Here is a 70,962-nt window from a genome sequence, read left to right on the forward strand (position 1 = left end):
AACATAAAAAATTAGCCAAGTGTGGTGCTGTGTGCCTGCAATCCCAGCTACTCGGGAGGCTGAGGCAGGAGAATCGCTTGAACCCAGGAAGCAATGATTGCAGTGAGCCAAGACTGTATCACTGCACTCCAGCCTAGGCAGCAGAGCAAGACTTTGTATCAAAATAAATGTGCAGTGCAAAATAAAATTTAAAAATTAAAATTAAAAATATTTAGAAAGCCGGGCACGGTGGCTCAAGCCTGTAATCCCAGCACTTTGGGAGGCCGAGGCGAGTGGATCACGAGGTCGAGAGATCGAGACCATCCTGGTCAACATGGTGAAACCCCGTCTCTACTAAAAATACAAAAAATTAGCTGGGCATGGTGACGCGTGCCTGTAATCCCAGCTACTCAGGAGGCTGAGGCAGGAGAATTGCCTGAACCCAGGAGGCGGAGGTTGCGGTGAGCCGAGATCGCGCCATTGCACTCCAGCCTGGGTAACAAGAGCGAAACTCCGTCTCAAAAAAAAAAAAAAAAAAAAAAAATTTAGAGGGCCAGTTCTTCACCATGTGAAGAAGAAGAACTAGCCCTCTAAAATATTTCAAGTTTAAGAGTTTTGTTCAGAGTATAAGGATGACAGTTTGGTTGCCTATTGTCTTGGCCTGTTTTGTGTTCAATTTTGACTCAGTCCCAACCTCATGAATCTCTCCTTTCAATCAAAGGGGAGCTACAGCCCCCTGTGGCCCAGGTGAGGTCAGGGAGGCTGTGGCCTGCGTGGAGGGAGCCCTCTTCATTGCCTGAGGAATAGTTAGTGCTTGCACCCAGTAGTTAGAGACAGTCTGGTTCTAAATCCTGTCACTTTCTAACTAGGCAAGGTATTTAAACCTAAGCTTCATTTTAATCATCTGTAAAACTGGGATAATAAATCTTGCCTCATAGTATCACTGGAAGAATCAAAGGGGATAATGTGTATAAAATCTTAACCCAGGACTGACATGTAGCAAGTGCTGAATAAATGCTTATTACTTATGATCAGATGTGGCTTCCTGCCCCATGTGCATGCGATGGCTTCCTCATTGCCCAGGCATCTGGGCTAGGAGTTTCGTTAGGATTTGGTTTGCATACAAGGAAAGAATCCCAAAACTGTAATAATGCAGAAAAGATAGAAGTTTATTTCTTCTCACATAAAATCTGAATGAGGGGGTCAAAGGTGGCATGTGGTTCCCAGTGTCTGGGATCCAAATACTATCTTGTTGCAATGTCACAAATGTCTTGACTTTATGGTCTAAGATGGCAGCATCCCAAGTCCCAGGCTGCAGAATGAAGTGCTGAAGGAGCCAAAGAAGATGCGCGTAAGCTCCCCTTAAGGAAGCTTCCAGGAAGCTGTTGTACTACCATTTCTGCTTACATCCCATTGGCCAGAACATAGTCATATGACTACCCCCTAGCTGCAAGGGAGTCTGGGGAAATGTAGTCTTTATTATGGCAGCCATGTGCTCAGCCGAACATTGGTGGATCTATCCCTATAGAAGGGGAAAATGAATACAGGAACATGCAGCAATCTCTGCCCCCAAGTCCCAGCTTGTCTAGGCTAGCTAGGCACCTGGAAGCCAAGCACCTGAGCACTAGAAAGCAGGGATGGGCACATGCGGCTTCTCCTCAGCCATCCTCAGTGGCTCAGTCTGCAGCTGAGAACCTGGAACTGGAACTGAAACTTGGGCCTCTTGCCATGGGTCTGAGAAAGCCCCGCCATGTTTAACCACCTCCCTGGTGCTTCCGAGCCTCAACTAAAGGCAGGAGGGATACTAGAGAGGCAGCTGACTCCTGGCCAAGGAGATGACAGTGAGCAAAGTTGCAGCTCTGAGGGGCAGAGGGCCCAGCAAGCTGGCAGGCTTGGCACAGTTTGGTGGAGTTGCCCACTGCAGGACACATAACTGCAAATTGCGGGGAGGCTGGGCCACCAGCCAGAGCTGCAATCCAAGTGCCTAACTGGAAGGACACAGAGGCACCGGGGGCTCTGCCCTTCTTCCTGTTAATGAGAACACTCCAGCAAGCCACCTGGCCTTTGCCAGGCTCCAGCACACCTGTCTCCCGTCCCGCCTGGGCTTTCTTTTATCCCAAAAAGGTCTCTGAAAAGGGGAGGAAAAGTTGCCTGCATCTCCCCATACTGGCGCTTCTGAAACAAGCCCTCGGCCCTTTCTGCTCCCGGAATTTCACTATTAGTAGCCGCCAGGGGACAGGCGTTCCAGCTCTCCCTCCCCAGGTCTAGCCGCAGATCTGTCACTTGGGATGCAGCATCCCCTCTCCTCTGGCCATCCTTTTCCTGGCTGTGCCTTGGAGTCACTTCTTTTTTTTTTTTTTTTTTTTTTGAGACGGAGTTTCGCTCTTGTTACCCAGGCTGGAGTGCAATGGCGCGATCTCGGCTCACCGCAACCTCCGCCTCCTGGGCTCAGGCAATTCTCCTGCCTCAGCCTCCTGAGTAGCTGGGATTACAGGCACATGCCACCATGCCCAGCTAATTTTTTGTATCTTTAGTAGAGACGGGGTTTCACCATGTTGACCAGGATGGTCTCGATCTCTCGACCTCGTGATCCACCCGCCTCAGCCTCCCAAAGTGCTGGGATTACAGGCTTGAGCCACCACGCCCGCTGCCTTGGAGTCACTTCTTAGAAATAAGGTTCCTGGGCTCCACTCAAGACTTACTGGTTTTGTTTTTTTAACCAGTTTCCCAGGAGACTCATGCGCAGTGCATTTAGGATCCAAGGGGCTGGATGGCTTTTGAGTCCAACTTAGAGTGAAGTGGTTCTGACGGGGTCAGAGCTGTCTCAACAGTGCCCCGGGCAATGGGGACACCTTCTATCCGCCCTTTCTTCTCAGGGGCTGGAGTTCTTCAAGCCTCTCAACATTATTGTACTTGCTTTTCAAAGAGTCCATCCTCCCGAGATGCTAAGCCGTTCTCGTCCCGCCCTGTTGGCTGTGAAATGTCCTGTCGAGTGCCCCACTTCCTGTTTTTATCTGTCAAAACCGTCTTCACTTGTCAAGGCTCAGCTGAAAGACAACCTCCTTTAGGGAGCATCCGTAATCTGCCCACTGAGATTTTCCTGCTGCCACGAACTTCGCTGGTACATCCACAGTAGCCCAGCCTGTAGTTCTCCAGGTGGGTGCGTCCTGTCTGCTCCACTCCCTCACGCCCTCAGCCCCACAGGACTGGGAACTCCTCGAGGCCAGGAATCAAATCTTACCATAGATATCCTGCAGCCTGATTACAGATAGCTCTTGACCCTGAACGCTTACGGAGAAAATATAGGAAGCCAGGGCCTGGGTACGACAAACTGAGTGGTAACAGAGTCCAAACACAGATAGCCAGGGGCAGGAAGGACTGGTCCATTCCCCTCCCCTAAGCTGAATGAATGAATGGGCTGATCCCCCTGGATAATATTCAGGGTTTCTATTCCAGAAAAACAACAACAACAACAACAAAAACACGCTTCTTTGTCTGGGATGGACTTATCTAGGCTTTTAGGCTCAAGGCCTTTTGGCTGATAATTTCTTTTTTTTTTTTTTTTTTTGAGACGGAGTTTCACTCTTGTTACCCAGGCTGGAGTGCAATGGCGCGATCTTGGCTCACCGCAACCTCCGCCTCCTGGGTTCAGGCAATTCTCCTGCCTCAGCCTCCTGAGTAGCTGGGATTACAGGCACGTGCCACCATGCCCAGCTAACTTCTTTTTTTTTTTTTTTTTTGTATTTTTAGTAGAGACGGGGTTTCCCCATGTTGACCAGGATGGTCTCGATCTCTTGACCTCGTGATCCACCCGCCTTGGCCTCCCAAAGTGCTGGGATTACAGGCTTGAGCCACCGCGCCCCGCTTGGCTGATAATTTCTTAATCCGCTCAGCAATCAGGAAATCTTCAGGGATTTCCAGGAAGGTGGTGATGAGGGTTGTGGAGGCTGATCTGCATTTAGCAGTAAGGAAAGGGGGCCTGGAGAAGACAATGGCCTTCTCTGCCCTAGGCCTCTAGGATTCAACCTTCAGTGTGTCCCCATTGGTTCAACCTTGAGTATGTCCCGTTTTCTGTCTGTGCCTCTAGAACGCTCTTGGGCCACAGTGTCTGCATTTCTCAGAAAGGATCGGGTAGGGATGGGAAAGGATTTTTTAGGCCATGACTGCACCAGCCGGGCACCTACTGAGTCCCCTCTGCTGTGCCAGGCGCTGTGCCGGAGAGCTTACACACTCTGCAAAGTACAGATGGTCATCCCCATCATAGACATAAAGAAACCGAGGCTTGCAACACTCACTGGCACCAGCCCTAGTGTTAGTGTTAGTGTTAGTGACCCTCCCCATTTCGCCCCAAAAAAGAAACTAAGGCTCAGAGAAAGCAGATAACTTGGCAGTCTTATGCAACCAGGAAGCAGCAGAACAGGCTCAAGGTCAGGTGCATCTGACTCCAAAACTTCTGTTCTTTCTAACTGACCTCACCCAGAACACAACTGCCAGCAAGGCCTGTTTCTTTCCTCTGCCTCTGGCTGCAGGGTCTCTGAGGTCCCTTTCATCTCTAACAGGGCATCATCTGTGAGCTCTCTTTCCCAGGGACCACCTCGGTACAATCCACACAGGTGAGGAGGGGACCAGCAGGGACTAAAGCCAGACACACAGCTCTGCCGCTCACTCTCAGTGACCGAGGCCCCACTGTCACTAAACACACAGCAGCGGGGAGGGGTTGCCAGCTGCAAGGCCCGAGGGGGTCCAGAAGGGGAGGGAATTGGAGGACGTCTGGGGGCGAGGGGAGAAGCGTGGACCCTCCAGATGTGCCCCTTCTTTCTCTGCTGCCGAAAACCAAGAGCCTATCCCTTTTTAATGTTCTGCGGTTTTCTTTTGTTGTACGCTTAACCGCACAGAAAATAAACCCCTAAGGTCGAAAACTCCAATCTGCCATGTGCTCACGTGGTGGACACCCTTCCACATCTGGGTGCAACCTGAACCTGTGGTCTGGTTCTGCCCTCGGACTCCACATCACGTGCGTGGTCCCGCCTGTCCAGAGCTCCCTGCCTGGTTATTCTCCAAGCGGTCCCAGCCCCGTTTGCTTGGCAACCTCACGTTACTGGCATCTGGGTTTCCAGGGGCCCTCATGTTTTATTATTCCTTTGACAAAGTCACGGGGCTCCCTAAGTAAGGAGAGCCCCTGCCCGCTCGCACCTCTCACATCAGCTGTCCGTGAGGGGTTCCAAGGCTGTGCGGGGAAGAAGACGGGCTGAGCGTAGACTGAAAATGACTATTTTTATTTACATGTGATAGAATCAAGCCTCTCACTTCCCGGCCCACGTCCTGGCCACTGTTACCCTGGGTTACCCTGGGCTAGATTGTGAGCTCTGGGAGGGCAGTGAGCTGCCCACTGTGAGACAGGGCCTGGTACAAAGAAGAGATTCAAGTAATAAAGGGCTGAGGGAGAGGCAGCAGCTGTGCCAGCATAGGCTACACCTCAACATATGGCACTGGGACCATCAGCAGCTCCTCCCCACTTCCCAGCACCACCCCTGAAGTCCCATTGCGCTGCCTCCACTGGAAAGAGAGCCTGTCAGTCCTGCCAGCCTGCATGGAAGAGTCTGATGCCCCTTGTGATGTCACCTAGCTGTCGCCACTCCCTCATGGCCTGCTGCTCTTGAGGCGGCTTCCTGAAGATGCCCCGAGTCTCCATAAAGCATGGATCTCTCACCCTGCACCATGTGCCATCTCTGCTTCTTACAGCAAGTCCCATGCCACTTTTTCCACCACTGGTCAGACATCATGAGCCAAAATCTTTGTGCAGAACACAATGTCGGTGGAGAGAGAGAGGCTGCAGCAGAGTCAACGATCCAGTCACAGAACACCTGGCTGAATGGCCCCACAGAACACTCACTGGCTGAGAGTGGCCAGCAAGTTGGTGACAGGTACAGCTGCACGCCCACTACGGAGACCTTTGTTGTCTGGGAGAGAGGTGAGCGGCACTCCGAGGCCCCAGGAACCACGGGCAGTTCCTCCTGAAACTGGAGTGGCTACAGCTGAAGCTGAGAAGAGCAGCCAGCCTGCTGCTGTTTCTGAAGGAGCCAGTGTGGTTAGTGCGCTGCAATGAAACTCATCTATAATTTGATAAGTGGGAGTAGCCTTACATTTTATAGAGTAATTAAGTCTCACCGAGGGAGCAGCACATGGTGTTTCTGGGACCCAGTGTCTCCTGAGGTCAGTCCCCGTTCACTCCCCGTCTCTACACATCTTCACAGAGTCCAGGATGGCCCCTGCTACAGTCCTGGGAATGCTTCGTGCCCCTGCTCTCTCCACCCTCCAGCCCTCCCTCACCACCCAGGCCCCTGGGAGATGGCAGACACTGCAGACACACGTGCAATGAGACAGGGAAGCCTGGGCCTCCCTTTCCAGGCTGCTCTGCAAAACTGTGGACTCAGGGGAAGCTGGCTGTACTGCTCCCCCACCTGCCCGCCGCCCCTTCACCAGGTTCTCACTGCAGAGTCCAGCCCAGCTCTGGGCCCTGAGGGTAAAGGAAGGGGATTTGGGTACAGAAGCCAGATAGGGCTGGGCACGGGGGCTCACGCCTGTAATCCCAACACTCTGGGAGATTGAGGCAGGTGGATCACCTGAGGTTAAGAGTTCAAGACCAGCCTGGCCAACAAGGTGAAACCCATCCCTATTAAAAATACAAAAAAAAAAAAAAAAAATTAGCCAGGCATGATGGCGCACACCTGTGATCCCAGCTATTCAGGAAGCTGAGGCAAGAGAATCATTTGAACCCGGGAAGCAGAGGTTGTGGTGAGCTGAGATTGCACCACTGCACTCCAGCCTGGGTGATAGAGCGAGACTCCACCTCGAAAAAATAAAAAAAGGAGCCAGATGGCCTGGGTCTCTATCTTGGCTCTCTCATTTGCTGGCTCTGTGACATTGGGCAAATCACTTCGCCTCCCTGAGGCTCAGTTTCCTCATTTGTAAAATGCAGACAATGATACTGCCCGATATACAAGCTGTTTATGAGGATCAGCCGAGAGATTTGCCATGAACTCACTTGGTTAGTAGGGAGTGAGGAATATCAGCATCTCACCAAAGATAGTAAACCTGTCTCAAAGTGCTTGGCTGCTTGAGGGAAATTCAAATGGCCATTCAGCCTGGTGTGTGTCATCAAGAGTGAGGGACTGGATAGCCACAGCTGACACCTTCTGTTCAGACAGTGAGGAGATGGAAATATTGTCAAATGGGGGGGCCTGGGCTCTTAAACCTGACTCCGCCATTTCTAACCATCTGGAAGTCTCTTTCGGAAGGGTTATTCTGTGCAGGTCTGTGTCATAACCAGGTACCAAAAAAGTTCAGTGGGGTGGTAGATTTCAGCTCAGTCTTTGGATAAATGTTTCTGAACCAAGGAAATGTCCTCTTAGGAAGTAACACGCTCCCTGTCACTGGAGGGGTTCAAGCCCTAGCTAGCAGGCTCCTCATTCAGGCACGATGATGGCTGAGTGCCCTTTCCTCCCCTGGGGTTGCGGGGGTCCTGTTTCTTCCCCTGGGCTTGCGGGCAGCCTGTTTCAGCCCTGGCCCCTCACCCAACAGCTGCCAGCCTATGCCTCTGAACGTGCCACTCACAAGTCACCCTTCTTTAGTGCCCGCACACACTAGAGAGGCCTCATATGCTATGGGGTTGTTTCATCTCCCCCAGAGCACCAGAGCCCCTCAGCCCGCTTGTTCGGTCTCTTTGAGTAGAAATCATCACTGACGTCTCAAGTGCTGTGCTCATATAAACCTCAAACCCTTTGAGGGCAGCTCCAGAATTCGGCACTGCCTGCTTGGTCTTCGCATTCCTAGAGCCTGGCCTCGGGAATGGCCACAGCAGAGCAGACTTCCTGCTGGAAAGATGCTGGGGGCTCCTCCAGCACCTTCTCTTGCAGCGGGCAGTGCTCAGAGCCCAAAACGGGAAGGGAAGGAGGGGCTGGCTCGAGTGGCAGGACCCGATGGTTGCTGCTGTAGAGGCTGAGAGCCTCCTTGCCATTACATAACTGAGGTCTTTTTCCCTCCTATTTTAGATCCTGGTGCCATCTGCCCTGATTTTCCTGCATCACCAGCTCTGGGCTGGAGGTTAGATCTGGCTTGACACCCAGCTCTACCTCTCACTTGGGGACAGACTTGGAAAAGCCCGTTTCCTTATCGGTAAGTAAGATAACCCCACCCTGCCTACCTGCCAGGCTTGCTGTGAGAATCAGGTGAGAGGCGGCAGCAGTGGCTGGGTAGCGGGTCCTGCACTGGACACTCATGCCTGGTTGCTCTCCGGCCAACCCAGCCAGGGGAGCCTCTGCCTGCTCATGTCAGCTCCTGTATCACAAGCAGTTTGCACAGGTTTGCAGAGCCGGGTCCTGTTTGAAATACAGGCAGTGAACAGACCTCACAAGTGGGGAGTCTTTGTCAGACCCCCTGCCATGGGTGGCAAGGGCGCAGCCCTCGCAGCTTGTGACAGGTGGGGCTAGGCTGGCTGTCGCCTGCTCACAGCCTCTCGGCCCCGGGTGGAATGCTAAGCGCAGCAGGTGCTCTGCAACAAGGCACAGTCAGGCACATCTTGCAAAGAACCCTTGCCCAAGCTCCAACCATCAAGGGAGGGGTTTGTGCTAGCTGAGTCACCAGACCATGGGTCCACACAAAGGTCTCCTCCCTACCCCTTACTCTGATAAGGAGTGGCTCTCTGCCAGCAGACAAGCAGTGAGGGTCTAGGTGCCTGGTGACCCCAGCTGGCTTCACTTCCATAGCTGTTGTGAGCCACAGTGTAATGTGACAGTGAAGAGTGCCCCTCAGGAGACTTGTTCTGGCCCTGGTTCTGCCCTGGATTTACTGTGACACTGATACTGAATGAGTCACTTCCCCTCTTTGGGCCTCAGTTATGTCATCTATAAAATGGGAACAAACACCTCTGTTTTGTCCACCTTAACTTCTCTCTCTCTTTTTTTTTTTTTTTTTTTTTTTTTTTTTTTTTTTTGAGACAGAGTCTCACTCTGTTGTCCAGGCTGGAGTGAGTGCAGTGGCATGATCTCAGATCACCGCAACCTCCCCGTCCAGGTTTAATCGATTCTCCCTGCCTTAACCTCCCAAGTAGCTGAGATTACAAGTGCCCACCACCATGCCTGGCTAATTTTTGTATTTTTAGTACAGACGGGGTTTCACCATATTGGCCAGGCTGGTCTTGAACTCCTGACCTCTGGTGATCCACCCGCCTTGGCCTCCCAAAGTGTTGGGATTATAGGTGTGAGCTAATGCCCCACGCCACCCACTCTGGAAAAGATGAAAAGTAGGTCCTACACCCACCTCTAAGCTTCCAGAAAGCCAATGGTAAACATAAGGTTTAAGTTAGCACTGCAGTTATTTGGAGGGAGCAGTACCCTGGGCTTCGCAGTCACTGGAAATGATTAAAACCAGGACAGCCTATAGGCCGGCCCAGCAGCTCGGACTTACTCAGAAGGTTCCATTAGATGAATATGCAGCTGCTCTGACATTCGGTTCTGTTGATTGAGACCCAGAGTATGTGGCCCCACTCTAGTTCCCAGGCAGGGACGCACACGTACAACTCCAAGGCTCCATCTATTTTTCTTTAATAAACTTCAGCACGAAAACAAATTCGCTCAACATGTAAAAATGCAATTCCAAAGGATCCTGCTAAAACAAAGTCCAGGACACGAAAGCATCCTACTGTTATGTGAATGCAATGGCCATCAAGCGTCCCTCTCTGCGCTCTGGAGAGTTTCAGCCCTGCCTGCCTCCCCTCCCTCCTGGAGCTGGGACAGGGCATCCCTGTCTGAAGACAGCGGGGACAGAGGCCCAAGAGGCAAGCTGAATTTGCTCATTGTGAGACTCTTTCCTTGGCACTGCCTGAACCCCATAGCCTACTCCAGCTGCCCGGGTTCTTCTGCCTTCTCCTGGCACCAGACTCCAGGTTTGGGCCACGCAGCTGCTAGAAGAGCGGGAACACTGTTTCTAAAGGGGCGTTTCTTGCGTCTTTGTTCCCAGTTTCCGAGGTGAGAATCTCGAACGCCGTGAGAACCCTTGGGCTCCGGTGGCAGCTCGGAGTCTGGGGCAATGGATGCCGGCACCGGCTGCGGAGGAGGCGAGCGCCCTCTAGCGGCAGGCCCAGCCCGCCCGGGGAGAGGCGGAAATGTTATTCGTAGTCTGATTTGTAAGGCTGGCACTTGGGACCCTGCCCTAGGCCTAAAGCCACCTGGAAGACTGGTGTTTGGTTTTGGTCCAGACATACAGGCCCTGGGCAGTTGCAGGGATGGCAGCTTTCAAACTCAAATCCAAGAAGTGATCATGCAGACTCTGACTAAAGTGGCACCACTTCTTAATTGAAAATAAGGCCAAGGCGGGAATGAAGGCTACGCTGAAGCCTTGCAGAACAGGGGTGTGTGTGTGTGTGTGTGTGTGTGTGTGTGTGTGTGTGCCTGTGTGTGTAAGCACCATGTGAGGCAAGCAGGGACCCCAAATCCACTGCTAGGGGAGAAGATGCCACAGTGTCCCACCATGGCACTGCCCCACTGACACTGGCCCCACCCAAGGCAAAACCAAGCAGACTCAAACCAGTAACAATCTGTCTTCTTAGCCAGAGAGCACCTGCACACAAGTCTACCCTGAGTCCTAAAAGAGGATGGAAAAATCTCAAGTAAAAATCTCCAGGGCCGGACACAGCGGCTCACTCCAGCACTTTGGAAGGCTGAGGCAGGTAGATTACTTGAGGTCAGGAGTTCGAGACCAGCCTGGCCAACATGGTGAAACTCCGTCTCTACTAAAAATACAAAAATTAGCCGGGCGTGGTGGTGCATGCCCATAATCCCAGCTACTTGGGAGGCTGAGGCAGGAGAATCACCTGAACCCGGGGGGCGGAGTTTGCAGTGAGCTGAGATGGCGCCGCTACACTCCCGCCTGGGGGACCAAGCGAGGTTCTGTCTCGAAAAAAAAAAAAAAAAAAAAATCTCCAGAAGGATTCCCACCCCCTCCATACAGCCAGCTCTGAGTCACTGACTGCTGGCTGGCCACAGTCACACAGCACCGTGGACATGCAGAGGCACCAGTGGGCACTCGGTATGTGTGGCTCAGATGAAGACACAGAGTTAGTCAGAAGATTCTTTGGTAGATGGATTCAAAGCAGCCCTGCAGTGCAAAATGTGAAGTGTTTCCACAGCAATGGCATGAACACATGACTGGCACTATTTATAAGCAATAAAAGGGTTATTTCATTCATCCTCTCTAAGCTGCAAATTCTTCACGTACAAAAGAAAGAAACCTGTCCTTTTTATTCAGGAGACTGGCTTGAGGATCAAATGAGAAAATTTTTTTAAACTGACAATGTGGCTTAAAGATGTAAAGGAATTTTGATTCTATCCCATAATCTGTTTTTAATATAAATAGGTTTTCCCAGAATCTCTGTATGAAAATCATCTCCAGAGAGACAGATGCACCATGTTTGCCCTGAGCTTTGGAGGCCCCTGCCTGCCACCCCACACCCCACTTCTGAAGGTGCAAGTCACTCACTATGCAAACAAGTCAGGCTGGGTTATTCCCTCTGGGTAATGCTAAAACCAGTTATGGGTCTTCCTGGGACAGTGGATAATCTACACGTGGATAATCAAGAGTTGACTCTATGGGTTCCTCCCTCCCCTCCCCTTTCACCAGGGATCCCCGATGGAGGCCACAGTGAGACTCTTCAGCGGATGTAGATCATGTCGGAGATGGCTCCAGGCAAGTGGGTCATGATCTGCATTCGCAGCCACCAGTAGTAGTCCATGGGGTGGTAGCGGGTGTAGGGGGTGGTGGCGGTCAGGGCATGTGTGACGGCCTCGATGACAGGGGACGTGTCTGTGGAGCCGCTGCTGCAGTAGGTCTCCATCCTGGCGATCTTTTCATCAAAGTACTTCTTGCCGTAGTCCTTGCGCACGACCTCAGGCAGCTCGTCCCACATCTTCTTGGCAATGGCCTGAATGCTCTCGGGGCTGTAAAGGCTGGTGGCAGCGATGAAGTTGCCAGGCTCCACCACACTGACCTTCACGCCCAGGGGGTACATCTCATATCGCAGGCAGTCCGAGAAAGCCTCCACCCCGAACTTGGTGATGCAGTATGGGGAACGGGCTGGGTTGGCCATGCGGCCCAGCATACTGCTGATATTGACGACACGGCCTACAGAGGGAGACAGAGATACCTGCTCAGGTGGCACTGCCCTATGACACAGAGGGCAGAAGTCTGGCATGTCTCCAGAGGCTTGGCTGGAACCCCTTCTGAGCCACCCAGGAGCCTTTTCATTCAGTAGGCAAGGCCAGCTCACGCCCACGCCTCAGCATCAGCACCCCTGATCTTCCTTGGGAACCTGGCTGTGCCAGGCGGGACAGGGGAAGACAACTGGGTGACAAGCAGGAGGGTACAGTGTGATGGGCAACACACGACTGACTCAAAAACCAGATCGAGCCCGATCCGGTGATAATAATTTGGGATGAAAACATAAGGGGAGAATGGGGAGGCAAGACAGCTGTGTCTGTGTGGATCTGAGCAAGGTCTGGTGCGGGTTAGGGAGAGACACAGCTTAAAACCTTCCCCTTCCCCTTATGGAGCTTAAAATTCAGCTCCAATAGTAAGATGTGCAGATCAGTCACACACTAAGGCCAAGTGTCGATCCACTGATATCAACACTGGCAATGGGGCTTGGAGGGCAGAGGAGGAAGTACCTGGGGCTGCAGCTAGGAGGGAGCCCCGAGACAGCCCTGAAAGAGGACAGGGCCTGTGCTGTTAGGCTCACGTCCCCAGCTCCATTCCACCTGGATGGAGCCCAGCACAGTCTGGCAAACAGAGCAGCAGGAAGGGGCAAGGGCAGGGTTTCTGAACCTGACTTCAGGGCTAGGACATGAAGCGAGAATCCTGCGCATTGGGAGAGTATCCTGACCCCTCTCCCTCCAAGGCCCTCAGCCACAGGCCCAGCCTGGGGGCATCAGGGGCCTCCCACTGCTCCTCCTGGGCCTGGGAACAGGGGGGTTGGAAGTGGATTGCATTTGGCCCAGCCTGGGAAGCCCAGGCAGATCTGGAACCAGTTTTCCCTAGGTGTGTACCCAGGAAGGAACTCACAGCCCATCCTGGGCACTGTGGGGAGGCACCTTTCAGAAACCTCTAAGTTACTGAAGGGTTAGGGTTTTCTTCTAAAATCCTACAGCTGCACTTCGTGTTAATGCCTATTGTTGCTAGAACTTCACAATAGATGTATGGATCTTACCCTTTTTGCCACAACTGCCTGCCATACTAGGGAAACGATCCAAGTCAATGGCTTCTAGAGTGGTTGCTCACATTTGGCCACTCACGTGGTTTGAGCGTTTTGTTGGCTTTCCTTTTTTTTTTTGAGACAGAGTCTTGCTGTGTCGCCAGGCTGGAGTACAGTGGCTCGGTCTCAACTCACTGCAGCCTCTGCCTCCCAGTTCAAGCGATTCTCCTGCCTCAGCCTCCCGAGCAGCTGGGACTACAGGGGCATACCACCACGCCCAGCTAATTTTTGGTATTTTAGCAGAGACAGGGTTTCACCATGTTGGCCAGGATGGTCTTGATCTCCTGACCTCATAATCCACCCGCCTCGGCCTCCCAAAGCACTGGATTACAGGTGTGAGCTACTGCGCCCGGCCGGTTTTCCAAATTTCTAATCTTGATTATTACTATTGTTGCTTCATACTACAATTACCTCACTTTTTAAACGACAGTATAAATAACCCATAGAATGAATATGCCAAATTTTGCTTAACCACACCCAATTGATGCAATGATGTGTACACACAGCTTTGTGCAAAGGGTGATTCCCTCTCTAGATGAGGTTCCCAGAGTGGATGGCATCTAAAATCTTTAAGCTGTTGCTACACAGACCACTGACCTCTTACCTGCTCTACTTCCTGAAAGCCACACACCTCTTTCCCTCGCCTGGCCACAGCCCCACTGCCCAGCATCACCCCGGGCTGAGCAGAGCCCCTGGGATTCATGAGCCCAGCCTTGCTAAGCTGTGGATGTTGGAGCTGCTGGGACAGGTATTTCCATTCTGAGCAAAGATGAACACACAGGGCAGGCCCCGGGGCAGGAGGGCGCTCCCTTTCCCACTCACCTTTGGCCCTTCGGATGAGAGGGAGAAAGGACTTGGTCATGCGCACTGTGCCCCACAGGTTCACTTCTGCCACCTCCTTGTAGGTCTCCATGCTGGTGAACTCCACCTCCCCGAATGTTGAGATGCCGGCGTTGTTAACGAGGCCCCACATTCCTGGACAGGAAGGGAGAGGTGTGCGGTTACCACACGGGCTTGGTCCCAGACCCTGCGGGTCTGAAGTGCTGCAGCCCTCCCTGATGTCTAGAATGTCCAGTCCTCACGTCACATCTGCTTGGCTCGATCTCTGGGCCCGGGATGGATGTCCCAGCTTGTGGCATCCCCCGGCCTCAGCGTCACTCACCTCCAACTCCCACTTCCACTCTACTCCATCCCATCCCGCCCCCACACCCCGAGTTGCACGCCCCATTCCTGTTTCCTCATCTCTACTTTGAAGCTTTCACTTACATCTTCTCTCGCTAGAAACCAGGGAAATCACAGGGGTCTTCCAGGCCAAGCCCCTTCTGCAGGACCAGAGAGGGGACCAAGCTTGCAGGTCACGCATCGAGTCAGAGGCTCAGCCAAGCCATGATCATGGGTCTGGCCCCATCCTGCTCCCCACAGAGACCTTCGTGACAACTACTCCAGTACTCCCCTCCCTCCTGGAAGCCATGGCATTCCCTGTTTGCTGGTTGTCACATGTGAGGTTCCACAGAACTGAGTACAGATCGGAGGAAATGGACACCGTCACAGTATACTTGGGTTCGCTGTTTCCTGCAACACTCGCTGAGTAAGGGACGCTTGGCTTTTGTAGACTTGGAGCATCTCGGTGCTGGAAGGTTTCCTGGAGTTTACGCAGTCTATTAACTAATCGTACAGCTAGGAAACCTGAGGCCCTGAGGGGGAAGGACAGGCTTAAGTTTATCCAGTAAGTCAGAGACAGGCCTGAAAGCGGCAATAAGGAGGTAGCCGTGTTTTGCAGAGACCTCTCGGAGTTCAGGTTTTTGGGGTGCAAAGGCTGGATGGGTCAGAGCCTCAGGACAGAGCTGGGCCCTGCCTCTTTGTTGTGGAAACCCTCAGGGTTCAGTCTCCTGTGACAAAAGCCCCGTGCTCCTTCCCGAGGTGCCACCTCAGAGCCCAGCTCCCCTCCCCGGGCCGTCCCTGCCTGTGGGAACTCAGCCCGGCTTCATTTTCCAAGTGAATCATGGAAATGAGTTTGTGTAAATGACAGAGTAATTGGTCTCTAGCTGCTTTCCTTCCGTATTACCCAAATGAAGGCTTTGTTCACTGCCCTCTGGTGCCTTCTCCTTCAATTACGGAGAATTCAGGGTGTTTATTAGCGAAAGGAAATTGCTGGCTAACAAAGTGTCCATGAACAGCTCCCTCCCACTTGCCACCAAAGCCTTGCTCACTCCCGGCTCTAGGTCTCACCTGTGACCTCCCTCTGATGCTAATGACAGGGTCAGCATCATCTGCAACAACGCCACAGCTCCCGGGGCCTCCTGCAGATGTACCCTGAGTCTTCACCCTCCTCTCTTCCCAGGAGGAGCAGCAGGCCGCTCCCCACATGTCATGGCTGACACTTCCCACGTCATCTTCGAGACCACAGCCAATGATCCTTCTCTCTCTTTCAGGCAACTTTAGCTTTCCCATTGCCCATGCCTCCAGCCCTTCAGTGCTGTACACATTAGGTGCTCAGCAAATGTGTTAGATGAATGAATGTCTACAAATACCGCATTTCCATATCCGGAAGATCCTTCTGTAACTGCGCTACTCGCTCTCCTTCCTTCCCTCCCAGGCTTCCAAAAAACACACTCTATCCACGAAGACAAAAATTTGCCAGGTGTGGTGGCAGGCACCTGTAATCCCAGCTACCCAGGAGGCTGAGGCAAGAGAATCACCTGAACCCGGGAGACGAGGTTGCAGTGAGCCAGGATCAGGCCACTGCACTCTAGCCTGGGCAACAAGAGCAAGACTCCATCTCAAACACACACACACACACACACACACACACACACACACTCTCTCTCTCTCTCTCTCTCTCTCTCTCTCTGTCTCTCTCATCTCATCTCTCCATCTCCCTTCCATACCACACTGGGTCCCAGCCCTCCAGCTGTCTTGAACCTGTACTCTCCAGGGTATCCAGGTTGGTATGCCAAGGACATCATCCCCAGTGATTCCTAGGCATCTCCTGCATCCAGCCCTGACACCTTTTTTTCACCTGCCCCCAGATACAAGGGTCCCCCAACGTCCCAGCCGAATCCTGCTCCTCTCAAATTACACTCAACTCTTAGATCCCCTCACCTTCTTCATGTGTATGAATTTTCCAGCTGTTTTGTGTTTGATTCGTAAGGGGCAATATCCCATGGCCTAAAATGCATAAAGCCCTTTTGCTACCTCAAAATAAAACAATTACATTTGACACTACTATCCAAAAGAGTTTAATGAAACATGACCTGTGAAAGATATAGCCCCTGGATTATAGCTTTGCTGACCTGGTGAGTGCTGAGAGTTTGTGGACCTAGCTGCCATCTGGCGTCCTCAGCCAATGTTCTGAATAAACCTGACAGAGGCACTCCTGCTGGCTTGGGCAACAGCAACTGGGTTCCTACAACAACCCCAAGACTGCCTCCACATCAATGGCTCCCCAGTTCTCCTCGGAAGTCATGGTTCTCTCCTCATCCCCCTCTCCTCCTGCTTCACTGCCACCTGAATGTCCGATAGGTCTCCAACTCACCCTAAACACAACCAACACATCAAGTTGCCAAGCTGCCCCAGCCTGCTCCTCGTCTTTGTTAAAGATTTCACTTTCATCTGTGACTCCTCCAGCTCCTCGACCCCTCCCCATCTAATGAGTCACCAAGTACTGTTAATATTCCAGATCGAGATCAACATGACAGCTGGCAGGTCCCTAATTAAGCCCTTTGCATGCATTAACTTCTCTGATCCTCACAACCACCCTGTAAAATAGAGCCTTAATTGTTTCATATCTGGTTGAGGCAACCGAAGCTCAGAGAGCTGAAGCACCTTGGTCAATGTCACCCAGCTAACAGGTGGGGAGGGTGGGATTTGGACCCAGATCCGTCTGAGGACAAAGCCCTCACACTCAGCCCCACACCCCAGGCTGCTGCTGGTTGCTTCTGCTGGGTGGGTTCTTCCTTCCCGTTTTCTCTGCCATTTGTTTGGGTCCTTGCTGCCTCTCTCCTGGGCTGCTGGAGAAGCCTCTTCCTGGGTCTCTTTGTCTCACTCACTCCTCTACCTCCATCTTCACCCCACCCGTCAGGTAGACCTTCTGCCCATCAGTCACTTCCTGCTCTATGGTCTCCATCCCACAGCATGGGAGGCAAGGCCTTTCCTGGGCTTCTCCCCCACTTCTCCTCATGTGTTCTGCCCGCCCGTCAGCCTGAAAGCAACTTGTGTTGAAATTCTCCCCATGCTCTTGTAGGGGTCCCATCCAGGTGTGAGCATTGGACCGCTCTCAGAGCACTACCACCACTTCACAGATGGGCAAGCTGAGGCCCACACAGGGTGCAAGCCCACCAGGTGCTAGCCAAGGTCACATTTCTAATAAGAAGTGAAGCCCAGGTCAGGCGTGGTGGCTCACGCCTGTAATCTCATAATCCCAGCACTTTGGGAGGTTGAAGCAGATGAATCACCTGAGGTCAGGAGTTTGTGACCAGCCTGGCCAACATGGTGAAATCTCTTCTCTACTAAAAAAAAAAAAAAAAAAAAAAAAAAAAAATTAAATTTAAAAAAATTAGCTGGGCATGGTGGCAGATGCCCATAATCCCAGGTACTCCGAAGGCAGAGGCAGGAGAATCGCTTGAACCCGGGAAGCGTAGGTTGCAGCGAGCCGAGATCGCACCATACTGCACTCCAGCCTGGGCGACAAAGCAAGTCTCCATCTCAAAAATATATATATAAATAAATAAAATAAATATTGACTGACTGACTGGTAAGTGATGTGCCAAGATCAGGCCATGCCCACAGCCTGCTCTTGGGCTCCCAGGCTCGGTGTCCCCTGGGGTGGGGGCAGGGAGGGCTGGTCACAGCCTGCGGATGTCCTCCCTGGGGCAGGGGACCCGTGCAGAGGGCTCCGGCTCACATCAGATAGTCTCCTTCATCTCGCCCCCCGCGGCTGGCTCCCCATGCTTTGGCAGCAACTGTTCCACAGAGCCAGGGGGCAGGGCATCAAACTCGCCCTCCAAATGTGCCCCCATGGTGGGGGAAGAGGAAGAGAACCCCGATGAAATGCCCTGCGTGGGGTAAGCGGGGAGACGGAGCAGAGGGGAGAGGAAGACCGGCAAGAGAGAGCGCGCTAGATGGGGGTCACAAAACTGCATATCTGACAGATGTACTGTTTTTTCTTTTTCTTTTCTTTTCTTTTTTTTTTTTTTTTTTTTTTTGAGACGGAGTTTCGCTCTTGTTATCCAGGCTGGAGTGCAATGGCGCGATCTCGGCTCACCACAACCTCCGCCTCCTGGGTTCAGGCAATTCTCCTGCCTCAGCCTCCTGAGTAGCTGGGATTACAGGCACGCGCCACCATGCCCAGCTGATTTTTTGTATTTTTAGTAGAGATGGGGTTTCACCATGTTGACCAGGACGGTCTCGATCTCTTGACCTCGTGATCCACCCGCCTCAGCCTCCCAAAGTGCTGGGATTACAGGCTTGAGCCATGTACTGTTTTTTCATATCTAAAAGTCTTCAAATCTTTTCCCAAAAACAAATGCAGTATTGGCTAAGTAAGTTCATGGTGAGTGGTTTCTCCAGCCCTCCAGAATGCGGAAAAAGCAGCAGGGGAAGGTTTGTGCATCAAGCTGGTGCTGGGATTTGAGCTCAGATCCCCTGCACAGAGAGGGTGAGTGCCTCCCCTCTGCGTGGGCTGGGCCCATCCTGCCTTGCAGGTTAGGCTTCCTGGCCAGTCCACTACGGAGAATGGAGGTGGTTCTGCCCCAGAGAAGTAGGGGACAGAGGGCTAGCACCCCCGGCCTGGTGCGTTCTCTGCTCAGGTCTCTGGTGATGATGCCTTTCCATGGGCATCTTAGATCACCACAAAACCCACACTATAATCAAGTGGCTTTATGGCGCTGATGGAGCTGTTTTCCTGCCCAGTAGTTTATGAAGGCAATATTCCAGCTGCCCAGGGAAGGTGGGAGGGAGGAGAATTTACTGCCAGGGAGGGGCGAAGCAGGCTGCAGGTTCTGAACTGGTAATCATCACAGCGGGACCCATTCTGCCTTTTCTTAATGGAACAGGAGCACTAGCTCTGCCTGTTAATTATTAAACAGATGTTCAGTGAGAACAGAGAATGGAGGGGCCTGTGACTGGCCTGTTGGGAGGATGGGAACGGCAGTGGGCTGATGAGGCAGCACATCAGCGACAGGCAGAGCAGCAGCGTCACTGATAGCCACACACGAAGCCTCTGAGGCGTTGCTCTGAGCGACCCCATGTCCACCTGCTTGATACATGCTCAGCAGAGCTCCCAGCAAGGAATCTCGTCACTCCTCCCATTTCCTCCTCCTTCCCAGACACTGGAGCTGCCCCACCCCATTCTGAGGGAAAGCAGAGGCCTGCATGCGACATACCCTTTCTGCCTGAGCTGTCAGGGAGCTCAAAGGTAAACTTCAAGATTCGCTTCTCCAGACGCTGCTGGGGGCCCCGCTCCAGGGAGCTCCATCCCCCACTGCTGTCGTCTACGTGAATGGCACCACTTGGTGGAGACACAGCTCCTCCCACCAAGGTCCTCCACTGGGTGAACTGGAAGGGTATTTTAGTCCTTATGCTACTGGAACTTTCTGTAGCTTTTGACCCTGTTGGCTAGTGGTACTGCCCCCCCTCTCTGACAGCTGTCTCTCCCCTCCTCTGACCCAAACACTTATATTCCCAGGGGTCCCTCTGTGCGTCTCCCTGATTCCCCATGTTACCTCCTGCCGTGGGCACCTGCTCTTCCAGCCGGGACAGTCCCTCGGTGGGAGGCGCTTCGGTATCTCCCCATCTCCCAACCTGCTCCTGCAGTGCAGGCCACCAGGTGTCCAGGACAGAGATTTCACGCCTCACCTCATCCCCCCATCCAAGTCACCAAGTCCGGCCAGCTTCGCCTTCTCAGAACTCCTGGCACCTGACCATTCCTGTTTCCCAACACCTACCACGTTAGTTCCGGACTATCAAACTCACGCTTAACTCCCGCTTTGAATCCACGTTGCCACTGCTGTCCTCGGAGGGAGCCAGGCCATTCCCTCAGGACGACTCCCTCAGCGGCTCCCCAGTGCCGTCGGGAGAGGGGCCATGCTCCCTCACCTAGGATCCAAGACCTCCCTCCCCAGCCTCCTTGGCTGCCATCCCCTCCGTGTGACCTGACCTGTGCGACTCATACTGAGGTGCCGGGCTAATACCACCACTTGACAGACAGCCCCCACCACCCTACCCTGTCCTGCCCCCAGCTGTGGTTCCTGCTCTCCCCACGATCTGCCCTAACTGGCCTGTTTCCGCTGCGCCCCCGGCTGGACCAATGCCTCTCTCAATGCACGGCTCCCTGATTTTGAACTCAGTCCCTGGCTGAACTATGAGGTCCTGGGGACAACAGACCGGGCCTTGACCATCTTTGTGTCCCCAGCACTCAACCCAGCTCCCGGCCCACAGGGGGCCTCAGTGGGCGTTGGCTGTGCTGACCTGAATCGGTACGTAGCCACAAAGCACTCCATGAACTCTGAAATCACCTCCTGGCTGCATTTTTTTCATTGCCCTTCTGCACGAGTGTTTAATTGAATCCCCCTCCTCTTACTGTGCAGGAGGAAGAGTTTAAACAATAAGAAAAGGAGCATGGTGGCAGGCTGCTGGCCAGCAGAGGGTGGTGTGTGGCAAGGGCCCCTTGCAATGGCCCCATACACAGCCCCTCCTGCCCGAAGGGGCTCCCTACCTTTCTCAGGGTCCTTCAGGCTCGAGCGGACGATCTCCACCACTTTCTCCACCTCTTCGCTGCTGCAGACGTTGAGCTGGACGGTTCTCAATCGGTCACTGTTTAGGCTGTCCAGCTCCTTCACCCCATCATGGCCTTTGTCCTGGGGAGGAGAGAGGAGCTGCTTCTACCTCCTTCCTTCCCACTGAGGCGGACCCTGAGGACCCCTGCCAAGGCAGGAGCTGGCCTCACGTCCTGGCCAAAGCCTCAGGCGTATTGGTAACTGCAGATGTGATTCTCTGGAGGTCTGACCAGGCCCTGTCCCACCAGCATGCGAGTTCTTTTTTTTTTTTTTTTGAGATGGAGTCTCACTCTGTCACCCAGGCTGGAGTGCAGTGGTGCAATCTCAGCTCACTGCAACCTCTTCTGCCTTCCAGAGGACGTTGAACCTTCCAGGTTCAAGCGATTCTCTTGCCTCAGCCTCCTAAGTAGCTGGGATTATAGGCATGCACCACCACGCCTGGCTAATTTTTGTATTTTTAGTAGAGACAGGGTTCACCATCTTGGTCAGGCTGGTCTCGAACTCCTGACCTCAAGTGATCCGCCCAGCTCAGCCTCCCAAAGTGCTGGGATTACAGGTGTGAGCCACCGTGCCCAGCCACATGTGGTTCTTTTTAATCCTGAGCACCGATGGCCTATCAAGCACCAAGCTAAGCGCCACAGACACAATCATGAATAGGACCGAGAGCTGGCCCCCAAGGCCTCATGACAGGATTCTTTCTCCAAGCAGAGGCTGCAAACTTAAGTGGGGCAGGTGGGGGGCTTGGGAGTACAGCATATGTCAGGAATTACCCATGTGGGGATGGAAGCCCACAGTGCCAGATGCTTACACTTTTAAGCTAGTAATTGGGAAATCTCTTAATTCTTTTAAGTGTTGGCAACTTACACACATTTTTTTTTTTTTTTTTTAACTGTGTGGGCCAAAGCACGTCCACAGGCCACCCAGGAGCAGCAAGCTGCCAGTTCACTGCCTCTGTTCTAAGCCAAGGGCCCATCAACTCCAAATGAGTAAGAGGCCAGAGCCAGCTTCGAATCCCAGCCCAGTCACTGAGCAGGATCTGTGCACTCAGAGGTGTCCCTTAACAGGTGTGTTTTAGTAGAGACATCCTCTTATCTATTTTTGTCCATTTTTTCTGGCTGTAAAACAAGAACATCACCACCTGTCCTGACCTGCTCAGATTAATGGAGTAAGGAAATGGATTTGCAAAAAGCCTGTTAAGAGTATAAAGCACCGTGCCGGGCGCGGTGGCTCAAGCCTGTAATCCCAGCACTTTGGGAGGCCGAGGCGGGTGGATCACGAGGTCGAGAGATCGAGACCATCCTGGTCAACATAGTGAAACCCCGTCTCTACTAAAAATACAAAAAACTAGCTGGGCGTGGTGGCACGTGCCTGTAATCCCAGCTACTTAGGAGGCTGAGGCAGGAGAATTGCCTGAGCCCAGGAGGCGGAGGTTGCGGTGAGCCGAGATCGCGCCATTGCACTCCAGCCTAGGTAACAAGAGCGAAACTCCGTCTCAAAAAAAAAAAAAAAAAAAAAAGTATAAAGCACCACACCAATTCAGTTACCACTCAACACGAGTGTTGCAACATGTTAAGTTTATGAATACAGATGTTAAAAAATGCTAAGTTTATGGATATTGGTGAATGCTGAGGGTTTGACAGAATAGATTGTTTGCTAGATGGCAGGAAAACCTAGCTGGCGCCCCCCAAGTAGAAAACTACTTGGGACATTCCAAAGCGGCAGGACAATGTATCAATATCATACACTGGTCAAAACAATTCTTTAAGATATCCGACCCTGCCCCTGTGGCGAATGCTTCTTAGTTTGTCTGTGACCTGTGAGCAGGCAACAGCTGCCTACTTGGTATATTTTTGTGTCATGAGAAAATACAGAACACCTGTTTGTTAATAATAATCACCTGTTCAGAGAGAATAAATACATGGATCAGAATCTGCGGGGGGTCTTCAGCCTGAAATGCTGGCAGCCCCAGAGGCCATCAGCTTGGAAGCCTGTTGGCCTCTGGGATAGACCCACTTTGCTGTTCTATCTGGGTGTCTCCTCTCAATTTCTTCAGCATCACCTGGGTGGGGGGTCTCTATGGCCGAGCTGGCTCTCGGTAAACCAGAAAGGTGTCGCTCATTTGGCAAACATTTCTTGGACCTCTATTGTGTTGCAGCCCTGAAGATAAATAATTCCGCCCCTATTCCCAGAGCCACGTTCTAGGGGAGAAGACAGGTAAGTTCACAAGCAACATAGTGACTTGTGCTGTATTGAACCTTGTAGGAGATGGGAGGGACACAGGAGGGGCAGGCAGGGGAGACCTTCCAAGGGCAGTGACAGCTGAGGATATTAACAAGAGGGGGCCGATGGGGACAGGGCACTGCGGAAGAGATAAGAGGATGCCACCATAAGCCATCAGTTGCAGACAGTACAGACACGTAAGGAAGTGGTGGACGCAGGGCAGGAGAGGTGGGCTGGGGTCTGCTCGTGGGCACTGCCGAGCTGCTGGGGCACTTCCATCAGAGCAGATGGCATTTTCTGAGTGTCCACCGTGCTGAGCACTGTGCTAAGTGCTGACATGCTTTGTCATATGAACCCTCATGTCATGAGGCGGTTTATGTTGCCACATTTCATACTAGTCTATGAAATATGGTTTTTTTTTCACAATAGGGATGAGCTACACTCGATATGAAAATTAAACATAGTTGGTCTTAAATGACTTAATTGGCAGTGACTTTCCTGAATGGTGCATGGCACAGTGATGCCCTTATAAGAGGACTGGAATAGCTGCCAAGAATAAAGAGTAGAGAAATGCCCACTCTCCAGCCAACGGCTTGCCCATGGCACACACAGCTGCTACTGAAACAAACATCCCAGGCATGGGCAAGGGTAGAGAGCCCAGGATGGTCAGCACATGTCAAAGGTAGAAAATTCTCCTCTGAGGCCAGGCATGGTGGCTCATGCCTGTAGTCCTAGCACTTTGGGAAGCCAAGGTAGGTGGATCATGAGGTCAGGAGTTCAAGACCAGCCTGGTCAAGATGGTGAAACCCTGTCTCTACTAAAAATACAAAAAATTAGCCAGGTGTGGTGGCATGTGCCTGTAATCCCAGCTACTCAGGGGGCTGAGGCAGAGAATTGCTTAAACCCAGGAAGTGGAGGTTGCAGTGAGCCGAGATTGTGCCACTGCACTCCAGCCTAGGTGACAGAGCGAGACTTCCATCTCAAAAAAAAGAAAGTTCCCTACTGGTTAGACTGAGCCTTCTAAATGCTTTGAACCAGAAGAACCCTAACCCAGGACTAGAGAGATCCCATGATGCAATTTCAGACCTAGGAGAAAATGGTGACAGGACTGCCCAGTGGGGCCAAAGCTCCTGGACAGAGTGACTCTGGAGAGAAGGCTTGAGTGGAACATGATTGAGGGAGCCAATGTGTTGGCTCTGTGCAGCCACAGAGAACAGAGCCAGGGCCAACAAGTCAAATTGAGCTCAAAATGAGGTGTGATCTTCACAGGCTGGAGACAGCATGGGCTACCTGGAGGTGTTTAGGCAGTGAGTGGGGGTGGGGATGGGGGCTATCTGTAGGTACAAGGGATTGTTTGGGGGTTGGAGGGATGTTTGAGGATGGGGTGTGGGAAATGGGGTATGGAGACAATCCAGGCCTTGGACAGGAGGTCAGGCTGATTTCCTCCTAATACCCCGTCCATTCCTAGACTGTCATCATTCCAGCGTGGTTTTCCATAGAAAGGAAGCCTCCCCAGTGGCCTTTGAAAAAGCAGTGTGACATGACCCATTGAGTCTCTGCAAAGGCTTCGCACCAGGAATGCCTTTGCACAGGGCAGCCAGGCTGGAAGCTCGGTTAGTCTAAAGTTTGGTTCTGAAATCCCCTAGACGTGCCGACTTTCCAAAACAAGATGCAGGCATAGGAGTCACAGGACAGATAGGCCTGGAGCTCACGGTGTCATTCCCATGGAGGACTCCACCAAGAAAGAATTAATACCGTCTTCAAGTCTGGGTGGGATGATGCAGTGCCCACAGATCCCTCTCTGCCACAGACAGCACATAGGTACCAGGAAAACACGTGTCTTCCACCTGGTGGCTCTTAAATGCCCATGTGGTCTGAACCTCAGAAAGGTGGCTTCTAGCTGAATGCACAAGAGGTATCTGAATGTCCTTCCTCTTGAGACCTGGCTAACCCTGTTGCTATCACTCAGCTCTTCTCAGACCCCTATACATGACCTCTCCTCTGCTCTAGACAGCATCACAACAATGGCCCTGTAGTTCTCAGGGGAAGCTCTCCACTGCAAATCAGGGTGCCCATGTAAACTCTTTTTTTTTTTTTTTTTTTTTTTTTTTGAGATGGAGTCTCACTCTGTTACTAGGCTAGAGTGTAGTGGTGCAATCTCGATCTTGGCTCACTGCAAGCTTTGCCCACGGGTTCAAGCAATTCTCCTGCCTCAGCCTCCCGAGTAGCTGGGACTACAGGCGCATGCCACCATGCCTAGCTAATTTTTGTATTTTTAGTAGAGAAGGGATTTCACTGTGTTGGCCAGGATGGTCTCGATCTCTTGACCTTGTGCTCTGCTCGCCTCAGTCTCCCAAAGTGCTGGGATTGCAGGCGTGTGCCACTGTGCCCGGCTATAAACTCTTAATCTGGCAGTTGGACAGTGAAGAGTTTTCTTTTAGAGGAAACTAGGGGGTTAATCTCACTGTCCACGGCTTCAGGCTTAGCGTCCACGCTCCCCAGGAGAGCAACGCCACCCTCCTATCTTCACCTGACAGACCACCCCAGGAACCCTCATCTGCCTTTGAGCAGCCACCACACCCTGCTCCTGACAACCATGCCAACAGGGACAGAAACTACCAGTTTGTCCCCAGTTATTCAGGGAGCCTTCCCAACCACCCTCAGCCTGCTGGCTGCAGACTCTGGACCCCTTCGGGGTCTACCTGTCCTCAGGCCAAGACTGCCCTGGGGACCACACCTCCTCCCTGGCCCCTCTGCAGGTCTCTGGCGTCTCTGTCCACCTGTCTCGCTGCTCAGGGACAGGCTTTCGGACCCGCTGAGTTGGTGCTTGTGTAACCGGCTTATTGATCAACCTACTTCTTTCTCTTACGATCCCTTTCTACCTCACCTGTAAGCTATTTTTTCCACCCCTGGATGAAATTTCAGGCAAGTCTTACAGCTTTTCCACTCGTTCTCCGATAGTGGACAGAGAGCCTCTTTGTTTTGGCTTGAAGAGTCCTGTTCAGTCTCTTCGGGAAATGATTCCAGCCCACTCCGGTCTGAAAACCCAAACTGCCCAGCTTGTCTCGGGGTAAAGCTTTCCCCCGCCCAGGCCTGAGGGCTGTGGGAAGTAGGTGCTGGCGGAGGTGGTCTTTCTCACTCTTCTAGCTCCTCCTCCCTCCTCCTCTTAACTACTGACCCATCCAAGTTTGGATCCAGGGGCAGCAAATGAGGAGCGAAACTATAGCCTTCTGAGGCTGGCGGCTGGCTGCTGTTGCTGCCCCCGAGACGGCAGAGGCACAAAAGCCAGCTCTTCCTTCTTGGGGTGCTTCTGCGGAGCCCACAAAGATTCTGCCCTGGAGACCTCTGACCACCACCCCAGTCAGTGGCAGAGCAGCCGGCCTCCTCCAGCCCCTGGCCTCAGTGATGGACCCTTCCGGCTGGGGACACGTGGATCCTCTAGCTGGCTTACTAGACGGTTACCCTTAAGGTGACTCCAAGCAGCTCTTCCCCTTGTCCACACAGGGCCAGGCCACTGTTTCCTGCCCAGGTAGCAGGACAGCCATCTCCCCAGCAGCTCTCTGCTCTGCTCCCAGATGAGCTATTCCTACCTCGTTCTCGGGCCTTTAGACTTCTGGTAGACCTTAGCAGCCCATTCTGTGGCCTCCAGACTCCAGGGCACAAATGGTAAACCAAGAAGCTCTCCAGGGAGTTCAAGAACTTGGAGAAGTCCGGAAGCTCTCCAAGGCATCCACATGAAGCCCATCTCTTTGTACTTGCCATCAAAGGGCAAATATCACAGCACACTAACAACTTTTCCAGCCTCTCAACCTCTTCTACTTCCATTTCTTATAATAATGAGGAAGCCAATGAGCTGATTCTGGCAGAAAGATTTTACAGTCTCTAGCATGTATGTGCAGGTGGTTTAGCACGTCAGGGAAGAACAGAAGGACACGTGACACATGTCATGCGTGAGCATCTTATCACACGTGTTAGAAGCACTTCAAAGGGAGAAGCGAGCGTGGGCACTGGAATGTTCACAGGATGGGCGGGAGGGGGAGCTAGCAAGCAAGTTGGGGAAGAACCCAGAGAGCATGGAGTCAAGAAACAAAGTGTTACGAGCAAGCGTGGTTTATCTGGTCGAAAGCTGCTGCCGGGTCAGGCATGATGTGGTCTGAGAAGTGGCCAATGGGTCTGGCGAAATAGGGGCTGCTGGTATCCTTGATAAAAGCCGGGTCAGAGGCACTCGGAGACCTTTCTGGTCTGGTCCTGCCTTCTTTTCCCAGCTCACAGGGGCACTGGGCTTTAGCCACCTCAAACTACCGGCAATGCCTCATATGCCACCTGCCCCGTCTCACACGGAGCTCCCGTTCATCCTTCCAGATGGTGGTGACACGCCACCCCTCATTAAGCCTTCCCTGTGCTGATACGAGATCTGCTCCCGGGCCGGGCGCGGTGGCTCAAGCCTGTAATCCCAGCACTTTGGGAGGCCGAGGCGGGTGGATCACGAAGTCGAGAGTTCGAGACCATCCTGGTCGACATGGTGAAACCCCGTCTCCACTAAAAATACAAAAAATTAGCTGGGCATGGTGGCGCGTGCCTGTAATCCCAGCTACTCAGGAGGCTGAGGCAGGAGAATTGCCTGAACCCAGGAGGTGGAGGTTGCGGTGAGCCGAGATCGCGCCATTGCACTCCAGCCTGGGTAACAAGAGCGGAACTCCGTCTCAAAAATAAATAAATAAATAAAAGATCTGCTCCCGTGCCCCTCACTTCACGCTGCTCCTCTCACATTCTGCTTCAGCCACGGGGGCTTCCTGCTGTTTCTCAGGCACACCCTGCACGCTTCCTCCCGGGGCTTAGTATGTGGCTGTCCCCTCTTCCCCTGGGTTTCTGTGACACTCACTCCTGCACCTCCTTTGAATGAGGGAGCTCCTTTTACCCTCTTGGTGTGGTCTTTCCTCCTTCCTGAAAATTTAACACCCCCTCTACCACATTCATGCCTTCTCTTCTTTTCCTGCTTTACTTTTCTCTACTGCTTTTATCGGCCCTCAGAGAAGCAATTTACTTATCTTATTCCTTATCTATCAACCCCCCTTGGAATACAAGCTCCGCCAGGGCAAGAAGTTTTCACTGAGTTGTCATATGCTGTATCTCCAACAGAGAACACGGTCAGCTCATCTTAGGTGCTCAGTAAATATTTGCTGAATAAACAAACAAGTACATAAACAGGGTAATGGGGCAAAGCCTGATCCAGGTGGGTTAAACCCCCTTTCAGGGTGCTTTTCTGCAATGAGGAGCAGAGACATGGGGAGGTAATGCACACAGGATGTTGTGGTGTAGAGGTTTGTGTGTATGAGTGAGTGTGTGTGTGTGCGTGTGTGTGTGTGTGCGCGTGTGTGTGTGTGCTGAAATGATCCAGCAGAGAATGCGGAGCCAATGGCGTAGGAGGCAGCAGACATCTGCTGCAGCTAAGTCCTTGAGTTGGCCCAAGGCAATGAGATATGAGACATAGAGGAAAACTAATTCTGAACAAGAGCGGGCAGAGTGTTTAGGTGCAGATGTAGCCAGAATCCATCATGGGGCTAACATTGAAGAATCAGGCTAGAAACAAATCCCTCCTTTCAGCTTCCATGGTCCTTTATCCAAAGTCTCTGGTGGCCCTGACTACTTTCTGATTTGCCTAACTGATCTGAGGTAGCAGATGGAATGAGTCAAGAAGCGGATGCCCACAGACATAACCTGGCAATGAGTCTGTCTGGTACTTTCTTCAAAATACCAGTCAACCAATTATAGAATTACTGCTGTAGGAGTGGAAGGGCCTTGGATCACCAGTCCAATCCTATTAGTGTAGTAAGAGGAGACTGAGGCCCAGGGAGGGAAAGTGTTCGCCCCCTCCCAAGGTTAGTGGTCAATCCGGGACCAGAACCCAAGGCCCCACGGCTCTTCAAAGAGAGAAGACTCTTTTGGAGAGTCTTCTGCAGCATCGAGCAGCCTCTGCACTATGCTGTGGAATCTGAGTGTGGATCCTTGTGTCACTGGACAAGCCAGCACAATGGCAGAGAAGCCTAACAAAGGACAAGGGACTTTACAACTTTTTTTTTTTTTTGAGACGGAGTCTCACTCTGTCACCCAGGCTGGAGTGCAGTGGCGCGATCTCAATTCACTGCAACCTCCACCTCTTGGGTTCAAGCGATTCTCCTGCCTCAGCTTCCTGAGTAGCTGAGATTACAGGCACATGCCACCATGTCCAGCTAATTTTTTTTTGTATTTTCAGTAGAGATGGGGTTTCATCATGTTGGTCAGGCTGGTCTTGAACTCCTGACCTCATGATCCACCTGCTCTGGCCTCCCAAAGTGCTGGAATTACAGGCATGAGCCACCGTGCCTGGCCCTTTAAAACATTTTTATGGCATCTCGGTTCTTACCAGGACCTGCTGAGGCAGGTCCACATTCTGCAGAAAAACCCAGCACCAAGGATGCCACACCCATTCCCCACAACCCTCCCCGGACAGCCTCTCTCACACACTGCCAGGAGTGGTAGCCTTTCAGGGGAGCAGTTTGGGGATTTGAACAAAATCTAAACCCTGCACTCTCACATCTACAAAATGTTCCTGAGAATCGCCAGTGGTAGCAGGTAAAGACGTATGTGCAAGATGGCTCACCAGGCTTTGTTAATACAGGTTGAGCACCCCTAATCCAATAATCCCAAATCTGAAATGTCCCAAAATATGAACTTTTTGAGCACTGGCATGATGCTCAAGGGAAACACTCATTTGAGCACTTTGGATTTTGGATTATCAGATTAGAGATGCTGAGCAAGTATAATGCAACTTTCAGATAAGAGATACTCAACCTGTAATAGCAAAAGTCCCAAATAATGTATACACCTGCATTTACGCTGCCTTGGAGCAAGAGAAGACTTGACCATTTTTTTTTTTTTTTTTTTTTTTTTTGAGATGGAGTCTCGCTCTGTTGCCCAGGCTATTGTGCAGTGGCACAATCTCGGCTCACTGTAACCTCTGCCTCCTGGGTTCAAGTGATTCTTGTGCCTCAGCCTCCCAAGCAGCTGGGATTACAGGCACGTGCCACCAAGTCCAGCTAATTTTTGTGTTTTTAGTTAGAGACAGGTTTTCACCATCCTGGCCAGGCTGGTCTCAAACTCCTGACCTCAAGTGATTTGCCCACCTCGGCCCCCAAAAGTGCTGGGATTACAGCCATGAGCCACCGCCCCTGACAAGACTTTACTTTTTTATATAATATACTTCGATATTATTTGAATTTATTATGAATATGTAGTATTACTTTTACAATTCAAAAGAAGTAAAGATTAAAAGGACAAACAAAACCTTCTCTGATCCAGATGGAATGATGTTTAGAGTGCGGCAATGCAAATGATTTCTTGTACTTGTTTATATCATTGAAATTTTTAAAATGAACAGGTATGGAACATTACAAAGATATCAAACATAGTATGAAAAAGTCCTCCCCTGGGTTTCTACTGCCTTGAAAATGAAGAAAAATGTCTCACCCACTGAGCAGAGAAAGCAAGTTGTCCTGAATGCCCATTCTTCCCTTTGTCCTTCTTCTATAGCAGTAAAACGCCTGATGTTTTAGGCAGGGTACACATTGTCTCAGAATACTCACTACATTTCCCAGCCTCCCTTGCAGCCAGGTAGGGCCACGTGACTACATTCTGGCCAAGAGAATGAGAGTACAAGTGATATTTGGGAAGCTTTTGGATCATGTCCTTAAAGAACAGGGAAGAAGAAGAGAAATACAATAAAAACAACACTGAGATATATTTCCCACCTATCAGACTTGCAAAAGCCAAAAGCTTGAAGCATACTCTGCTGGTGAAATTGTGTGGAAATAGGCACTCATGCACTCCTGGTGGGAATGTAAAATTACATAACCCTGTGATGGAAAATTTTGGAATCTTTTAAAATGACAATATATTTTATTTACCCTCTGATCTAAGAGCAATCTCACTCCTAGGAATCTAGTCTAAAGATAATCCCCCAATAATGCAAAAATACAAGGTTATTCATTGCGGCATTCTTTGTAATTGCAAAATATTGAAAGCACCTAAATGCTCATCTATAGGAGATTAGTGAAGTAAATTATGATCTACCTACTCAGTGGGGTGCTTCAAAGCTGTTTAAAAAGTAAATAAGATCTCTGTGAGGTCATACAAATTGATTTTCAAGATATATTGTTAACTTTTAAAAAACCAAAGAGTATATGCAATGTGCAAACACTTGTATAACATGGGGAGAAATGAAACAATGGAGTGGAACGGCTAGAAGGTGAGGGAATAACACTACTTTGATTTTACCTATTTATATAATTTTTGACTTTTCAAACTTGCTAATGGTTTACATATTCAGAAATTAAATTATACCAACAAGAATGAGGGAAAACAGATCACAAATGCATTGTATTTCAAATAAATGATATAATGATAAAAAACAATCACTAATCCATGTAGCTTTTTAAAATAGTGCTTTGGGCCAGGCATGGTGGCTCACACCTGTAATCCCAGCACTTTGGGAGGCTGAGGCAGGTGGATCACATGAGGTCAGGAGTTCAAGATCAGCCTGGCCAACATGGTGAAACCTAAAATCCCATTTCTACTAAAAATACAAAAATTAGCCGGGTGTGGTGGTGGGTGCCTGTAATCCCAGCTACTCAGAAGGCTGAGGGAAGAGAATTGCTCGAGTCCGGGAGGCAGAGGTTAGAGTGAGCCAAGATCGCGGCACTGCACTCTAGTTCCTGCTGGGGCAACAGGGCAAGACTCCGTGTTAAAAAAAAAAAAAAAAAAATAGTGCTTTGTATACCTTTTAGCCATACCTTTAAAGTCAAAAAACACTTTAAAGAAATCCTAAATAAGCTCTACTGTGGCAACCACGGAGGTGCTTAGACCTCCCTTCAGGAAAGTCTGCTGTGGGAGCGATTGACAGCTACACCTTCGCAACCACTACAACTTCACAGCCATGGCATGAATGCCATGACCACACATGCTCCCGGCCAATGGCTGCACATGGTAGGAATGGTGGGCCATTCCCGCCCAACACTGGTCTCTTCTATCAGACAACCTTTTCTCGGGGATTCCCCAGGGTCCCAACCAAGACTTTCAGTCTACACTGCAGTCTGAAGCACGGCCTCCCTAATCCTCCTTGCTTGCAGTTTCTTATCACAGACTGTATTGCAATCAAAAGCTTTCCCTGCCTTTTTCTGCCCCTTCCCCCTTGAACATTATAGGCATCTCCCTAATCAATTTCTTGCATATCTACTCCGATTTTGGCATTGACTTCTTGGAGGATCCAAGCTGACAGCCTACTTAGTAAAGTTTGCTATTTGTAATGATATGAATATAGCAATGCTGAAACTATGTTGTGTGTATTGTAGGACTAGTCAATTGAGTAAATATATTGATATAGGAATCGGAGTTCTAACTGCAGGAGAAGGAACAAATATGAATGAGATAAGCAAGGAAGAATGCCGTTGTGTTGAACTGGAGTAGGAGATCAATGTAACCTCATGATTTTATGAATAAATAAAATCACGAGGTTACACTGACTTCAGATGTATGCTATAGATAGATAAAGCGTGTGCATATGTGTGCATGTGTGTGATGATACATACATCTTTAGCTCTGTCCACTGAGAGGGGCAAGGATGAGCAATGCCCTAAGCCCCACTGGCAATGAGCCCACCTAATACCTAGATCTCAGTTTCTAAATTTCATTAAAAGGAGTAGGTAGAACACACACATCTACAGAGACATGTGTGTGAACAGTCATAGCAGCATTATTCACAATAACCCAAAATCCTAACATTTTTATCCAAACATCCAGCAACTAGTGAATGGATGTTTTAAAAATATAGTATAGGCATACAAGAGAATACCATTCAGCAATACAAAGGAACGAGCTACTGATGCATTCTACAGCATAGATGCCTCTCAAAAACATTACACTAAGTGAAAGAAGCCTGGCCCAAAAGGCCATGTATTGTATGATTCCATGTGGATGAAAAGTCTAGAAAATACAAACCTAAAGAACTAGAATCAGTGGCTGCTCAGGGCTAGAGGTGTATGTGGGGATTAACTGTCAGTGGTCAAGAGACAGAGTTCTGAGTGATGGAGAGGTTCGAAAAGTGGATTGTGGTGGTGGGCGCACAACTCTCTAAACTGGGGGACTATCCACAGTTTGCTTTTGCAGTCTCATGTCCCAGTGCTTCCCTTCATGCACGTTCAATTCTACTTAATGTGTCCCAAAGGAGCCTCATGCTTTCAAGCCTCTGCCCGGGTGATTCCTCCTGTCTGGCAGGCAACTCCTCCCAGTCTCCTCCTATGGCAGCGTTATTCACTCTCCAGGGCCCAGAACAAATGTCACTTCCTCTGGCATGCCATCATCAGCCCCTTCCTTCTGTACAGTCTCGCTGAACCTTCTTGCACACCCCTGAGCATCTTCTTCACTCTAATTCTTCAGCTGTGTCTACTCATGGGTGTCTCCTCACCACTCCACAGGGAGCAACTTCAGAACAGGGACAAGGTCTCATTCTTCTACTGCACCTAGCAAAGTGTCAGGTACATCATTAGCATTTAACGAATGATGGATGGATGAGTAGATGGATGGATGCATGGATGACTGGCGGACAAAGCTATGAAGAGTGAGACTGAAGCCAGTGGAAAATGTACAGGCCTGTTTAAGCAAAGATGAGCCAGTTGTTAGGAAAGGAATTTTTGAAAGACTATAAAAGAATGACTATGTGTAAAAGACAATGGAGAAGGAGATAACCAGCTCTTACCTTCATCAAGCAGCCAGCAAACACAAGGAAGCCTTCTGAATGCAGATGCTTGGCCAGCGAGAACCCAAATCCAGAGTCACAGCCTGTGACCAGGACAGCTTTGCTGCCAACCTGTTATACAAGGTCAGATCCCATGTTAGGAACCCAGGGTCCAGGGCAAAGTGACCAGACCTCTCCACCCTCTGTGCAGTGACACTTCCTGAGTGGCCCAAGCCTGGCCCTCCCTACCTCGTTCTTGCTGTCTGGAGAAGCACCGCGGTATAGTGGAAAGGCCAGGTTCTAACCCACACTCTGCTGCCAACCAGCAAAGTTGCTTGGGAAAATTACTTCTGCCTTCAGGATCTCATCTACAATCACCTATGCTACATGTGGGAAAACAGAGGTCTTTTTTAAAATGCTCAATATAGTTACTGATAGAGCTGGAACTGAAACCAGGGCTGACAGATTCCAGAGCCTAAACTCTTTTTTTTTTTTTTTTTTTTTGAGATGGAGTTTGGCTCTTGTTGCCCACGCTGGAGGGCGACGGCTCAATCTCGGCTCACTGCAACCTCCACCTCCAGGGTTCAAGCAATTCTCCTGCCTCATCCTCCTGAGTAGCTGGGATTACAGGCATGCGCCACCATGCCTGGCTAATTTTGTACTTTTAGTAGAGATGGGTTTCTCCATGTTAGTCATGTTGGTCTTGAACTCCTGGCCTCAGGTGATCCTCCCATCTCGGCCTTCCAAAGTGCTGGGATTACAGGCGTAAGCCACTGCGCCCAGCCTCTAGAGTCTAAATTCTTAACCCCTAACTTGCTGAGTGGGGCTGGGAGTGCTGGCTCCCCACTAGGCCTCCACTGATAGCTTCCTGGCTGGGAGGGGCTGGAATGCCTCATTACTGCTTCTTCCCACATGGATGGGGGTATGTGATATTATTACTGATGAGGAGCTTTGAGGGAGGGTTGAAGGAGAAAGTGGCTCCGAGTGTCCTGGAAACACTAAAGCTCCACTCTGAGGGTAGCTTAGGGCCCAGGGGCTGAGAGGAAGGGGTTCTGACCATCCAACTCGCCCCCAGGTAGCTGGGCTTCCACTCACCGGCTCCACCGCACTGGCATAAGTCCGACGACCAATAGGGATAAAGGAGGCAGAACAAAACAATAGTGGGCGTCTGCAAGAGAAAAGAAAGCCATGAGTACAGGACTGACCTTATTCCTGGGGCAGAAGCAACTAGACAGACCCTCCGCCACCACTGGCCTGAAGCAGGACTGAGCGTCTCTCCAGCCCAGGCTCCTGGAGACAGCTTGCTGGTACAGCTGAGAAAGAGGCCCTCTTTCCACCAGGGTTGCTAGGCTGATAGAAAGTGAGCCAGCATTTGCTATGGCTATGTTTGCCACTCTCTAGGAAGAGCCTTCCTGAGAATAAAGCCAATTTAGAAGCTACTTTTGTTGGGTAGGCTCTGCCAAACCTTGACCATCCGGTGCCCCACTCCAATAAAGTTCCATTTTCTGCTTTCCAAGGTACATAGGTAATATTTCAGGGTAATTCAAGTGTGAACTATTCTTGTATTAGTATAGTTTTGGTAAAGCCTTCCGCAATTTCAGTGTCTTAATCCCCGGGGGGCTAAGCTTCCTGATAGCTATTTCAATCAAACTTTGTATTTTGAAATAATTGTAGATTCACATGCAGTTAAGAAATAATACAGAGAGATGCCAGGCACCTCTTACCTAATTTCCCCTAAGGGTAGCATCTTGTGAAACTACATTACAATATCACAACCAGGACATTGACACTGATACAATAAAAATACAGAACATTTCCATCACCACAGGGATCCTTCATGTTACCCTTTTATAGCCATGCCTACTTTCTTCCCACCCCACACCATCTTTAACCACAAATCTGTTCCCTTTCTCTATAATTTTAGCATTTCAAGAATGTTATGTAAATGGAATCATACAGTGTGTATCCTTTAGGGACTGGCTTTTTCATTCAACGTAATTCTCTGAAGATTCATCCATATTATTGCGTATTGATAGCTTGCTCCTGTTTGTGGCTAGGCAGTGCTCCATGGCACAGGGGTACCACAGTTTGCTTAACTCTCTACCTACTGAAAGACATCGGAGTTGTTTGCAGTTTGAGCATATTACGAATAAAGCTGCTTGAACACTCCTACATAGGTTTTTGCACAAACGTTAAGTATTCATTTCTCTTGAATAAATGTCCAGAGGTGTAATTGCTGGGTCATATGGTAGTTGCATGTTTAGTTTCTTAAGAAACTGACAAACTGTTTATGAAAGTGACTACTGCAGTCTACATTCCCACTAGCAATGTCTGAGTGACCCAGTTTCCCCATATCCTTGCTGGCACTTGGTGGTGTCACTATTTTCTACTTTAGCCACGCTAAAAACTGTATCATATTTTGCTGTGGTTTTAATTGGCATTTCCCTAATGGCTAATGATGCTGATCATCTTTTCATGTTTATTTGCCACCTGTCTCAGTCTGTTTGGGCTGCTATAACAAAATACCATAGACTGGGTGGCTTATAAACAACAGAAATATATTCCTTACAGTTCTAGAAGCTGGGCGTTGAAGAACAAAGTGCCAGCAGACTGTGTTTGGTGAGGGCCTACTTTCTTCATAGACAGAAGTCTTCTGACTGTAACCTCACATGGCAAAGGGGTGGGGAGTCTCTCTCAGATCTCTTTTACAAGGGCACTAATCCCATTCATGAGGGCTCCACCTTCATGAACTAATCACCTCCCAGCGCCCCTACCTCCTAGTACCAATACCTCGGGGGTTAGGATTTCAACACAGGAATTTGAGGAGAACACAAATATTCAGACCATAGCACCATATGTTTAGGAAAATGTCTCTTCGTGTCTTTCGCCCATATTCTATTGAATTGTGTATTATTCTTTTTTTTGTTTGTTTTTTGAGACGGAGTTTTGCTCTTGTTGCCCAGGCTGGAGTGCAATGGCGCGATCTCGGCTCACCGCAACCTCCGCTTCCTGGTTCAGGCAATTCTCCTGCCTCAGCTTCCTGAGTAGCTGGGATTACAGGCACGCACCACCATGCCCAGCTAATTTTTTTTTTTTTTTTTGTATTTTTAGTAGAGACGGGGTTTCACCATGTTGACCAGGATGGTCTCGATCTCTTGACCTTGTGATCCACCCGCCTCGGCCTCCCAAAGTGCTGGGATTACAGGCTTGAGCCACCGCGCCCGGCCGAATTGTTTATTCTTCTAAACCATGGAATGTTGAGAGTTCTTCAGATGTCCTAGCTGCTAGTCCTTTGTTACATATGTGGTATGCAAAACTTTTCTTCTAGTCTATAACTTGCCGTTTTATCCTCTGTAACAGGGTCTACTGCAGGGGAAAAGTGTTTCGCTTAGACTCGGAAGTGGGTGACTCAGCTCCTGCCACCAACCAACAATGATGCTTGGGGAAATTACATCTGCTTTCAAGATCTCAGTGTCCTCATCTACATTCACCCATGCAACCCTTGCGACAATGGAGGAATTTTTAAATGCCCAGTGTAGTTAGTGATAGAGCTGGAACTGAAACCAGGGCTAAGAGATTCCAGAGTCTGAACTCTTAACCACTAAATAAAGTCTAATTTTTTCCTTTTATGGGGCATGCTTTTGGTGTCAAGTCTCAGAGTTCTTTGCCCAAGAACCCAAAGATTTTCTTCTATGTTCTTTTCTAAAAGTTTTACAGTTTCGGCTGAGCTCAGTAGCTCACGCCTGTAATCCCAGCACTTTGGGAGGCCGAGGTGGGGAGATTGCTTGAGCTCAGGAGTTTGAGACCAGCCTGGGCAACATGGCAAAACCCTGTCTCTACAAAACATACTAAAATTAGGCGTGGTGGCTCACACCTGTAAGTCCCAGCTACTTGGGAGGCTGGGGCAGGAGGATCACCTGAGCTTGGGAGGTAGAGGTTGTAATGAGCTGAGTTTGTGCCACTGTACTCCAGCCTGGGCAACAGAGGGAGATCCTGTCTCAGAAAAAAAAAAAAAGTTTTATAGTTTTATATTTTATATCTTAAGTCTATGATCCACTTTGAGTTAATTTTTGTATAAGATGTCAGACTTAGGTCTAAGTTTTGTGTCCATTTGCTCTACTACCATTTTTTGAAAATTTTATCTTTCCTCCATTGATTTGCTTTTCTACTTTTGTCAAAAATTGGTTGGGCATATTTGGGTGGGCCTATTTCTGGATTTTCCATTCTATTTCACTGATACATGTGCTGCTACCTCATTTTTCTTCTTCAAAATTGTTTTAGCTATTCTATTTCCTTTGCCTTTCCATATAAATTTTGGAGTAATCTCGTCTTTATGAAAAATATGACTGGGATTTTTATAGAAAGTACGCTAAACCTGTATATCAATTTGGGGAAAGGTAGTGTCTTTACTTTGTTGACTCTTCCAATTCCTGAGTAAAGCATGAGTTTCCATTTATATAGATCTTTGATTTCTTTCATCAGCGTTGTATAGTTTTCAGCATTTGAATCCTATACATGCGACCAGGCATGGTGGCTCACAACTGTAATCGTAGCACTTTGGGAGGCCAAAGCAGGTGGATCACCTGAGATCAGGAGCTCGAGACCAGCCTGGCCAACATGGTGAAACTCTATCTCTACTAAAAATACAAAAACCTAGCCGGGCATGGTGGACGTGGTTGGGGGTTGCCTATAATCCCAGCTCCTCAGGAGGCTGGGGCAGGAGAATCATTTGAACCAAGGAGGCAGAGGTTGCAGTGAGCCAAGATCGTGCCATTGCACTCCAGTCTAGACAGTAAGAGTGAAACTCTGTGTCAAAACAAACAAACAAACACAAACAAAACACAAATCCTACACGTTTTGTTAGGTGTAACATGCTTTGTTACGTGTAACATGCTTTATTACACCTAAGTATTTCTATTTTTTTGAGCAACTACAAATGGTATTGTCCCCTCCATGCTGCCCTGACGATATTTACTCTACTCTGACTCAACTCTGTGCTGCCCATCTACAACCCAGGCCCCTCAACCTAACCAAGTTAATTCTCAGCCCATCCAGAAGATTCAGAATTCCCTTTGACAACCTTTCTTTCCCCTCAAGTGAGCCAGAAGCTTGACTAATGCCCCACTTTCCTAAAATTTGAGAACAAAACCTTTGTAAAAGTATTTTAACTTCCTATGGGATGATTTTTCTCCTCTATAAAAAAAAACCTCCAGCCGGGCGCGGTGGCTCAAGCCTGTAATCCCAGCACTTTGGGAGGCCGAGACGGGTGGATCACGAGGTCAAGAGATCGAGACCATCCTGGTCAACATGGTGAAACCCCATCTCTACTAAAAATACAAAAAATTAGCTGGGCATGGTGGCGCGTGCCTGTAATCCCAGCTACTCAGGAGGCTGAGGCAGGAGAATTGCCTGAACCCAGGAGGCAGAGGTTGCGGTGAGCCGAGATCGCGCCATTGCACTCCAGCCTGGGTAACAAGAGCGAAACTCCATCTCAAAAAAAAAAAAAACCCTCCAGAAATCTCTAAAAGCCGTATTTGAGACAGATCTTGCTATTTTTACGAATCACTCACTGAAAAAACAATTACAGCTAGTCACCTTCTTTCACAAGCCCTTCAACAAAGCCAAGCTCCATCCCCACCCAGATGGCAGTGGCCTCCTTCCGATGGGGCATTCCAAACTCTTCTCACAAGGTGTCCTCAGGTAGGTGGAGCCCCAGCTCCAAGCGACACCTCTGTATCTGTCAAGCAAATGCTGCTAAAAGCCAGGCCAGGAGCTGTGAATCCCAGCACTTTGGGAGGGTGAGGCAGGCGGATCACGTGAAATCTGGAGTTTAAGACCAGCCGGCCAATATGGCGAAAACCGGTCTCTACTAAAAATACAAAAAATTAGCTGGGTGTGATGGCACATGCCTGTACAGGAGGCTGGGGTGGAAGAGTTGCTTGAACCTGGGAGGCAGAGGTTGCACTGAGCTGAGATGGTGCCACATTGCCTGGGCAATGGAGTCTCAGCCTAAATGCACATTCTTCTAAAAACACTAAGCATAGAAAATATCAATGATGTAGCTCCTGGGACTTTGAATTTAACCTAACCTTCAATTTCACTCCCCACAAATAGAACAGAAGGAAAAAGGCATTTCTTGTTTATTCCTTGCTCAGACAAACTGCAAAAGAGTAAAATGTGGCATCAGAGCCCACTGAATCCCCTGGGAAAAGGCAATTCCAGACGCTCTCAAAGAAGAACAGCTGCTTGTCTAATTTGTACTTACATAATGCTTCCTTGAAATCACACAAACGAGTCAGTGAAGTCTTGGGACATTTCAGTGAACTGATTTCATTCATAACATTTTAAAAGAGCAGTTATCTGGGTGATTAATGAGACACATAAAATAAAATACCTCCTGGCACGATGGGCTGAGAAGAGCACTGCTTCACTGCCGCGGGCTTCTTACCACACAAACCCAAACTGAGAGACATTATACAACATAACCAGCCAGAGTGTCAAGGTCGTGAGCAAAAAAGATTGACGACCTGGCCCCAATAGGAAGAAACTAAAAAGACATGATACCTCCGTGTCATGTGGGATTCGGGATTAGATCCTGGACCAGAAAAAGGTCCGTCAGTAGCCACTTGGCAACACTGGAATAAGGTGTGTAGACTAGTTAGTGGTATTCCCTCAATGGTAATTTCCTGATTTCGATCATTGCAGTATGACTGTGTAAGATGTTAACATTTAGGGAAGTTAGCTGAAGGGGATCCAGAAACCCTTTGCAACGATTTTTGCAACTTTTGTGTTTAAGTCTAAAGTTACTTCAAATAACAAGGGTTTTAAGAAGTGGTATGACCAGGCAGGATGGCTCACGCCTGTAATCCCAGAACTTTGGGAAGCTGAGGCAGGTGGATCACTTGAGGTCAGGAGTTCAAGACCAGTCTGGCCAACATGGTGAGACCCTGTCTCTACTAAAAATACAAAAATTAGCTGGACGTGCTGGCGTGTGCCTGTAATCCCAGCTACTCAAGAGGCTGAGGTGGGAGAATCACTTGAACCCAGGAGGCGGAGGTTGCAGAGAGCCAAGATCGTGCCATTGTACCCCAGCCTGGATGACAGAATGAGACTCCATCAAAAAAAATAAAGAAAAAAAGAAGCAATTATGAAAGATATTCCTTTTTGCCCTGTGAACCCTGGGAAGAAATGTCTTCCCAGGACACCGCGGAGTTTCCTCTGCTAGGAGACATAGGTATTGAAAGACATCTTTGAGAATCAGGCCTCATTACCGCCTGTACCAACCATGTGCGCAAAGCTCTGCTTGCCCAGAAAGTGTCACTCTCAAGGCCGCCACCACCACCTCTGGTTGCTTACCTTGCTCCATTTTCTCTATCACAGGCACGTAGGGTTTTTCCTGGGAGCCGTGACAGGGGTCTGGAGAGGCGGGTGGCCAGCATGGTAGCGACAAGCGGTAGAATGGCCCCTTCCTCCCGGTGGTTCTGAAACACGAAACGCACCCTCAGCATTACTTTGTTGCCTTCAGGGCTTTAATGAGGAGTAGTCATGTTTCTTTCAGGTTGTGAAAGTCAAACTGGGCTGGATCGGTTCCACTCAGGTCCAGTCCTGGTACCAGGTAGTCTGCTCTGGTTGCTCTCTTAAGCTGTAGCCTCATGATGGAAAGAGTTAAGAGCCAGGGTGTCTGGAAGCCTGGGTTCTGGCTCTAGCTGTGCCACCAATGCACTGGGCAACCTTGGGCAAGCCGTCGCCCATTCATAATGTGAGCAGGTTGGCCAGATCACTGATCCTCAAACCCGCCAACTGCTGGGAGACTCAGGGACCTAACCCCTCATCAGCAAATCCTATTCCTCTAAGTTGGTGAGACACCCACCTGTGATGCCCCAAGGCATCAGCTTCACTCCTGAGGTGCCCACCTGCCTCTATAGGCAGCTTGTCCTCATGCCACATAGCATCTGACTTAGCTCTTCACCTCTTTCCCCCCATCCCAAGAAACAAGAGGCCTATGTTTCTGAGGCTGAATTCATCGGTAACTCACTATAGCAAGGAGTTTGGAGCTGCCAAGTAAGAGACTCTTGTAATTAAAACACACACACGACTTCCCCCTTCCCTCCCCATTTGAGATTAAATCAACCTTACTGCAACAAGGCCAAGAATCTCTTGGTAACACCTTAAGGCTACCAGGCATCACCACTCTTCTGCATTGACTGCTGATCAGCATGTACACGCCTTGCCCTCCTGTTGTTAACAGTGATTCCTCCACGCCTAAGGGAAGGAAGGTGGGCTGGTACATAGGTTCTGGCCTCTCCTTTGCTTACCTGGATGTAGTCTGTCATACCATTCGCAGTAATAAGGTACTGCCTGGGGGGTTCCTCCCCAGCCTGTTTGCTGCCACCCCAAACCTGACTGATCACCAGCTACCTGGGCCCAAAAGTCAGCAGCAAGTGTTAACTAAGCAACCACTGCCGGAGGCAGGTGGGGGCGTTTAATCTGTTTAATCCTCGGGAAAGAAAAGCAGGCAGGAATCTCTGGCTTATAGTATCTTTCCGGAACTACAGTAAACTCTCGCTAGTACTCCTGCCTCTATTTGCCACGCTCATTTGCAGCACTGCAGCCTGAGAAACCTTTTTATTGATTGATTGATTGATTGATTGATTGATTGAGACAGAGTCTGTCTTCCAGGCTGGAGTGCAATGGCGCGATCTCAGCTCAATGCAACCTCCGTCTCCTGGGTTCAAGCAATTCTCCTGCCTCAGCCTCCAAGTAGCTGGGACTGCAGGCACCCACCACCACACCCAGCTAATTTTTTTCTATTATTTTAGTAGAGACAGGATTTCACCATGTTGGCCAGGACGGTCTCGATCTCCTGACCTCATGATCCGCCTACCTCGGCCTCCCAAAGTGCTGGATTACAGGTGTGAGCCACCGCGCCAAGCTGAGAAACCTTTTTAACACCAGTCAGGCTCTGCGACTCCCTTGTTTAAAGCCAACTTTCCATGCCTGCCGGGGCTGGCCTCTACCTCCCTGGAGGCCTCTAGCTCACCAAGCCGCCCTCCTCTTTGCTCACTGCACTGCAGCCAGCACTGACCCTGAGAGCTCCTCACCTATGCTAGGCTGTCTCCTGCCTGAGTCCTGGCTCCTGCTCTGCCCTCATCCTGGATGCTGAGTCCTCTGACTCCCTTACTAAAGTGGCTCCCATGCAACACACAGCTTGGTCTCTGTAAGATCACGCTCATAGCAACTACCTTAATCCAAAATTATCCTGTTTATTTACTTTATCTTCCTCTAATAGATCATCAGCTCAGTACACAGGAGCACCCTGTCCACCTGGTTTGCTACCAAATCCTCAGTGCCTAGAACGAGCCTGACGCAAAGGAGGCACTCTGAGTCCCTGGGGTGTGGACAGGAGTTGAGTGGGCTCCCACAGGGCAGATTGGAGGTGAAAAGTCAGCCTGTGGCCACAAAAGAAGGTTCCACAGTAAGCACCTTGCAGAGGGCAGCAGAATGAAGACCAGACTGGCTTTTTATGGTTCTATGGAAGGCACAGGCCCATGTTGGCTCAGACTTTTTAATGAGGCACCCCCTCCCGCCATCTAAGTACTGACCGGCTCGCTGCGTACACACATCTCTACCTCCTCCCGCCAAGACCTGGGACCAGAGTCTGAGGTCACCATCACCGGGAGACTTCCAATTCAGTCATCTATAATTAAAGTCTTTTCCACCCCTTAGCTCAATGCCTGTGGCAGAAAATGCTTTAATATGATCTCCAAATAGAGAGCTGCTTTCCATTTGTTTTCCTTAAAGTCAGCAATATTTAAAAGTACTAAAGTCAAAATAGTTCGAAGTGCATAAAAACTCAGTCCTTGAACAATGCACTATTCTCAATGTAGTCTGTTACATGCATGTTTCTGAAACCTGTAGCTATTTCCACTGCAGGGCTCCCAAGGACTTCTCAGCGTTGCTGTTTGTCATCTTAATGTTCTGTGCCAGGCTTTGTTCTCTGTAAATATTAAGTTCTCAAACTTCAAGTACCACTCTCTTGCCTTTTACTTTGGGAACAGAAATGGTTGTGGGAGGTGGGTTGCTCAGTCTCCTCAGCCTTGAAAGTCAAGGAATTAGTTGCCCCCAAGGTGACTGAGCACACGGGGCTTGACTCCCAGGGACCAAACTCATAAGATACTGTCACAAAATCAAGATGCTCACATATCAACCTATAATCTTGGAGACATTTTTCTAATGCTAGAAACACTTGGGCCTTCTCTCAAGGGCACACCCTCCCCACTGTCAAGGTGTTAACACATGGAAAGCACTCCTACTCCAGGAAAAAAGAAAACTATGCATCCTTGCCTCAATGCTGGGCTCACTATGTTCCATTCTGACATGACTCTTGCAGAGGTCTGTTAAATGTACATTTTTGGTGCTGCAAAAGAAGTAGCATCAGCCGGGCGCGGTGGCTCACGCCTGTAATCCCAGCACTTTGGGAGGCTGAGGCGGGTGGATCACGAGGTCGAGAGATCGAGACCATCCTGGTCAACATGGTGAAACCCCGTCTCTACTAAAAATACAAAACATTAGCTGGGCATGGTGGTGCGTGCCTGTAATCCCAGCTACTCAGGAGGCTGAGGCAGGAGAATTGCTTGAACCCAGGAGGCAGAGGTTGCGGTGAGCCAAGATCGTGCCATTGCACTCCAGCCTGGGTAACAAGAGCGAAACTCCGTCTCAAAAAAAAAAAAAAAGAAGTAGCACCAACCCATATAGCACCAACCAAAATATATAGGTTGCTTCCGAATCTCAGCTGTTGTAAAAAAGCACTGGAACAAACATGGGAGTACAGATATCTCTTCGATAGACTGATTTCCTTCCTTTTGGGTACATACCTAGCAGGGCGATTGCTGGATCATATGGTAACTCTATTTTTAGTTTTTGGAGGAACCTCCAAACTGTTCTCGGTAGTGGTTGTACTAATTCACATTCCCACCAACAGTGTATGAGGCATAATTAATTCTCAGTTTTGACCTATATTCTACGAATGGCTCAATAGAGACCTTATAATGACAACACGAACATGTGCTTCCCCCATTCCACTCCTCATCTGTCCTTCTGCAAGACTAAGTGTTACCAGAGCTGTCAAAAATGCCATAATTATAACTGCCAGATCAAGCGGGCATTCTCTCGCTCGAAGAACAGGGCTTGCCTACCAAATTAAAGACAAGCTACTAAATGAGGGAGTCTCCAGACTCTGTACTTGGTCTATTCTCACCACCATGACATGTACTCACAGCTTTAAATATGATTCACATGCTGCCAACTCCCAAAGGTTGATCTCCAACCCAGGCTTCTCCCCTAAACTCAGACTTACGTAAACAACTGCCCAACCAAATCTGCACTTGAATGGTTATTAGGTATCTCAAATGTAACCTGTCCAACACTGAGCCTGTGCTATTGTCCCGCAGACCTGTTCCCCTAAATCGTCCTCATTCTCGACTCCTCTTTCTTGTACATGCCACAGCCCAGCACTCAGCAAATCCTATTGATGCTACCTTCTCAATGTATCTAGGATCCTCTGTTACCAGCCTAGTCTAAGCCTTCATCCCTTGTTGCCTGGATTATTGCAATAGCCTCCCAACTACACTCCCGTTCCACTGTAGTTCCTTCAGATTCTGCTCGGCACAGCCTGCAGGATCCTACGGAACGTAAATCAGATCATGTCATGCCTACACCAAACTCCTGCCAGAGTAAAAGCCAAAATCTAGAGTTTGCCTACAAGGCCCTCTATGTTCTCAGTCCCCATTGCCCCTCTGACCTCATTGCTACCTTGTTCACTGTACTTTGGTCACACTGGCTTTCTTGCTGTCCTTGGAACATGGCAAGCCAGCTCCTGCTTTAGGGCCTTTGTCCTTACTGTTCCCTCTACCTTGAACACTCTTCCCCACATATCCACAGGGCTCATTCACATCAGTCCTTTACTAAAATGTTCACTAAGACATGCTCTAGCCACCCCATCTATCCCATCCCAACCCTGACTTTTATCAATAATCCTTCTCTGCTTCCATTTTCTCCTCCTCCTCCTTGCCACTTTATTACATTATAGCATTCTACATGTTGTACATATTTATCTTGTTTGTTGTCATTCGGTCTCAGGATGCAAGCTCTTTGAGAACAGGAATTTTTGTCTGTTTTGTTCACTGTTGTATCTCCAACATGTGCAACAATTCCCTGCACACAACAGACACATAATATTTATTTATTGATTTATTTATTTATTGAGATAGAATCTCATTCTGTCACCCAGGTTGGAGTGCAGTGGTGCAATCTCGGCTCACTGCAACCTCCACCTCCTGGGGTTCAAGTGATCCTCCTGCCTCAGCCTCCCATGCTTGTAGCTGGGGTTACAAGTATGTGCCACCATGCCCAGCTATTTTTGTATTTTTAGTAGAGACTGGGTTCCACCATGTTGGCCAGGCTGGTCTCAAACTCCTCACCTCAAGAATCTACAAGTATACTTTTCTACTCATCAAATCATTTGCTACATTATCCCTCAACAAGTCCTGTACTTTCCAATTTCCGAGGCTTGTTCATCCCATACCAAAGTGATTGCATCTGACCAAGTCCATCTGACCAAGTTCTAATTGGTTCAAATAATTCCCCCAAGCTGCCTTTCCTAATCCCCTAATTCAAAAACCTTTTATCCAGTCTCCTTCCTTCTGTGCCTCTATAGCAGCACCTACCTGGCCAGGGTTGTATTCGAGGGATTTCTGTTTATAAACATTCGCAAGCCCCCATCCTACCACCAATCCCCACCTGGACTGTGAGCACCGTACAGCCAGGACCCACATGTTCAATCACTGCCTTCTTGCTCCTCCCAATATCAACTGTGTGGTCCCTCACAGGAAGCAGACGCTCTGTAAATGTGTACTGAGTGAATCCAAAAACTTCACAAATTTCAAGGGTCAGCTTCCTCGCCGTCCAGGGATATACACGCCCTGTGCAGAGCCTGGCTCCAACGCCTCTTGCAGCAAGGACGTTCGCCAGGACATTTGCTGTGTCACAGAGGATCCTGGCAGCGCAACGCCTATAGGTAGCCCTCCACAGTGAAATATGTGCCTCGTGCCTCTGTAACCCCTCAAAGTAAGAACTGCAGGGTGACTCTGCATCAGCTGACTACAGGCAGATTTCCTGGCTGACTGGCTGGGGAAAAAAAGGCTGAGTTCGATGCCACACGCAGTCCCAAACCCTTCCCCAGAAGGGCGCAGCCTGGAGGCGGCCGCGCGCGGGACGCACGCACAGGGCGCGTGGACCGCTCGGGACCGGTTAGAGCGCGGGGGCACACAGGGTATCTATCAAGCGCGCTCCAGCACCGAAGCAGAGCGCGAGAACGCCCGAGACCGCAGCGCAGCCAATCCCAGAGCCGCGCTCCCCAACGGCGGGCCGGAGGGCGGGGAGCGAGCGGGCTCGGCCAGGGCCGCGCCTCCCATTGGTTGAGGCGGCACCGCCCAGACAAAGCCCCCAGGTGCTCGCGCTAGTGCGCCGCCTAGGCTCCAGCCCAGGCAAGTCCCGGGCCCACCACCACTCTGGCATCCCCAGCCTGCCCCCGCGGCTTCTCCTCCTTCCCCGGCCCTGCGACCCCTCTGGTCCTCTAGCAACCGTCGGCTCGGCCTTGCTCAGGCAGCTGGCCCGGCGGGCTGCCCGCGGTCCAGCCTTCACCTGGGCGCTGCGGCGCGGAGGGAGCACTCCCCAAACGCAGGGAACGGAGCCTCTGGGAGGACGTGGGAGGAGGAGGAGGGACGGGGACAGGACCGGGAGATGCGGTCGGAAAGGGGACAGGGCCTAGAGCCCGGGGCTGGAAGGCAGGACACACGGCTTGGGTCTAGGCTGGCTCGGCCTTTGACTACGACGTGACCTTGAGACGGTTCCTTCCCTTCGTGGGGCCTGGGTCCCCTTCGGTAAACTTCGCCGGCAGGAAACAATGAGTCGTTTCACCTGGAGCTGCAGGGCCGCGTGTTTAACCCACCGCCTCCTCCTGCTTGGCACATTATTCCAAATAATAAACGCCAGATGATGCTGCCGGAGACGCCCACAGAGAAGCCGAGAGGGTGGCGCATGAGGACCCCCTGTGTTCTGGCCAGATGGTCCATCCTACCCTTACCCCGCTGCGGCCGCGCCCTCGTCCAGTAGGGAACGAGGCCCCCTTCCCCACCCGTATCCCGGCTGCCGGGCTAAGGGAAAGCGCGAGGCCGAACCAAACCGAGCAGAGGGCGCCGAGGCATCCCGCCCCAGCTGCAGAGACGCGGACCCCTCCTCTTACCCAAAACCAAATGGGCAAGGGCCTCCTCTGCGGAGGGCTCGCCGATGCGTTCGCCTTCACCCGGCACCGCGCAGGTGCCCGCGCTCCTGTCGGGAGAGCCGAGTGGGGGCGCTGCCGCCGGGTCCTTCTGGAAGCCCCTCCACCCGCACTCCGGGCCTGCGGCCTCGGCCACCCGGAAGCGCCTGCTCACTTAGCGCGCGCTGGGGCTGCGCTGGGCGGGGCCCAGGGCGGCGTGGCTGTCAGTGGGGGCCCCGAGACGCCTCCTCCACCCTGGGCGCCCGGCCTGGCCCTCCTCCCACCGAAGGTGCCCGGATCACTAGGCGCCCGGTGCGGCCGTCTCGCCCCTAAGCCGGGCTCCAGATTTCCCTGCCGCCTCTCGCTCCGGGACTGCGTGGCAGGGATAGGGGCCGGGGAGGTGGAGCCAGGTGCGGAAAGGGTTTTAGCCTCCCGGGCTGCGGCAGGGAGGGGAGGCAGCCGCTCCCCGAAGTCAGGAAAACCCTGGTAAGGAAGAGGCTCCTTCCAAGTCCTGTGCGTGTTGCTGTCTTTAGAGCTCATTAGGGTTGGTTGGTTTTTAAATTTCTTTTGATCCGATAAATGTATTTAGAGGCCGGGCGCTGTTGCTCATGCTTGTAATCCCAGCACTTTGGGAGACCGAGGCGGGTGGAGATCAGGAGTTCGAGGCCAGCCTGGCCAACATGGTGAAACCCCGTCTCTACTAAAAATACAAAAATTACCTGGGCGTGGTGGCGCGCCTGGTAAGCCCAACTACTCGGGAGAATGAAGCCGGAGAATCTCTTGAACCCGAGAGGTGGAGGTTGCAGTGAGCTGAGATCGCGACAGAACCAGACAATGTCTCAAAAAAAAAAAAAACTTTTTAAAAAAAGATTTTTCTGGGGCCGGGCGCGGTGACTCAAGCCTGTAATCCCAGCACTTTGGGAGGCCGAGGCGGGTGGATCACAAGGTCAAGAGATCGAGACCATCTTGGTCAACAAGGTGAAACCCCGTCTCTACTAAAAATACAAAAAAATTAGCTGGGCATGGTGGTGCGTGCCTGTAATCCCAGCTACTCAGGAGGCTGAGGCAGGAGAATTGCCTGAACCCAGGAGGCGGAGGTTGCGGTGAGCCGAGATCGCGCCATTGCACTCCAGCCTGGGTAACAAGAGCGAAACTCCGTCTCAAAAAAAAAAAACATTTTTCTGAATTTTATTTTCTTCCAACACGGAAGGTAAGATTTCCTGTTTCCATGACATAGAAGGAAGATATGTCATGCAAACTGAAGCTAGACAAACTTCAGAAGAAAATAACAGCAATCTTATATATATATACATAAGCCACTTTCATACCTGCCTACTGATGTATGAACTTCAGAGTAATGTGTTTTATATCAATTTTCCAGGATTGTTCTTTTGTTGTTTTTCTACCTTTCTCCCCCTATTTTCTCTTCGCAGGACATGAGACTTCACAACCTTCTAAATACGAGCTTTCCTAATAACTTGGGACCTCCCCGTCTAGAAATAAACCATCCTTCCTAGCCATGAAATACTAGATGAAACCTGGGAACAGAGTGTCATTTTCTCCTAATGCTTTCTCCAAAATATTTTTAAAAAGGGAAGGGGGGAAATGTGAAAGGAAAATAAGTCTTGGGGCCCTCAAAAATCACTAAGTGAAGGGAAAAGTCAAGCTGCGAACTGCTTAGGGCAAACCTGCCTCCCATTCTATTCAAAGCCATCCCTCTGCTCACTGAGATAAATGCGTATCTAATTGCCTCCTTTGGAAAAGCTAATCAGAAACAAGAGAATGCAAGTGTTTGTCTGTCACCTACTTGTGACCTGGAAGACCCTCCCTGTCCTGCTTTTGCCTTGAGTTGTCCCACCTTTCTGTGCAAAACCAATGTTCATTTTACATATGTCGATTGATGTTTCATGTCTCCCTAAAATGGATAAAACCAGGCTGTGCTCTGACCACCTTGGCACATGTCATCAGGACCTCTTCAGGCTGTGTCACAGGTGCACATCCTCAACCTTCGCAAAATAAACTTTCCGAATTAACTGAGACCGGTCTCAGATTTTCAGGGTTCACAGAGAAATGAGACATGTCTGTAAGCTAAATGAATTGTTAGAACTCCTGTAAGTCTTTTAAAGAGAGATAAATAAGTGTCATCAGAGATCTAATAAGGGTTCAGGATAGACTTTGTAGAAGAAATAGTATTCTGAAAGCTTCTCAGTCAGAATGAAGCACCCCTAAAAGAGGCCCCTGTCCTGAGAGACCATGGTGTTCTCTCCTATTTCCCTCCTAGCTCACGCTCTCCTTCAATACAAGCTGAATTTAATCATTTCCAGCCCTCCCTTGCTGGATCTGGCCCTGTCCAGGGTCTGAATGCCAGTCATCCTCTCTGCCCTTAGTATTAAGTGCTCAGTGTTAACTAGGGAGGGACAGTGCAGGCTAAATCCTGCCCTTAGGCAGCCACTCCAAGTCCTCACAGAGCCAGTGTGCAGCCTGCTTTGCTGAGTTATACTGGGGGATACAGAACAGAAACATTATCTCCTGCCCCAACCCCCCCCCAGTTTTCTGTTTGTTTTGATGCAACTGAATTTTCTTAAAGGTTTTTTTTTTTTCCCCTAGAAATCATACCTTTAATCTGCAGAATTTTAGAGGTATCGAGCAGCTTTTTCTGTAAATCTGCAGAATTTTAGAGGTATTGAGTAGCTTTTTCTGTAATTGAAGGAAAGAAGCCCAGTATATTCTTCTGTGCTGCTTCTAAAACAAAGCTGTGGCAATCAGAATCCACTATTTTTAAAAAAGCCTGTGACAGCTCATCTGAATGTGATTGTAATACTGAGTTCCGTGGATGAATGAGAACTGGAGGAGCTGCCTTTTCCTTCCAGTGAATGAACTAGTAAAACAAGTGCTTGACTTTAAGGGGAAAAGAGGGGGAGTATCAGGCATCCCCACCTGCTTTTTGTCTCAACTCCACCTCTGTAGCTTTGCAGGGTACGCCCTCCCTCCTGGCTGCTTTCATGGTTTAACTGTGTCCTCACCCAAATCTCAACTTGAATTGTAGCTCCCATAATTGCCACATGTTGTGGGAGGGACCCAGTGGGAGATAATTGAATCACGGAGGCGGTTCCCCAATGTGCTTTTCTCTTGCTAGTGAATAAGTCTCATGAGATCTAATGGTTTTATAAGGGGAAACCACTTTAATTTGGCTTCATTCTCTTGCCTGCCACCATGTAAAATGTGCCTTTTGCCTTCTGCCATAATTGTGAGGCCTCCCAAGCCATGTGGAACTGTGAGTCTATTAAACCTCGTTTTCTTTATAAATTACTCAGTCTTAGGGCTGGGCGCGGTGGCTCACGCCTATAATCCCAGCACTTTGGGAGGCCGAGACGGGTGGATCACGAGGTCAAGAGATCGAGACCATCCTGGTCAACATGGTGAAACCCCATCTCTACTAAAAATACAAAAATTAGCTGGGCATGGTGGCGCATGCCTGTAGTCCCAGCTACTCGGGAGGCTAAGGCAGGAGAATTGCTTGAACCCAGGAGGCGGAGGTTGCGGTGAGCCGAGATCGTGCCATTGCACTCCAGCCTGGGTAACATAAGCGAAACTCCGTCTCAAAAATAAATAAATAAATAAATAAATAAATAAATAAATAAATAAATAACTCACTCCTGGGTATGTCTTTATCAGCAATAAGAACATGGCCTAATACACATGTAAACTTTGAAAGATGGCCAAGCATGGTAGCTCATGCCTATAATCTCAACACTTTGGGAGGACAAGATGGGAGGATCACTTGAGCCCAGGATTTCAAGACCAGCCTGGGCAAAAAAGCAAGACCTTGCTTCTACAAAAAATTTAAAAATTAGCCAGGCAAGTTTGTGGCAGGCCAGGTCTTTCTAATGGCTAAACATGTAGGCCTTCGTAACAAGTGTTTCATCACTGAGTGATTAAGTTAATATTAAAAGCTAGTAGAACCAGTGCCCTATACCAAGGCTGGAATGTAACAAAAGCCCACAAACAGTTGCCTAGCCCTTTCCTAGGCCTTGAAGCATAACAAGATAACAAAGGAATTCTTTTTTTGTTTTTCTGAGACAGAGTTTTGCTCTTGTTACCCAGGCTGGAGTGCAATGGCGTGATCTCGGCTCACCGCAACCTCCGCCTCCTGGGTTCAGGCAATTCTCCTGTCTCAGCCTCCTGAGTAGCTGGGATCACAGGCACGTGCCACCATGCCCAGCTGATTTTTTGTATTTTTAGTAGAGATGGGGTTTCACCATGTTGACCAGGATGGTCTCCATCTCTTGACCTCGTGATCCACCCGCCTCAGCCTCCCAAAGTGCTGGGATTACAGGCGTGAGCCACCGCGTCCAGCACAAAGGAATTCTTAACAGGACCCATTTGGGATTAAACAAGTTTTATTGTGGGTCTTAAGAAACTCCCCAGACCTTCACAAAAAAAGCTTTCTTGAGGACTAAAGGAACTCCCCAAAACTCTGTGATTTAGCAGGAGATAAGATAAGAGTAATCACCCTAGCACCTGGACCCATTTAGATTAAGTAAATTAATTGAGAGTCCAGAGGAAGGCCTTGAGGACTCAGATTTTAGTTACAGATTAGAAGAAATCAATCACTTATGTCTTTAGGTGAATACACACATACACATAGACATATAGCTTAGAAGATATATAAGCTCCGGAAACTTTGTAATTTTGAACTGGTCTTGTGATGTTTTCCAGGCCTTCTCCCTGTACTCAGTTACAGCAGTGAACTCCCTTCTTTCCCAGTTTATCCGCATCTCATTACTGGGCTGCAAGAATAAGCAACCCAACCTTCTGTTTGGTCCAGGAACAAGTTGAGGTGTACCTGCCCATAGTGACAGCTACTCAAGAGACTGAGACAGGAGGATCCCTTGAGCCCAGGAGTTTGAGGCTGCAGTGAGGTATGATTGCACCACTCTACTCCAGCCTGGACAACATAGCAAAGCCCCATTTCTAAATAAATAAATAAACAAACAATTCTGAAAGACAAAAGTATGTAATGAGATTCTCAACCCCTAAAACTGATTTGATTTTCTGAACTTCAAATTCTGTTTTTTTCGATGAATATCTAATTTATTACAATAAGCTGTTTTAAAAAACAAGATACAAAACCACATGCTTATTTTGCCTAATTCTTTTTCCAGTTCTTTTCCCTATGAATATATATTGTTTTTACTTCTGCCTACTGCTACCAGGGACAGAGCCTGCTCTTTTTTTTTTTTTTTTTTTTTTTTTTTTTTTTTTTTTTTGTGAGATGGAGTTTCGCTCTTGTTACCCAGGCTGGAGTGCAATGGCACGATCTCGGCTCACCGCAACCTCCGCCCCCTGGGTTCAGGCAATTCTCCTGCCTCAGCCTCCTGAGTAGCTGGGATTACAGGCACGTGCCACCATGCCCAGCTAATTTTTTGTATTTTTAGTAGAGATGGGGTTTCACCATGTTGACCAGGATGGTCTCAATCTCTTGACCTGGTGATCCGCCCGCCTCGGCCTCCCAAAGTGCTGGGATTACAGGCTTGAGCCACCGCGCCTGGCGCCTGCTCTTTCAAATAGAAAATCTAATTACAAAGCTGTTGCCTCTCTGTTTGGGTTAACAGAGCCTTTTCGAAAGGCCTATTCGCTCCTCCTCAGCCTCCTCCCTCTCTACTAGGCCTTACCCACGGCTTGAATTTTCTTCTCACTGACAGCCCTCACATTCAAGTTCAGCTTTCTCTCACCTTAGCCAGCGGGTGCTACCAGGGTTCCCTCAGCACTATCAGCCCGCAGGATCCTCTCCAAGCAAGTGACCAGCCAGATCCTCTTAATTCTCAGTTGACAGGGTGTATAGACACCCTGAAAACCTTCTCCAGGCTTTCTGTGTATTCTTTCAATGCTTGCCTTTAGCTGGGAAGGGACATTCACATATGTGTGATAAGTAAAGCCGGGTGGCTTGGGATGTTTTTATGTTTACCCTTACACAGGCAAAGTTCAACAGCTTTGTAATTGTTTGTTTAAGTTTAAAATGTCTGTGAGTTTGGCCCTCTGACAAGCAGAGGGTCAAGAATCGATGCTGCTGCTTAGAAATACATTAAAAATAAATGATGCCAAAGGGCAGCTCCCACTGACTCCATCTTTAGCTCTCCCTGCCAGGTATGTGTGGGCACAAATGAGCACAGGAACCGGCCTGAACAGGGTGAGAAATCTTCAGAGACTGCCCTGAGCATAGCCCAGAATCAAGACCTAAGAAAGATTTCAAAATGGCCAAGTGGCTTTAGATAGGGTCATTTGCAAGAAGGTGGGGCCAAAGCCAGAGCCCTTGAATGTCGCAATGGAGGTAAGGTAGAGTATGTCTGAAATACGTGAGATTTCTTAAGACAACTCTTAGTATTCCCGTGCCCTGCGATTAAAGACAATGGAAAATTACAGCAATCCAATGCAGGCAGGACTACTAATGGCTGAGATGCTTTAGGAATGGAGGTTCCGGTCACCTTACCAGGTAATGATCCATGACCAGCTCAGGTGCTTGCTGAGGGCAAAGGGAATATGGAATGAGTAGTGAAAGAAGATAGTTATCAGTACCAACTACAACTGCATGTCCAGTTATAACAACAAGAGGTGGAATTGTCATGAGTGTTTCTTCCTTATTTCGTTATGAGCACGTTAGTGTGTGTATAGCATCTTTGTTTTCTTCCCTTTCTTATTCCTTTAGCGTGTGACATAAGATGTATTACTTTATCTCACGGAATTTAATATTGCTAACTTTATAGTATAGTGTTTAAGTTACAGGATGTCAAGAAGAGTAAATATCACCTGTGAACCCCCAAAATGAGACAAGTTTCAGTCAATGTAGAAAGTTTATTTTGCCAAAGTTAAGGACGCACATCTGTGACATAGCCTCAGGAAATCCTGGCATGTCCCTAAGGTGGTTGGTACACAGCTTGGTTTTACACATTTTAGGGAGACACGAGACATCAGTCAATATATGTAAGATGATTATTGGGTCGGTCTGGAAAGGCAGGATAACTTGAAGCAGGGAGGGGGCTTCCAGGTCACAGGTAGATAAGAGACAAATGTTTTAGTTTCTGGTTAGCCTTTCCAAAGGAGGCAATAAGCTATGCATTTATCTTAGTGAGCAGAGGGACAACTTTGGATAGAATGGGAGGCAGGTTTGCCTTAAGCAGTTCCCAGCTTGACTTTTCCCTTTAGCTTAGTGATTTTGGGGCCCCAAGATGTATTTTGCTTTCACACAGCTAAGGACTTTGTATCGTCTTCTGGGAACAGGATTAGTGCAGTAGAATGCAGTTATATGAAGGATAGTTGTGTCATGTTACACAGAACTAAGATCTTGTTATTGTCTTTATTTGGAAGTTAAGTATGATTTAAGGAGATATGCGTGGGTCCCAAGTGGACAAGGAGCGAACTGGTGATGGTTAGTTTTATGTGTCAACTTGGCAGGAGTGAAATTGTTAACTTTTTTTTCGGTAAAGGTTTTATTATGCAGAAGAGGGGGTTCGGTCCTTGGCAGCTACTCTCCTCATGGCAGCCAAGTACCCAGATACTTGGTCAAACAGATAGCAGTGAGGTTGACCAAATGTCACTCTCATCACCATTTGGTTTTGGTGGGATTTAGTCGGCTTCTTTATGGCAACCTGTTTTATCAGCAAGGTCTTTATGACCTGTGTCTTGTGACCTCCTATCTCATCCTGTGGGTTAGAATGCCTAACTGTCTGGGAATGCAGCCCAGTAGGTCTCAGCCTTATTCTACCCAACTGCTACTCAAGATGGAGTTGCTCTGATTCAAACACCTCTGACAATGCCTCTTGAGCCAATGTCACATGAGCCAATTCCTTAAAATCTGTCTCTTTCTACACACACACACACACACACCACTGTGTATGTTCTGTTTCTCTGGGGAACCCTGACTGATATACTCATTTAGCGTGGTCTGCTTCCTGGACTGGACTCTGATACAACATTGAAATCGATTCCTCTACTGTGGAATTGGTCTCTCCGGGACCTGGAGCATAGGTCAAGGTCGGGGGCTGTCTCAGGCCAAACTGGACGTGTGAGACTTGCTTTCCACCCCCGGAGGTCTCTGCAGTCCCTGCTGTCCAGGTGCTCAAAGCCCAAGGAAGAGAACAGGCACATCCAAAGCTTCCTCCCTTCCGGGACAGCTTGGGCACAGTGAGGTGAGTTAGGAATAGCCAGAGAGCTTTGGAAGCGGGAGGGAACTATTCCTTCAGCTTGGGGAGGGTGATATAAGTTAGGCATAGCCGTGGAGCTCTCGATGGGGAGGAAGCTACTCCTTCGGGTTGGGGAAGAAAGGAGGGTAAGCAGCAGGAGATGAGGATGGCCAGGGAGGTCTGGTCCACGTTCACCAGCCTCTTGTCAGAGGGCACTGGAGGTGCACTAACTTTACATAAAAGCATCTCAGAGACCAAAAATGCCTTCGAGGCCTAAAGAAGGGAGTCTCAAATGATGGTGTGCCCGGTTCCTGAAAGAGATATTCTGAACAACGGAGCCTTCCCAAGCATTCCCCAGACCACAGCATATTATTATGTGGCAAAAAGAGAAAGAGGAAATCTCAAATAAAAAGGAGCATGACGACTTTCGGTGTCCTCCTTCCTTCTCTCACCATTGTCTACCAGCTCTGTCATTAGCCATTTTCCTCAGAGATGTTCGCCTCAGCCTCTCCCATTCTTTCCCCTCTCTTCTCCCCTTGCAGTCACCCAGACGCCCTCCCACTCACCCCTTACATGCAGCTGCCCGGTCCATCCCTCTGCATCCAGCACTGCGAGGGGCTCAGGGGAGGAGCTGGCAAGTACCGGGTCACCAGGGGGTTGCTGTCCAGACTATCGTCTCCAGCAGCTCCAGGTGGTGGCCTTGGGACCTGCCCAGAGGCAAACCACTTGGAGAAGGCCCTGTCTCAGGAGGGTGATGCAGAATGTGAACAGGGCGTCGGCTGTGGCCTGAGCCGAACTGGAAGGAGGAGCGTGTAGAAATAAAGAAGCTGAAGAGAAGAGGCTGGGGAATGGCTGTGGGGGGGGATGGGGAGCTTATCTCCTCCAGTTAAGGTGTCTTCAAGGGCATCCCTCTGGTTCACAGCAAATTCACTGAGTGATGGGTGTGCTCTTAAGGCAACATAACCACGCAGCGAGGTGTCTTTTTTAGGAGGCCCTCGTCAGCCGAGACATCTCTAGGTTGTTCTGCTTTAGCATTGCCTCCAGCTGGAGACTTCTTGAGGCAGGCTAAAGGTTGCTGGAACCTCTTTTGCTGCCTCACCCCTCCTGCTTCCTCAGGTTCTGCAGCCAGCCTCCAGCGCGGGAGGGATTCAGCTTACCTGTCTCAACACCCTGCTTCCTCTCTTTACTCACTAGGTCAGGTCTGCGGAGATGAAGGATTTCAATTAGAGAAGGGTCAAGGAGAGCATGGGGCATGAGGAACACACAGTAGGGATACCGGGAGAGCCGGAAACAAAGACCACGGATTGAGCAGCCTAGTCTCCCAGTGTTGACGGAGCTAGAAGGCAAGGCCTAACTGGCAGTGGGAAAAGAAGTGACCTATGAGGGGCCCTCATGTTTGCTGAGTTTCAGGGCATGCCAGGCGATCCTGAGAGGCTTTCCCTTAAATGGCCGCTTATCATCCTCAAGACGTGAGGCTGTGGCTGCCACAGCAGAGAAGAGTGGAAGCCATGCTTGCAGGAAGAGTGTGTTCTGCAAGCCGAGGCTGGCTCAGGAGATAAGCCCCCATCCCCACCCAAAAATAATAGAGCTCCTTCCAGGGTTGAGGGGACTGCAGCTGGAAGGCAGAGTTCAGAGTCTTATCCCAAAGGTTGCCAAAGAGAGACATCCCAACAAGACGCCATAATGGCATGGACAAAAGTCAGGAAAAAGAAATGGAGTATAAATAAAAGAAGTCAAACCCACATTACTGCAGGTACTATTATTATTAACCCGGAATATTTAGAAAAGCTAACGTTAAAATTATTAGAATAATAATGGAATTCAGTAAGTTGGTTGAATACAAAACAAATGTAAGGACAAAATTAGATGCTTTCCCCTTCAAAATATATAATAGAAGAAATTATAAAAGTCACAATAGCAATAAAACCCAAAGACAAGAAAATGTAGAGTCGTGATAAAGGATGAAGGTCATTACTGAGAGATGTGAAAGATGTATTGAAAAATCAAGAGATATACTGTGTTTCCAGATAGGAAAGCAACATTATACAAGATGGATTCCACCCCCACATTTATCTAGAATTCAATCAGGCTTTGGCAGCTTTCTCTACAAGATGCATCTGTGCTTCCTGTCACTACCAAGCCACCTGGCAGCCTGTACCATTTACTAACGAGCTTTGAATACTCCTGCCTACTCACGGCGTTTGTCCAGAGCCACACATCTTGACCTGTCTCCAAGTCCGTTCTAATCTGTCCTGAACTTCCCAGCTTGTGCCTTATTTTACTGTCTTTGGACTAATCTAACCTACTCAGGTGTGTGTGTGTGTGTGTGCGCGCGCGCGCGTGTGTGTGCTTTGTTTGTTTTGTTTTGTTTTGTTGTGATGGAGTCTCACTCTGTCACCCAGGCTGGAGTGCAGTAGCATGATCTCGGTTCACTATAACCTCCTCCTCCTGGGTTCAAGCTATTGTCATGCCTCAACCTCCTGAGTAGCTGGGATTATAGGCACACACCACCACACCTGGCTAATTTTTGTATTTTTAGTGGAGATGGGGTTTCACCATGTTGGCCAGGCTAATCTCAAACTCATGACCTCAGGTGATCCACCCGCCTCAGCCTCCCAATGTGCTGGGATTACAGGTGTGAACCACCACAACCAGCCTAATCTAACTTACTCTTTAAACCTAATGCTTTTCACCCTTTCTCCCATTTTTGCATTCATTCTACTCAATTCCTTTCAGGTGTTCCCAGGGCTTGCAAGTGTTCTGAGCACTACTGGGGAAGAGGGGCTTCTTACCATGGGAGAGATCTCTGAAGCAGAGGGACATCAGGCGCCCTGCTCAGAAAGGGAGCATCCATCCACTGCGAGGTGCCTTAGAGACAATGCAGCAAGATCAGGCCCTCAAGTCTGCTCCTGCTTCTGGGCATCTGCCCCTTACAGAATATCCACATTCCATTGGCCCTAGCACCTCCAAACCAAACACCAATCTTGAACTGTTGTCAGCAGGACTTAGGTATCCGGTCCTTGGTAAAAACAGAACCACCTGCCTCCTTTCTATTCCTCCTACCTCTGTCCTCCTTATAAAGTCATACTGTCCCTTTTGGGGGATCTACAAATACAAATTCTTTTATTTCACTCCTTTATGCCAAAAAGAGAGAGCTTCATTCATTCAACACAAATTTATTCAGCACTTACTACTTGCCAAGTATTACTCTAAGCACTGGGGATAGCTGGAAAAAAAAAATACAAATCTGTGCCTTTGTGGAGCTTAAATTTTAATGAGGGAGACAGAAAATAAATAAGATAAATGAAGATGAACACTACACATGGTAATAACAAATTCTAAAGATAAAAGCAAAGTAGAAAGGAAGATAGGAAGTTACTAGAGAAAGGGATAGTGGTGCAGTTTTAAACAGTCTCACTTCAAAGGCAATATTTGAACAATAACTTGAAGGAGATGGAGTAGTGAGCCATGCAACTATCTGGGGGACAGGAATAGATCCAAGACTTGTGGGGTCCAAAATTTATACAACTTTGAGAACCTCTTTTAGAAATGGAACATGTAATTATCAATACAAAATTAGGTATAAGGCCTTGAGAGGGCCCATGTTGGTAAAGGGCAGGAAGCTTATGCTCCATTCGTTTATTGGTCATTCTGCTTCTGCTGGAGGAAGAGCATTCCAGGCAGAGAGAGCAGCAAGTGCTAAGGGCAGAAGCTTGTGTAAGGAGCATGCACCATGAGTTAGAACAGCAGCAGGAGGCCAAGGTAGCTGGAGTGCACAATGAGAGGATATGAAGGAGGAGGCATGATCAGAGAGGTTGCGGGGGCCAGATTACACAGGATGTCACCCAGGCTGGAATGCAGTGGCACAGTCTCAGCTCATTGCAGCCTCGACCTCCCAGATCAAGCGATCCTCCTACCTCAACCTCCTGAGTAACTGGGACTACAGGCAAGCACCATTACAATCAGCTAACTTTTTATTTTTTGTAGAGATGGGGTCTCACTATGTGCCTAGGCTTGTCTTAGACTTCTGGGCTCAAGCAATCCTCCTGATTCACCCTCTCAAAGTGCTGGGATTACAGGTGTGAGCCACTACTACCAGCCACTGGCAGTTTTTGAGCAGAGAAGTAATATGAGCTGACTTTGATTTTAAAAGAATCCCTCTGGCTGCTATTTGGAGAATACGCAGAAGCAGGTCAAGGATGGAAGCAGCAGACCTATTAGGAACTAGTTAGAATAACTTAGGAGAGAGCAGATAATGGCTCAAGCCAGGGTGGAGGCAGCAGAGGTGTGAGAAGTAGCTTATTCTGAATACGCTCAGAAGATGAAGTCTGCAGGATTTGCTACTGGATCCTTTTGGGGTAAAGGAGAGAGAGAGAAAGAGAAAGAGAGAGAGAGAGAGAGAGCAAGGATGACTCTGAAGATTTTGTCCTGAGTAACTGGAAGGATATATTTCCATTAACTGAAAAGAGGGAATTTTGTTTTTGTTTTGAAACAGAGTGCTGCTCTGTCACCCAGGCTAGAGTGCAGTGGTGCAATCTTGGCTCACTGCAATCTCCGCCTCCCAGATTCAAGTGATTCTCCTGCCTCAGCCTCCTGAGTAGCTGGAACTACAGGCATCTACCACCACAGCCAGCTAATTTTTTTGTAATTTTTAATAGAAACGGGGTTTCACCATGTTGGTCAGGCTGGTCTCAAACTTGTGACCTCAGGTGATCCACCCTCCTTGGCCTCCCAAAGTGCTGATATTACAGGCGTGAGCCACCATGCCCAGCCCAGAAAAGGGAAATTTGAAATCTGAGAGCAGATTTTAAGTGGAAGATTAGAGTTCAGTTTTCAACGTGTTAAGTTTGAGATGTTTATACATCCAAAGAAAGGGATGGAGTCTGTAATTCAGTCTGGAAGAGATTCTGGGCAAGAAATGACAATTTCTTTCTTTCTTTCTTTTTTTTTTTTTTGAGATGGAGTTTCGCTCTTGTTACCCAGGCTGGAGTGCAATGGCAGGATCTCGGCTCACCGCAACCTCCGCCTCCTGGGTTCAGGCAATTCTCCTGCCTCAGCCTCCTGAGTAGCTGGGATTACAGGCACATGCCACCATGCCCAGCTAATTTTTTGTATCTTTAGTAGAGACGGGGTTTCACCATGTTGACCAGGATGGTCTCGATCTCTTGACCTCGTGATCCACCCGCCTCGGCCTCCCAAAGTGCTGGGATTACAGGCTTGAGCCACCGCGCCCGGCGACAATTTCTTAAACCTGGATGAGATCGCCAAGGGAGTGACTGTAGCAGAGAAAAGAAGTGGTTCCAGAGTGGATCCTTGAAGCCCTCTGATATTTAAGTCTAAGAGATGAGAGAGAACTGGCAAAGGAGACAAAAACAGAACAGGCAGAGAGGTTTTTTTTTTTTTTTTTTTTTTTTTTTTTTTTGAGATGGAGTTTCACTCTTGTTACCCAGGCCGGAGTGCAACGGCGCGATCTCGGCTCACCACAACCTCCGCCTCCTGGGTTCAGGCAATTCTCCTGCCTCAGCCTCCTGGGTAGCTGGGATTACAGGCACGCACCACCATGCCCATCTAATGTTTTGTATTTTTAGTAGAGACGGGGTTTCACCATGTTGACCAGGATGGTCTCGATCTCTTGACCTTGTGATCCACCTGCCTCGGCCTCCCAAAGTGCTGGGATTACAGGCTTGAGCCACCGCACCCGGCCAGAACAGGCAGAGAGGTTAAGAGAAGAACCAAGAAAGAGCACGCACTCTGAAGCCAGGTAAGCAACAGGTGTCAAAGAAGCAGAAGTGATCTAGTGCTTCAGATGCTGCTGAAAATTGACCTCTGAATTTCACAACATGCAGAAATCATTGATGATCCTGACAAGAGTGAGAAGGCATATCAGTTGGGACCCAGACTTTAGGAGAGTGACATACAAACCCCAATTAAACCTTCAGCCTGTTCTGCCTGTCTGTGCTGCCTTCAGTACCAGGCAGCAGTTCACACCTTTTTTATTTATTTATTTATTTTTTTGAGGCTGAGTTTTGCTTTTGTTGCCCAGGCTAGAGTGTAATGGCGAAATCTTGGCTCACTGCAACCCCCGCCCCCCAGGTTCAAGTGATTCTCCTACCTCAGCCTCTTGAGTAGCTGAGATAACAGGCATGCACCACCACACCTGGCTAATTTTGTATTTTTAGTAGAGACGGGTTTCACTAGGTTGGTCAGGCTGTCTCGAACTCCTGACCTCAGGTAATCTGCCCGCCTCGGCCTTCCAAAGTGCTGGGATTATAGGCATGAGCCACCATGCCCGGTCCTAGTTCACACCTTTTGGTCTGGTCTCTGGGACCTTCCTTCCATCTTTGCAACTTGTGGGCTGTTTCTCCAGCTTCTTTTCAGTCCTGGAGGAACAGAACCTGATAGATGCAAGCAGAACTCAGACAACTGAGCAAGGATTTTACTTACTGAAAGCCACTAACCTGGAGAGTTAATAGGTAATAGAGACAGATGAGTGAGAGAGAGACAGAAATAAGTAAAGTTGAAACAAAACGAGTGACTCATTTTTACTTTCTGCTGCCAGTAAGTAAACACTGCCTTTACATTATCAGTTAGCTATTACAGGACTGTATCCGTGGCTGCAAAGTCAGACTGCGGTGGGGAAGACAGCTGAAACAGCATTACGTGGATCTGTTTCCAAAAGAACTTTCCTTTTTTTTTTATGAGTAGGAATAGGTAATCATTAAACTAGATGTGTCCAGTTTACCAGAAAGGAAATTGAAAGGGTTTATAGCATCTATCATTAACTTACTAGTCTACCTTCAAGTGATATACTGTACACTATAGTATAGGAACCATGCAGTGATCTAATTTCTGCCCTCTTGACCTTTCTGCTGCCATTTTTACATTTACTTATGCTACAAAGCCTACGCAGCATTGTTCTCAGTTTTATTTAAACATTTATCTTTTAAAGAGATTTATATAATAAGGAAAAGAACTTCTATACTTACCCACAGAGTTGCTCTCCATTCCTTTATATATACTCGTATTTTCATCTGGTATCACTTTCCTTCTGCCTGAAGGACTTCCTTTAACCTTTCTTGTTGTGTGGGTCCACTTGGGATAAATTCTTTCAGCTTTTTTATGTCTGAAAAACAAAAACAAAAACAAAAAAACTTCATTTCACCTCCTTCATTTATGAAGGATATTTCATTATGAAGGAATTCCACTTAACAGGATTTTTAAGGGATTTTGCTTACAGATTTTCTTTTTGAGACGGGGCCTGGCTCTGTCCCCCAGGTTGGAGTGCAGCGGTGTGATCTCGGCTCACTGCAACCTCTGCCTCCAGGGTTCAAGTGATTCTCCTGCCTCAGCCCCCTGAGTAGCTGGGATTACAGGCATATGCCATCACGCCCAGCTAATTTTTGTATTTTTAGTAGAGACGGGGTTTCACCATGTTGGTCAGGCTGGTCTCGATCTCCTGACCTTGTGATCCACCCGCCTCGGCCTCCCAAAGTGCTGGGATTACAGGAGTGAGCCACCGTGCCTGGCCAGATTTTCTTTTCTTTCTTTCTTTCTTTCTTTTTTTTTTTTTTGCCTTTTCTTTTCTTTTCTTTTCAACAGCCAGGGTCTCATGTATTGCCCAGGCTGGCCACAACTCCAGTGATCTTCCCACCTCAGCCCCCTGAATAACTGGGACCACAGGTGTGTGCCATTGCACCAGGCTTTCCAATGTTTCTTTGCTCACATGTTTTTCCAATGGGAAATCTGGTATCATCTGAATCTTTGTTCATCTATACATTTTTCCTAAATGTTCCTTTGGTTCCTTTTAAGGTTTTCTATTGATCATTGATTTTTAGCAATTTGATTATGATGTCCCTTGGTGTCATTTTCTTTACATTTATGTATGGAGTTCATTGAATTTCTTGTATTTGTGGGTCTGCAGTTTAATCAAATTTTGAATTTTTTGGCCATTATTTCTTCAAATATATTTTTCTGTTCTGCCTTCCTCTTACTCTCCCTGCAACTGATTTTTGACTGGTCCATATATAATGATATGTCTAAAATGTGCTGGGAAGAAAAGCCAGTCTGGGCAACACATGAGACCCTGTCTGTTGAAAAGGAAAAACAAGAAAAAGAAAAAGAAAATCCAGCCAGGCATGGTGGCTTGCTCTTGGGGAGAAAAAGCATGTGTTTTTCTTTAAAAAAATGATCTGACAGTGAGTTAGTTTTGTTTGTTTGTTTGTTTTGTTTTTTAACGCAGTCACATTGGCTAAAGTTAGGTTTTTAAAATACATATAAATAGCATGTAAATAACGGCTATTTTTTTAAAAAGAGGCTGAGGCAAGAGGATTGCTTGAGGCCAGGAGGTTAGAGATATCAGCCTGGGAAACACAATGAGACTCTACAAACAATTTAAAAGTTAGCTAGCCAGGCATCATGGTGGCTCATGCCTGTAATCTCAGCACTTTGGGAGGCTGAGGCTGGAGGATTGCTTGAGTCCAGGAGTTCAAGACCACCCTGGACAACATAGCAAGATCTCATCTCTACAAATACAAAAATTAGCTGGGAGTGGTAGTGTGTGCCTTTGGTCCCAACTACATGGGAGACGAGGTGGGAGGATCACTTGAGTCTGGGAGACTGCAGTGAGCTATGATCACGCCACCACACTTCAGCTTGGGGAAGAGAGCAATGCCTGTCTCTAAAATAAATAAATAAAAATTTAAAAAGAATAAGAAAGAAATAAGAGAAAAGAAAAATGATGAATACATTTGAACACAGAAAATATTTGAACATTTATATGGCAAAAAATAAATGTTAACGTGGTTCATATTTATACTTATAAACATTTTTATGTTATAAATATATACTATATTTATGTATGTCAATATTTATATTTTATATATTTGCATACTTCAGATATATCCTCAAGGAAATCAAGAGATAAATAACAAAAAGAGGAAAGAAGAATATTTGCAACGCATATGACAAAGAGCTAATTAATACACCAAGAACACTTAATACACAAAGATAAAACAATGTTGAAAAGAAAGAAATGAGCAAAGGATATAAACAGGTAGTGCACAGGAAAAAATGCAAATTTTTCCTAAGTATGCTAAGAAATATATATAAAGGTGCTCAACTTTATTAATTTTTTTTTTTTAAAGATGGGGTTTCACCATGATGGCCAGGCTGGTCTGGAACTTCTGACCTCAGGTGATCCACCCACCTTGGCCTCCCAAAGTGCTAGGATTATGGGTGTGAGCCACCGCGCCAGGCAACTTTATTAATTTTTTAAAATACATAAAGTTACGTACACCATTGTTCACCAGCAGATTGACAGAGATCAGAAACTTAGATATGACCCACTGCTAACATTTGCAGGGTTAAAGCAACAAGTACAAATGCATACCCATGTATCCTACAATTACATATGAAAATGCTATAAATCAAGCAAACAGACCAGGTGCAGTGCACACGTGTAATTCCAGCACTTCAAGAGGCCGAGGTGGGAGGATTGCTTGAGCCTAGGAGTTTGGGACCAGCCTGAGTAAGACAGAGAGAGCTTGCCTCTACAAAAAATAAAATAGCTGGGTATGGTAGTTCTAGCTACTGGAGAGGCTGAGGTAGGAGGGTCTCTTGAGTCCAGGAGTGACAGGCCTGTGTGAAAGATCTTTAATATACACTGTTAAGTGAGAAAAGCTAATTAAGGATCTGATGCAAACGACAACCAACTGTATGTCTCTACATCTACATACCTATTATCTATATAGCTGTATATATATATATGCTTATGCTTACATTTGCTAAGAAATTATCTAGAAGGAATTACAAGAGAGTTATTACCTCTGGTTACTAAGAGAAGGTATAGATGGGGTAGTTTTCACCTCACACTTCCATCTGTTCAAATTTGTCAGAGCATTTAGTACTTCATAATAAAAACAATAACCAAAAAATACACTTTGTACAATTTCTCAGACACATCTGGTAACCGTGCTAATTTTTCTTTGCAGCACTGAGCACCTGTTTCCAACAAATTTGGTGACCACGAAGGGACCCATTCCCCTCCAGGGTGGTCTCTGGTCCTCCCCCTCGTGAGGAGGCACCCCCACTGCCTTGATGCGGCAACAGCAACCGGAAGCCTCTAGACAACAGTAACCGGAAGTCTCAACAGCAGCGACCGGAAGTCTTGACAACAGCAACCGGAAGTCTTGGCAATAGCAACCGGAAGTCTCTCACAAGCAGCAGCTGTGCCAGGCACTGGGCTACCCAACCACAGGTCTGAGAATTGCCTTTCCAAGCCCGTGGAATTAAGTTCAGCCAGCTGCTGCCAGTTATTTCTCCTTCTTTGCTTCCAAGGTAGCAGGAAACCTACAGAAACCCAGGAGAAAATATGTTACACCTCAAAATATGTTTTCTTTACGGATTTCCCGAGAAGGCAGCCAGCCTGGGCAGTGGGTAAGAAGCCGCTCTGCTGGTTTACACATGGCAGGCCCAGTGCCCTGCAGGCTCAGCGGGGAGCTCTGGCTGTGACCTGGCCGAATCTTTCCCATGCAGGTGTCAGATCAGAGGACTTTCTGCAACTAGGAAAACAACTCAAAGGTCAGCCCTTCCCAGCAGTGAATAAACACTGACTTCCCAAGTTCTGAGAGAGGCCCATGGAGGTGGCCTCTCCCCTAGTGAGAAGTCCACCATGGCTAGTTATTGATTATTGGTCTGGGGGCTTCTGGACTTCAAAGACCAGTTGGATTAATCTCTGTATCCGGGTGCTCAGTGCCTGGCACGTGAGTGGTGTTCGTTGAGTTGACATCAGGGCCTGTCTCTTCTCCTAGTGTTTTTCATCACCTCTGCAAAGAGGTAACTTCTCCTGGGCTTCATTCCTTTGGGTTTGAACCTTACCTCTTTGAAGGAAGGCGGGCTATCCTTTGGCAGGATCTGCACTGTGCATCCAGGAAAACGCACCAGATGAGGAACTCCTGATGACTGGTTCACACTAATACTGAAAGCTTATTCCAGAAAATTTAGGAAATAAAGATGACTAATAAAAGATGATAAAAATTCTATTCCCCCTCCCCTTCCTACTCTAACAGAACTGTTAGGCTGCCCTGCAGCCACCTTAGGTGGTGAATGTTTTATCTCCTGGAATGAATGTCCTCTTTGCTGATGACCTCCCCTTTCAGGCTATTCTGCCACGAGTGTGTCAGACTTTAGGTGGGACTTCATTGGTTGGCTGGCCTCCACAGCCCCTCAGTCTAGCAAGGAGACCACAGTGATGCTTTGGGTCTCCAGGTGTCTGTTTCACCTGAGACACTGCATCAAGTAGCCCTTCAGATATCGGGGGATTCCTTTTTCTTCTGTGTACAATCACCTAAGTAAATGGCCATGGGTCCCCCAGAGAAAGACTGGGGGAATCCTTACACTCTTTTCTTGCCACAGTGCTGCCGAATTCTTTCTTAGAGACCCAGCCACCTCTTCAGTCCATGTATTCTATATCTGAAAATTGGTTTAGGTCAAAGCAATTGAGCAAGGGACTATAAGTTTGTGTTAGGGCTCTGAGCCTCCTGCGTCTCACTTGTGCCTCCTGCTGGCTGGACAGGCTAAGCAGCGTCTCAGTAGGTTGTCCATCTATTCTACCCCAGGGGGATGCTGTGCTCTGTGGACCACAACTCCCTGCGGGCCAGGCCCTGTTGGCTGCATGACAAACTCTGCCGGCCATTATGGTAATTGTGACCTCCTGGCATCTGGAAGCCAAAGGCCACCACCTGGCCTCTATGACCTGGGGGTAGAGGAGCTTCATTGCCATGGGTAGCAAGGAGCCCAGCTCTGTGACCAGCTCTCCTATTTAGTAATGCTGGTGTCTCTCACCTGAGCATTCCTGATGGTCTTGTTGAATCACATGTTCTCCCCGCCCACCCCATCATACTTTCTCTCCTGGTGGCTCTTCTGATCTCAGATGATTTAGCCATCCTAGTGTGCCCACTATCCTCAGGCTTTTTATGTTTTCATTGCCATCTGCCAGGACAATGCTGCCATTTCCATTGCAGCCGTTGACACTGGCTGCCACTTTTTCCAGGCTTCTAAGAGCCACCCTCAAGTTTGCCTCATCACCTGAGGTCCTTGCCAGGGCATCCTGAGAAAGGGTCCTTTCAGCATCCTGAGAAAGCGCCCCAAGGGAACTCTTGCTAGGCCCAGCCTCCTTCATCAAGCCCCCACAGAGGGAGCAACAGCGGCGGGTGCTGAGGAAGCCATGGCCCGCGTGCTAACCTCCCGCCTTGTATGCGCTCTGCCTCCTTCCTTCCTTCGTCCTTTACTCTCACTTTCCTGGAAGAGTGAAATTGGGCTAAGGCAGGGGGTCTTCATGATTTCATATGTTCTAAGAAGAGGGCAGGCTCTCTTCCTGGCCCTGGAACTGTGGAATCCTGACTGTACGTCCATCTAGCTAGGGTTCATCCCAACAGAAAACCCAACTTCTGTGGAAAAACACAAAGATTTGGAAGCGTAACATAAAGACTAAATCAATACAAATTCAAAATATAGGCTGAAAGCGGTGGCTCATGCCTGCAATCCTAGCACTTTAGGAGGCTGAGGCGGGTGGATCATGAGGTCAGCAGATCGAGACCATTCTGGCCAACATGGTGAACCCTGTCTCTAGTAAAATACAAAAAATTATCCAGGCATGGCGGCACATGCCTGCAGTCCCAGCTACTTGGGAGGCTGAGGCAGGAGAATTGCTTGAACCCGGGAAGTGAGGTTGCAGTGAGCCAAGATCACACCACTGTCCTCCAGCCTAGGTGACAAGAGTGAAACTGTCTCAAAAAAAAAAAAAAAAAATCACAAGTGTATGGAGGATTCACCTGACAGCAATAACTTAAGCAGACCCTGAGAATGACCCTATGGTCTACAAAGAATGTGTGTTTGGAGTTCTGAGCTAAGGAATTGGGAAGTGGAGCCAACCTGGAGACTCATTCCTTATCCATAAGGGGCATCTGAACCCCTCATCCATCCCATGGAATGCGAGTCATAGAGGGGATCCAGGCCTTTTCTTTTGGGTTAAATGAAGGTTGCCAGGTGGAGGTTGACAGGGGGAAGGTGCTAGGTGAAAATCTATATAAACTGCATGCTTTTTACAAATGGTTGCCATTCTCTGGTCCAGCCTGCAGCCACTGGGCTGCCCTGTATGTAAGTCCCCTCAGTAAACCCTGTATCTCATTCGCTGACTCCCAGCCTCGCAAACACAGTACCATGGCTACTCCAGCCAACAGGGGTCTGGCACCACAGCTGGCTTACTTTGTTTTTTTAAGATGAAATTTTGCTCTTGTCACCCAGGCTGGAGTGCAGTGGTGCCATCTTCGCTCATTGCAACCTCCGCCACCTGGGTTCAAGTGATTCTTCTGCCTCAGCTTCCCAAGTAGCTGGGACTCTAGGCGTGCACCACCACACCCGGCATTTTTTTTTTTTTTTTTTTTTTTGTATTTTTAGTAGAGATGGGGTTTCACCATGTTGGCCAGGCTGATCTTGAACTCATGACCTCAGGTGATCTACACCCCTCGGCCTCCCAAAGTCCTGGGATTAGGAGCATGAGCCACCACACCTGCCCCAGGCTTGCTTTTACATACAGTGCAACCCCAGACACCTTTCAAGAATGGCTTTGTAGTCAGCAAGAGAGGAGGCTCCCTATAGCACTCGGCTAAAGACAAGATCGCACCACATCCAAGAGAAAGGTTGATCTTATGTCATAAGTTGGTAAACTTTAAAACAGCTGTGTAGAAGGGCACTGGGGTAGAATACAGTAAACTCCTCTTCAAAGGTTTAGCCTGTTAACTTTAAAACTCAAGAAGGGGAACATGGTTAAGTACCATGAGTTCTGAGTTCCTCTTCAAAGAAACAGTATGTCAGTATGTTCAATTTCCCTGTTCTTTGTTCTCCATTTTAAAGTTTAACTTCCTCATTCTTTACACCTCCTTGCCCCTAGTTTCAGTTAACAACTCCTCCTAAGCGCTTTACTCACATATTTAGAGTCTTTCATCATCCCTAGTCAACTGCTCCATCCTTAGTCATCCTTAGTCATTTGCTCTGTAATCACCCTCCCAGCCGAAACTACTTACCCTGCCACTCTGGCTCATACCCCTGCTCTCTTTAAAATAACCACAGAATTAGCTTAGACTGTGCAGTCCAACCGTAGCCAATAGGGGAACTACACAGCAGTAGGGACTAACTGCATTGGGGATAAGAATCCCTTCCTCTCCCTTGTCTGGTGTGATCTTGCCATTGCTCCATCTGTGAGACGCACCCCTCTATAGAAGTAAATTTGCCTTGCTGACAAAATTTATGTGCGAGTGCTATTTCTTTTGCAGCACTGAAAATTTGCTTCTAACACTAGTGACTTAACGTTTGAAAGGGGTCACTGCATTTATCCAGTAAATATTTAAAGTCTGTTCTACTGT

General features: G+C 48.8%; 1 protein-coding gene across 3 annotated transcripts; it reads right to left on the minus strand.

Moving 5' to 3' along the window:
* Window positions 1–9,565: 9,565 nt before the first annotated feature.
* On the minus strand, window positions 9,566–54,298 carry BDH1 (3-hydroxybutyrate dehydrogenase 1). 3 transcript variants are annotated; one of them, XM_074404066.1, is made up of 8 exons: window positions 54,098–54,298; window positions 49,082–49,200; window positions 41,402–41,526; window positions 35,141–35,213; window positions 34,067–34,177; window positions 20,997–21,138; window positions 14,105–14,257; window positions 9,566–12,156 (listed from the first exon to the last, which is right to left on the minus strand). In XM_074404066.1, the coding sequence occupies exons 3-8, from the start codon at window positions 41,482–41,484 to the stop codon at window positions 11,687–11,689; spliced, it is 1,032 nt and encodes a 343-aa protein (XP_074260167.1). In that variant the 5' UTR covers window positions 41,485–41,526; window positions 49,082–49,200; window positions 54,098–54,298; the 3' UTR covers window positions 9,566–11,686. The 3 variants fall into 3 exon arrangements, with proteins under 3 accessions (XP_074260167.1, XP_010335242.1, XP_003926238.1); XM_010336940.2 differs by lacking the exon at window positions 49,082–49,200; XM_003926189.4 differs by lacking the exons at window positions 49,082–49,200; window positions 54,098–54,298 and adding an exon at window positions 48,348–48,592.
* Between the last annotated feature and the right edge of the window lie 16,664 nt (window positions 54,299–70,962).

The sequence above is a fragment of the Saimiri boliviensis genome, chromosome 8 (assembly GCF_048565385.1).
Source record: "Saimiri boliviensis isolate mSaiBol1 chromosome 8, mSaiBol1.pri, whole genome shotgun sequence".
NCBI lineage: Eukaryota > Metazoa > Chordata > Mammalia > Primates > Cebidae > Saimiri > Saimiri boliviensis.

What these genes read in the sequence shown, in the direction of transcription:
- BDH1 (XM_010336940.2), bottom strand. Translation starts at nt 41,484, where the DNA reads ATGCTGGCCACCCGCCTCTCCAGACCCCTGTCACGGCTCCCAGGAAAA. An exon ending in GATAGAGAAAATGGAGCAAG is followed by an intron (nt 35,214 to 41,401) that starts GTAAGCAACCAG and finishes TTTCTCTTGCAG; the next exon opens with ACGCCCACTATTGTTTTGTT. An exon ending in ATGCCAGTGCGGTGGAGCCG is followed by an intron (nt 34,178 to 35,140) that starts GTGAGTGGAAGC and finishes CTTGTATAACAG; the next exon opens with GTTGGCAGCAAAGCTGTCCT.